At 39.5% G+C, this 72,089-nt stretch overlaps 2 protein-coding genes, 1 non-coding gene and 1 pseudogene across 24 annotated transcripts in view; 1 reads left to right on the top strand and 3 right to left on the bottom strand.

Annotated features, from left to right (window-relative positions):
• Positions 1–5,222: 5,222 nt before the first annotated feature.
• LOC111824162 lies at positions 5,223–5,338 on the top strand (annotated as a pseudogene).
• A 22,336-nt stretch (positions 5,339–27,674) lies between these two features.
• CDKL4 (cyclin dependent kinase like 4) lies at positions 27,675–51,888 on the bottom strand. 3 transcript variants are annotated; one of them, XM_006083430.3, is made up of 10 exons: positions 51,816–51,888; positions 47,653–47,875; positions 44,310–44,431; positions 40,793–40,865; positions 38,864–38,954; positions 37,780–37,977; positions 36,504–36,586; positions 34,892–34,948; positions 31,080–31,214; positions 27,675–29,117 (listed from the first exon to the last, which is right to left on the bottom strand). In XM_006083430.3, the coding sequence occupies exons 2-10, from the start codon at positions 47,818–47,820 to the stop codon at positions 29,016–29,018; spliced, it is 1,029 nt and encodes a 342-aa protein (XP_006083492.1). In that variant the 5' UTR covers positions 47,821–47,875; positions 51,816–51,888; the 3' UTR covers positions 27,675–29,015. The 3 variants fall into 3 exon arrangements, 2 of the variants coding, with proteins under 2 accessions (XP_006083492.1, XP_023603332.1); XM_023747564.1 differs by lacking the exon at positions 27,675–29,117 and having other exon boundaries at positions 30,904–31,214; XR_002827198.1 differs by lacking the exon at positions 27,675–29,117 and having other exon boundaries at positions 31,106–31,214; positions 36,449–36,586.
• Positions 51,889–56,770: 4,882 nt separating this feature from the next.
• MAP4K3 (mitogen-activated protein kinase kinase kinase kinase 3) overlaps positions 56,771–72,089 on the bottom strand; it is an 87,838-nt gene continuing 72,519 nt past the window's right edge. For 8 of the 20 annotated variants that reach the window (XM_023747531.1, XM_023747490.1, XM_023747510.1 and 5 more), the window contains 12 exons: positions 71,112–71,191; positions 69,421–69,481; positions 69,220–69,337; positions 67,190–67,248; positions 66,098–66,201; positions 62,765–62,936; positions 61,693–61,761; positions 61,518–61,610; positions 60,436–60,506; positions 60,146–60,196; positions 57,982–58,037; positions 56,771–57,367 (listed from right to left, as the gene is read on the bottom strand). In XM_023747531.1, coding sequence (XP_023603299.1) covers positions 57,280–57,367; positions 57,982–58,037; positions 60,146–60,196; positions 60,436–60,506; positions 61,518–61,610; positions 61,693–61,761; positions 62,765–62,936; positions 66,098–66,201; positions 67,190–67,248; positions 69,220–69,337; positions 69,421–69,481; positions 71,112–71,191 — 1,022 coding nt within the window. In that variant the 3' untranslated portion in view covers positions 56,771–57,279. Of the gene's footprint in view, positions 57,368–57,981; positions 58,038–60,145; positions 60,229–60,435; positions 60,532–61,517; positions 61,611–61,692; positions 61,762–62,764; positions 62,937–66,097; positions 66,202–67,189; positions 67,249–69,219; positions 69,338–69,420; positions 69,482–71,111; positions 71,192–72,089 lie in introns of those variants that run through there. The other 12 variants (XR_002827189.1, XR_002827190.1, XM_023747495.1 and 9 more) reach the window with 12 other exon arrangements.
• Positions 62,414–62,548, bottom strand: LOC111824225. The gene has a single exon (XR_002827292.1). It is a non-coding gene; the product is annotated as a small nucleolar RNA SNORA75 (small nucleolar RNA).

Here is a 72,089-nt window from a genome sequence, read left to right as displayed (position 1 = left end):
GTTGTTTTATGCCAGGAAGCTATGGGGTGGTTACACAGTGGTACAGGTAACTGGTACCATATCTAATGATGTGATCCTTTGGTTATTCTTTCATCATTTTTTTTCTTTTTAATATATTTTTATTGATTTCAGGGAGGAAGGGAGAGGGAGAGAGAGATAGAAACATCAATGATGAGAGAGAATCATTGATCAGCTGTCTCCTGCATGCCCCCCACCGGGGAATCGAACCCACAACCTGGGCATGTGCCCTTGACCAGAATCGAACCCAGGACCTTTCAGTCCACAGGCCGATGCTCTATCCACTGAGCCAAATCAGCTAGGGCATTTTTTCATCATTTGATGTAATGTTTAAGTACTTCTGTACTGGCAGAATAAACTGTCCTTGCTCAAGTTGTATTATCTATACTAATAAAAGGGTAATATGCTAAGTAGACCAGGTCGACTGGACATCTTCTGGACGTCTGACTTCCTTCCAGACAAAGTGGGGGCTGAGACAGAGGCAGTTAGGGGGTGATCAGGCCTGCAGGGGAGCAAGCAGTTAGGGGTGAGATCAGGCCAGCGCAGGGAAGCAAGCAGTTAGGGGGCGAGCAGGTGGTAGTATCCCCATTTTTCTGAGGAGAAAACTGAGGTTCAGCTAGTTTAAACTCTCTGCCCTACATCACCCCGTGCAAAGCTAACTGCAAGGTCAGTGCTTGCTTCACTCCATCCACTGGCTCCTCCTACCAAGGACTGTCTGTACACTGCTGTTTCAGATTTATCTCTTTGAAAAAGGAGATTATTCAAGAGAGGAACGTTCCAATGGCTTTGTTCTTTAATCTTTTGAAGGACAGCAGTGTGCAAGGTTATTGTGAGGTCCAGCTGGGGCTGATGTCAGGCTGCAACTTGGAGAGGTCCCCTTGCTCAATTCCAGTCTTGTTCTTTTTTTAAAAAAATATATTTTATTGATTTTTTACAGAAAGGAAGGGAGAGGAATAGAGAGCTAGGAACATTGATCAGCTGCCTCCTGCACACCTCCTACTGGGATGTGCCCGCAACCAAGGTACATGCCCTTGACCGGAATCAAACCTGGGACCTTTCAGTCTGCAGACTGATGCTCTATCCACTGAGCCAAACCAGTTAGGTCTCCAGTTTTGTTCTTTAAAAAAAATTTTTTTTTTTAATTTCTTGCTGAGAGAGAAAGAGAGAGAGAGGGAAAGAGAAACAGCGATTTGTTGTTCACTCATTGATGCATTCATTGGTTGATTCTTATATGTGCCCTGACTGGGGATCGAACCTGCAACCTTGGTGTATTGGGACAACACTCCAACCAACTGAGCTATCCGGCCAGGGCTTTCCAGTCTTGTTCTTTAGCATTTTGTTTTAGGAGGTAAATACTAGTAGAATCACTAGGTGCTATCCAACTCCTACCTTTAAAATGTAATACTAGAAAAAGGGATCCTTGCCCTAAGCTTGTGAAACCAAAAACATATGGTTCTATGTTTGTGAGACATGTATGTGCCATTCTATGTTTGGGAGCCCTATATACTCTAAGAACATGAGATCAGCACTGAGTCTCACAACAATGAGACCCATAAGTAAAAGAGTATGATACAACACCATCAGAAGGAAAAAAGGCCAATTTTCCACACTGTTACAATTTTGAAATAGTAGGACATTTTCTTAAAAACAAATAGGTGTGTATGCTTATGTGCACTTAGCTATGTCTTTAATGGTGCCTTTCTGTTGTACATAATTATTAGGGAACGCAGGTGAACCAAAGGCCGGACAGACTTACCCCTGGGTTCTCAGTCTGGCACATCTGACTTTTGGCTTTTGCTCTAAAAGCAACATCCCAACTAGAGTTTGGGCATTCCGGGGTCCCTGAGAGATGACAGCCACGGAGCTGGACACGGTAGGCCAAGAGGAGTGGGTCACCGCCTTTCAGGGCTTGGCTTTGCTCTCCTTTGCTAGCTCTACAACCCACTGCTGTGAGGGACCCGACAAAAGGGTGTGTGGCTGGGGTGGGAGACGGTGAAGTAGGAGGAGGGGAGGCAGCGCTGCCTGAGACATGGGGAAAAATATGTGTATGAACATGTTGAGCCCAGATCTGCATGGTTTCAGCCGGATCGGCTTTGCTGGAAGTGATTATTATCGTGCGCTTGTAACATGAGGATAAAATGAAAGCAAGCTCAGCTGTTCTGGGTCATCCTCATCTTCCCCACCTCACAGCCAGGCTCAGACCTCAGATAGCAGAGCGTCACTCCACCCATTCTGCCACCTGGCTGCCTCCACCATCTGGCTCCCTATTCCTTACCCGGGTCTCACTTCTCAAGCCTCTCATTTGTCTAACGCCAAGCTCCTAATTCCTCAGAGATTCTACTTTCACTGAAGCAAATCCCGATGTTTAATCCTATTTTTCCTCTTCTTCCACTGAGAACCGTCTTTTGGGGGAGCCACCTTTGCCCATTGCTTGCCCGTCAAGATGACCCCGTCCTCTCCTGGACCTTTGTTGATGAAATTCTTGTAAAAAGGCAAGGACCGGAGAAGTGGTCTTTGAGGTACCCTTCAAGATATGCCCTGAGTAACACCAACTCCATGCATTACACAGAATGGGCTCAAGACTGGAATAAAGAATCTGTAAAGGGGGTAAGCCTGGGACCTGTCCAAATGGCACTGAGTATAAACTAGCCACTATATATGTATGTATGTATGTATGTATGTATGTATATATGTGTGTGTGTGTATATATATATATATTTTTTTTTAAATGTGTTTTTATTGATTTCAGAGAGGAAGCAGGAGAGAGATAAAAACATGGATGAGAGAGATTCATTGATCGGCTGCTACCTGCACAGCCCCTACTGGGGATCAAGCCCTTAACCCAGGCATGTGCCCTTGACTGGAATCGAACCCGGGACCCTTCAGTCTGCAGTCCGATGCTCTATCAACTGAGCCAAACCAGCTAGGGCTAGCCACCTTTTATAGATAGTAGCAAAGAAACATATTTTCTGATAAGGTCTCCCTTACTCTATCATTACCTCATTATCACACAAAACTTTATAAGGGTGGTTTATGATTTTACATGTAGAGGAAAGTAATGCGCCATTCAATAGAACTCAGTTAATTTATTCTGCAGAGTAAAGTGATTCCTAGTTCCTTGTATAAAGCAGAGTGGCTGCGGCAACATTGATTTTTTTTTAAAAAAAAAACTTGTCTTAAAACATTTCTTTCACATTCCTTTAAAATCTATATTGCTAAGATGCTAAGACAAGCATCTTTCTAATAAAAAAAATCCCTGATGTAATGATATAAAGACCATTTTCACTAGAGACGGGGTGTCTGTGTTGCCATTTTCTCATTTCAAAGCTGCAGGATGCAGACATTGCTTCTAGCCTAATGTCTTCAGGCTTCGGAACCCATGGCCATTAGGCCCATGGAAAACATTTAGTTCAAGATCCTCATTTTATAAGTAAAGAGATAAAGCCTAAAGAAAAGCTGAGTACTTGCCCAAGGTCAAACAAGTCTGTTAATAGTAGAAACAAAAGTAGAATCGTGGATGGGTCCTAAAGTGCTCTTAAAGTTTAGATGTGATCTTGTCCAGCCGTTCCAGGAAGGTCTGCCCTCTTCAATCCCAGGACTCCAAGTCCAACAGCATGAATAGTATCTGAACTTAGAAAAAGGATTTGGTAATTTCTACCACTGTGATTTAGTTTTTCTTTTATTTTTTGTTTAGTTTTTCTTGATTATTTTTTCCCCCTTTTAAATGCTTATTTTAAACTAGAGGCCCGGTGCACGAAATTCGTGCACTGGGCGGCAGGGGTCCCTCAGCCTAGCCTGTGCCCTCTTGCAGTCTGGGACCCCTCGGGGGATGTAGCAGTGCGCCAAGCAGCAGGAGGCCAGAGAGGCGCTCGAATCGGGGCCAGGCGCTGTGCCGCTCGCACTGTGCCTGTTGCTGCCGCTCGGTAGTGCTACTGTGGAGTCGGGAGAGACTCCCGCCGTGGCAGCTGCACTTGCCAGCCGTGAGCATGGCTTCTGGTTGTTGAGTGGCGCTCCCCCTGTGGGAGCGCACTGACTACCAGGGGCAGCTCCTGCATTGAGCACCTGCCCCCTGGTGGTCAGTGTGCATCATAGTGACTAGTTGTTCCAGTTGTTCCATTGTAACGGTTACTTAGGCTTTTATTATATAGATTAGAGGCCTGGTGCATGAATTTGTGCATGGGTGGGGTCCCTCCTGGCCTATCGGGGCCATCTTGCCCAGTCCCAATTGGGGCTGGCTGAGGGGGAGGGACTGCGGGAGGTTGGCTCTGGGAGTGCACTGACCACCAGGGGGCAGCTCACCCATATATGAAAACCACCAGGTGTCCATCATTGGATGAGTAGATGTGGTGTACACATACACTGACATGGATTCCACATGTAAGTGATATCATATATACTTGTCTTTCTCTGTCCGATTGATCTCACTTAGCATAGTGCCCTCAAGGTCACCTTGTCACAAATGGCGGGATTTTCTTCTCTTGGCTGAATAAGATGTCAGTGTATGTGTACACCACATCTACTCATCCATGATGGACACCTGGTGGTTTTCATATATTGGCTATTGTGAATAATGCTGCAATAAACATGTGAGTGCAGATAGCTTTTCTATATCCTGTTTTATTTCCTTCGGATATATACCCAGAAGTGGAATTGCTGGGTCATATGGTAGTTTTATTTTTTGAGAATTACTATACTTTTTTTTTGTAGTGGCTGAACCAATTTACATTTCTACACAAAGTTTCCTTTTTTTCCACATCCTCACCAACACTTATCTCTTATCTTTTTAATGATAGCCATTCTAATAGGTATAAGGTGATATTTCATTGTGGTTTTGAAATATTTTGTTATTAGTGATCTTGAACATCTTTTCATGTTCCTGTTGGTCATTTGTACGTCTTCTTTGAAAAAATGTCTGTTCAGTTCCTCTGCCCATTCTAATCAGATTGCTTGTTTAATTTTTTTGCTATTGAGTTCTATGAATTCTTGACATACTTTGGATATTAACCTCTTATCTGATACACAGTTTTCAAATATTTTCCCCCATTCTGTAGGCTGCCTTTTCATTTGGTGGATTGTTTAGCTGACATTCTTTTATACAGTGAAACTTTCCTTTACTTTGCCCTACCTTTTTATTCTCCCCCATTACCTCACCTCTATGGATTCATAGACTTTGGAAATTCAGTGTGCTAAAATCAGTTGCAGTTATTGCATCTTGGCCTTTTGGCTAAGATCGAGTGTAGTATCTGTTTTTACCAGTTTAATAAAATCAGTTACAGTTTTCATTCTATTTGATGTCCAAGTAATCCCTTATTTACCCTTTAAGCTGTTCCGGTATTCCCCCTACCTGGCTTCAGGAGTCATTGAGAGCATCCTTGGTGTCTGACACAAGAAGACTCAGTGATTCTTGACTCTATTTACCTGTTTTTATACTGAATCTTGAGTGCAGGAACAAAGTCTACTCCTTAACTTTTACCCGAAGGGACCTGATATCTAAATTGTATTCTACACTATAAATGTATTCAGACAAGGTAAGTGAATTTAGCCATTATTTTGGGAAGGGCAAAAGGCTATTCAAAACCATATTGGAGTTCCCATGGTTCTTAGCCTGGGTTGGTTCAGAGTAGGTGTAAATCACAGCATTTTGTTGTGACTTTAGGTTAATTAATTTGACTCTGAGCTCTGGTCCTTGATCAAATAAAGAAGATACTTATTCATAATTGGCAAGAGCATGCTAGAGTAATAAAATGAGATATTTGGTTTTAGTCTTTAATTCATACAGTTTTTAGGGTCTATTAAATACAATACATTCACATAAATATCTCAATGCACCCCGGCTGGTGTGGCACAGTTGGATGAGCATCGTCCCATGCACCGGAAGGTTGCCGATTTGGTTCCCAGTTAGGGCACATGCCTGGGTTCTGGGCTCCATCCCTGGAGAGGGATGTGTAGGAAGCAGTCGATCTATGTTTCTCCCTCTCCCTCTCCCTTCTCCTCTCTCTAAAATCAATAAAAACATATTAAAACTATCTCAATGTTTACTAGAGTAACCTAAACCTAAAATTTGCAAATTTAATACAGCTATTAAATAATTATTTCAGTGTTTACTAGAGTACCGTGTTTTTCCGTGTATAATGGAAAAATAGCATAATGGGTGTGAAAGTGCTTTGTAAATTTGGGTCAGACATATAATCTTCACAGTACTTTTAAAGTCTTAAGATTTTCTATTTATAAGACAAGTTCACATCCTAGTCTTAAATATTCTAAATTTTAAAACTATTTCTCTTAAATTTATTCATGCCTAATTTTTTCGAACTGGCAATTACGCCCCCCCCCCCCCAATTATTTGACTTCCCATTCTAGACATTAAAATTTTTATAATATTATTATACAAATAAATTGACTTTTATATGCTTCTCCCAAGGACAAATTTTAACTTCTTGTCATGTTTCAATTTTTATCTGCAATATGCAGGTGACATAATCTGCTGTTCTAGTGGTTCATGCATTTGTGTTTTGCATATTTTTATACAAGAAAATGGAGAAAAAAGAGAAGTTGGCCAGATGGGAGTCTCTTCCCAGGCAGAAAAGAACTAGAAAAAAATTTGCATGACCACAATCTCTTCTGTAGACAAAGGATGTTTGTTTTCAGGACTGGAAATTGGTCACAGGGTGACAACCCATCCCCAAATTCCTGAGGCAGCTCTAGCATCACAATCTGAGGGTCTTAAATAGTTCCCAAGTTGCAATTATTTCCAAATTTAATCAACTCCCAGAAATTAGCTAATTAAAAATAATCATCTAAAACAGCAGGCCCTTTCTCCAAAATTAAACACACACTTTCTTTTACTGGCTGTTTAAACGAGTTTTGCAAAAAGCCCAGCCACCTGTTCTGGGGTGGGGGGTGGGGGGTGAGGGTGGGAGGTGCTAGAGTTCCTAGGAGGTGACTGTTCTTGGTGGCCAAGTCCATCCAATCCTTGGAATGTCATCATCAGCTTCTGCTAAGATATAAGACTGTACTTGGTGGGTAAAAATAGACAAGGAATTTTCTTTACCTCTCTTCGAATCCCTTTTCCATATACTTGTTTATATTCTGTAGACGATGTAATTACAGTAAAGCTCCTAAAATAGTGTATCCCCTCTTCTCTTTCCTTACTCCCTGCAGCCATAGCTGCCCGGTTTCCCCAGGCTCTGCCCTCCTACACAGGAAGTTGGGTGTGGTCAGGATTTACATTTTAGTTTGCATTGATGATTTAAGGCCCTTTTCAGTAGAAATCCAAGCAGAATACTTTTCTGACCAAATTTGTTTTAATTGAAGTTGAAACCTCACTGAATAGAATGCCAGAGTAAAACTAGTTTGCAGGGGAGTATTTCTCTAAATTCAGGAAATTCTTAAGAATTCACAGACTATAAGAGAGATGCATAGGAAAGCAATACTATGGAGTTGAGATGAAGGAGCTTCCAGTTCAGTTTCTTTCCAGGTTACCTTATCTTAACAGCTAAAACAAACAAACAAAAACCAAGGAACAATGGAAATAATATTTTAAGTTCTCCTTGAGAGCTGCGAATTTATCAGTGACATCTGAGAGGAGGGGTTCCATGGCATGGGTAGTTTGACAGTGGAGCTTCCATTCATTCTTTGTCTTTTAGCATATTGAGTATTTGTGGAATATGGTAGGCTAGGTAAGCCTACGTAAGTGGATTTAGTGGGATCTATATATATAAAAGGCTAAGTGACCGACCGTCCATCCGTCTGATCATCTGGTACATATGATGCACACTGGCAATTTAAAAATAAACGTTGACTCGGGCATGCGAGATACATATAAAGCTCTCGCTGGCGCCAATCACATGCATGTGTTTCGATTGGTCATCCTCGATTGTGAATTTGGTTGACACTTCTATTATAGAGAAAGGGCGAATAGCGGTATTAAAATATTTCTTCTAATTAATTTCTTTTCAATGTGCATGAATCCGTGCATAGGGCCACTAGTATCCTATATAATAAAGAGCTAATATGCTAATGGTCATGATGCCCTCACGCTGTAACGACTGATCAGCAGGAGGCTGCGTGCGCAGCAGGCGCGGGTGGGCAGGGCTGCCTGCGCGGCGAGGCGTGCACGGGTGCATGGGGACTTGACGCTGAGTCCCTGCCCGGCGCCAGCCCGGCACTGGCCGGGGAAGTGATGCTGTGTCCCCCATCGTTGGAGCTTGATGGGGGTGGGGCTGGCCGGGTCTGGGTCTCGCCCAATGGGGGTGGGACTGGCCGGGTCTGGACCTCTTCCCTTTTAATGTGCATGAATTTTGTGCACCGGCCACTAGTTAATATAATACTTTGTAATAAGATGGGGAGCTTGGGGAAAATATATTGTTATTACTAATAATGATATTTTTAGTAAGAGCAAAATTCTTATATCAATAACTAAAATAAATATTTTTCTAATGCACATGATTTAGCTTAGCATGTATATGGGCATTATTTAAGTAAATATAGGCATGTATTATGTGTACATGCTTAAAACTTTTAAAACCCAATATATCCAAAATGCTATTTTACTATGTAATTGATACACATTATTAATGAGATATTTTACATTCCCTTTTTTTCATACTAAGTCTTTGGCATTCACTGTATATTTTACACTTTAAGCACATTTCAATTAGAACCAGCCATATCTCAAGAGTTCATATTGTAGCTACCGTATTGGACCACACAGCTCTAGAGAGTCTAGCTTTCATTATAATTTAATTTCCTTATTTTCAATGTCATTCCTAACTTTGGTTGTTTCATTCTGGACTAGATTGTTGCAAATAGGCAAGTGTAATATATATTTTCTAGAAATCTTTCAAAGCCAGTAACAAGAACCTGGAAGAAACAATCTATCAATAATAGTGCATGCCTAGTTTTGTGTGAGCTTATTAGAAATGGTTGGATCTTTACATCTAGAATTCCTTGTCTACTTCTTTACTAGATAGAATCTATACCAGGGAAATATTAATGAAGGTGCACTAACTCCTATCTACTCTTCTCCAAAAGAGGATTTAGGCAATTATGTTCTTAACCAGAATTGTGATATTTTAGCCACCACTTCTATTGATGTGTCTGGATTTTATCAGGTAGCGGCAGGTACTTGTTTTAACAACTCAGCACTTGAACCACCCGCTGGAGGTTGTATATAGTATTTAAACAGTGCAGATGCAATCTGACGTAGCCCTCTCACACTTAAGGAAAATATAGTAGATAATGTCTAAGAAGGGCAATTATTAAACTAATTTCTATAAACATAACTCATGCAGATAAAGGGCTCAGAAGAGAAATTGCTTTAAAATTAGCCACGAGAGGTATAGGCCTATATTTGTTGGTGAGATTGGCTTCGCTCATGTGAATGCAGGCTGCAGATAGTCATTCCTATTTGTTGATGAAGCTTGTAAGGGCACTAGATGACTTGGACCCCTGGTTTTACTTTTGTTGCTGAGATTGGCTATCGTTAAGTAAAAAAATAGTAGAAACCTGGTTATGATGTTGTCAGTCATGCATGTTAGAGCTCTTACAGAATACGCTGGCTACCTGAGCCAGCCTCCCTCATTTTATAGGTAAAAAACCTGATGCCTGAGGTGGGCTGGGCTGACTCCCAGGTCTTTTTCCGCCCTGCCCAGTGATCTCTATACTAAGCTACTAAAGGACATGAATAAGCAACATTCGAAAGAGAACATGAGTGGCAAAAACATGTATGAAAAGCTTATAATGAAAGGAATGCAAATTAAAACCAGAAGGTACCATTTTTCATTTAATAAATTGGCAAAGATACAAAATTATAATGTCTTTAATGTGAGACTTTGGGAAATGGGCATTTAAGCACTAAGCTGAATGATAACCTGAAATTTCACAAGTAGAGACCTATTCCTTTGGCTTAAAGTTTTGCATCCTGTTAAATATGAAAAAAAAAAGAAGTAAAATGCTATGCTTTAAACGAGTCATTAGGAATGAACACATAGGCTCCTTTTCTGAGACTGGGGTTTCATAAGGGTAAAGGGAAAAGCAAAATGGCCTATGAGTGTGAATGCGTTTGTGCAAAAGTTCAGGAGACAGACGCGAACGGCCTTTCTTACAGCTTACTGATGGCCGGCTCTGATCATTTGAGTCCATGTCGGGATAGGTTCAGGATGTCAGAATTACATGAAGAAAAGTTCCCAGAAAAATACTTTGACCTCTTTTTCTTTCTTTACAGTCGGCATTTTGGTTTGGGGCTTACTTGGTGAGTATTTTTTCTTTTGCCTTTTTAAAATGAATTCATGGAGAGGTACTGTTTCTTAGAGGTGGTCGCTTGAAGCTGGAGATGAACTTGAGGCCATCACTTCTAAAGTTCCTTCCTTACACAAGATCTGCAAAAGGAAGGCTCTGACAGGCTAACTAGTGGGTATCTTCTGTCCACATATCCAAACGGTGAAAATGGACAGCAAAAAGACTCATATCGCAATTCCTTCAGCTTTATGATCTGTGATTAATGTTTGTACACAAACCCTGCCTCATTCCAAAATGGGTCTGAGGCAGCATGAGCTACTAACTACAACCGTCAGCCCAGAGCTCTCACTTGCAAAGCAGAGATTGCCAAGGGACCAGAGGTTTTGTGCATTTTTGTTTGTTTAGATTCTTGCATTATGTTATTTCACAGCAAGAGAAACCAACTAAGTTTTATATTTGCACAGATTTTTATAATTTATGGAGGACATTAAAATCCTGTTTCGTTCGATTCTCCCAACAATCTTGCAAACTAAGGAGGAAAGTTCTTATCAGTTTGTAGATGAGGAAACTAAAAATGGGAGCCATCTAATCTCAAAGCTACTAAATGACAAGTAGAACTAAGATTTAAACCCAGGCCTCCTCATTCCAAGCCCCTTGCTCCTCCTACTCTGCCACACTGCCTCTCAATAAAAGCAAAGGGAAAAAATTCATCATTCCGATTAGGATGATGAGTCCCCATTCACCTTATTGCTTGAAATGAACCCCCTTTAAAGTGTCCACTAGCTCTTCTTGAGCTTCCCCTGCTGCCTCAGACCAGCCCTGAATAGGTTTCTCTTCCAATCTTCCAGTCTGGGCAAGCCCTCAAGCAGCCACTCTGTCCCTTTGCCCCTTGCTGAGCTCACCACTCCACTGGCATCACCTGGTCTCTGCTATGATCACAGTAGCAGAGAAAGCTGGCTGTCGCTCAAGATCTAAACAGCCTCTTTCCATGGAAAAAAGATGTAGCCGGGCCATGCCTGCCCAGCCAGAGAGCACACTGCCCAGCCTCCCTTGCCCACTATGTGTGCTAAGCTCAACCAATGGAACGTGAAAATTCCATCTCTCTTACTTAACAGGAATTTCCTGGCCCGCCACTTTCCCTCTTCTCCCTTCCTTTTGGCCTGACGTGTGATAACCAGCCTGATCTTGGAAGCCATGGGGAGGCAGAACGCTTATCCAATACAAGTCCTGAGTGTCTATGTGGAGCACAGATGTCCGCTAAGCTGGAGCTCTCACCTTGGACTGTCATGTGACAGAGAAATCAACTTCTCTGTAGTGTGAACCACTGGATTTTGACGTCGCCTTATTACAAACGTTTACTTTTTTACTCCAATATAATCACTTTAGCTATTATCCCTTAACTGTTCCATCACATCTCTATATAAAAGCTCTTTCATTTCTCACTGTACATCAATACCTGGGTATCATTTTAACTGCTTCATCACAGTAATTGGAGGACAAAGGGAAGAAAACACTCTGAGGCATCAGCTTGGCAGATAAGCCTTCAGTGTCCACATCAGCCCCACCTCGCTTGCTGTATTGCTGGCCTGCTTTACCCCATCTGTGGCTCCACCCTGCAATGAAAGCACTTTAGGCCTTTCTTTATCTGATGTAAGGATGGTCAATAGTGGGAATATCAATTTCTCTTACGGGAAATCCTATTTCCACTCAGAGAGGGCAAAAACCAATGGCAAATAGTGTGATGTCAGTACATCTCTCCGTGTCTGAGTTATTCAGTCATAAGTAACACCAGGTATGAGGTACCAAGAGCTCATGTTTGCATAAACCAAGTTCAGTCTAGCCCCCTTTCAGGCTCCCTCCACAAAGAATTAAAAACATCCCGAGTTCAAATCTCACATCAAGTTACTTTGTTACATTTTGTTTTGACATTTTCCTTTTTCTAAATTCTGGAAATATTTATTTCACTTTGTGGACAATAAAATATACCCAGAAAGACTTAGAGATAACTATGCACAACCCTTGTGTTTTGTTTTTTGAGAATTATCACACTTCTCTCAGCTCAAGCCATACCCCAAACCAAGAAATCCATCCACTGTTCTAATATACCCCTTGCAAGCACTCTGCACCTAAGATCCGAATGGACAAAAAAATTAAAATATTTTGATGCATGTTTAATGAAATCAAAGGGTGATATAATCAAAAATGGGTAATAATATCACTTTCCTTTCTAGATGGATAAGTCACCTCAGGAGAAAACCCCCAAGGCTGTTTCACTGCTCTCGGCTGACAGTGGACTCATTACATAATCTGCAGTGATGGCGAACCTATGACATGCGTGTCAGAGGTGACACGCAAACTCATTTTTTTTGGTTGATTTTTCTTTGTTAAATGGCATTTAAATATATAAAATAAATATCAAAAATATAAGTCTTTGTTTTACTATGGTTGCAAATATCAAAAAATTTCTATATGTGACACGGCACCAGAGTTAAGTTAGGGTTTTGAGCTGACACGCTGAGCTCAAAAGGTTCGCCATCACTGTTCTAGAGAGAGAGAGAGAGAGAGAGAGAGAGAGAGAGAGAACACGAACTCAGCTCTGCTGAGAGGCTAGAAAGAGGAGAGGGTCCTAGAAAGAGAAGAAGGTGACCTGGTCTTCTTCAGACCCTTAAATCAGACCCTTTTCCTGACCTTGCCCATCAGATGATTTGCCTTCAGGAAATGGGTGGGTGAGCGAGGTGGGAGAAAGGGTGGAGGTTCATTCCCAACACTCAAAGATTGTAGATATGACTTTATGGGTCAAGGGTCAAGAAGGGCGCACAGGGAGAGGAAGAGGTGGTTCTTGAATACTGCATATTTCCCCCCCTTTCTCTTTTATAGGAGGTTGCACTTTCTAAGCAAAGATATTGATAGACTCTGGGCTTTCTGCTTGAGTAGCTTCAGAGAAACCTGAAATGACAGAGAACTGGAGGGGAAGCCACAACAGAGAAAATATTTCAACAGGTCTATGAAAGATAGCAAATGGATGTGGAGAGAGCTATAGCTTGGCGTATGGACAGGGGGATACAGCTCTGGAGAAGGCTGATTTGCCATGAAGGATCTAGGAGAGGTGCTTTGGAAATGCTGGTTACTAATGGGGAGCTGAAAACAGTGGTTCCATTCCCAGCTGCACTAGGCCCGCTCAGCCACGCCCACCTGCTTCCCTCACACCACACACACAACACCTGGCCCCAAGTGTTTATACCCCCAACCAACCCCTGACACAAAACAGAGGTTCCCTCTAATGGAATAGAACAGAGCCCCACATGTTGGCACTTAGGAACCCCAGCTCCCAGCAGGCCTCCTGTCATTCATGCTTCTGTGTAGTCCCCACCGCACTAAGTCTAGGCTGGCCCTGGGACTCAGTAGAAAGTGGCCTCTGGACTGAGGCTTTAAGAAGGCTGGCAGCTTCTGCTTTTGAGAACTTTGGAGCCCCGTGCAAACATGTAAGAAGTCCTGCTGGAGGCATCTTGTGGAGATCACTTGGGAAGGGAAAGGCCCTGAGAGTTCAGGGGTAGAGAGAGATGCCGGCTGCCCCAGGGTCCCACCTCGGCCCACCAGCCAGACCTGAAAGCCAGCTGTGTTGGATGTTTCAGCCCCACACTATCTGACTGCAGCCGCGTGGGCTACCCCCGAGGAGACCCGCAGAAATAGCCATCCTGCCCAGCTCCAACTCGCCCACAGAACTGTGAGAGATAATAAGATGGCTGTTGTTCTGAGGTGGTTTGTTATGCAGCACAAGATAACCGAAACAGGCACACTTAATCGTCTTCTGTCAGGCCAGCCACTTCCTGCTCAAGTTCCAGCATATTAATCCCCAAATTCCAAGAACTGAAGAGACTCGGGTGAGGACAGAGAGGAGGGAGAAAACGAGGGTGTTTGGTTACTACATGGGGTAAAGTGGGAGCTAAAAGACCCCATTGGTAAGGGCATCAAAGGACATCTACACCCATGAGTGTCAACATTCAAATCTGAAGTTTTTGTGCGCCACGGCTATAAATGCCCCACCTCTGTCTTACATTCTTCCAATGCTTAGTCAAGGCTACAGCCCACAGATTGCTTTATGTGAATAGAATTTTTATAAAAATGTAGGAGCTGACTTCATGGCTGGACACTTCCTAGGGAAAAATCCAGAACTCCAAGGAGAAAACTTCCTTTTAAGTAGGTGGACGTTACTTGTCCTTGGCCCAGTGATTTGCCTTGGGCATCAGACTCTGAGCAGATATGACCGCCACCCTCCTGAACAGAAGATTCTAGAGGCATTGCAAGTTTCCAGCAGGCTTCTGTTCCCGTGCCTGCTGCCATGAGGGCCCATCCCTAACAGCCCTGCTCCTCTAGCCTGGGTCCCCACTGAGACGACACACCTGTTCTCAGCCCACAGCCTGGAGCAGAGCTGCAACAGCGAACCACAGCCACCGACCTGAAACGTGAGCAGGAAGTAAACACTCTTTGTAAGCTACTAAGATTTTGAGGTTCTTACCCACCTTAATCCAGAGAAAGTCAACTAATACAAAGCCCAAACTCTAAAAGCTTCCAGAGGGAAGAAAGAAATCTGGTAACTTGCAAAGGATCTAAGTCAATGCCAGAGTTAAGATCAGCGATGCCAGGATTTACAGCCCTTCTTCAAAGTTGTGAGAGAAAATTCTTACTGACTCTAAAATCTATAACTGAGAAAACTATGAGGATATACTCATGTATGCAAGGATGTGGAAAGCCTACCATCCACGTGCTTTGCAGGAAACAAAAATAACTATATATATAATGTGTAAATTATCCTGCCAAAGAGAAAAGAAAAAATACTCTTTTTTGTTAGTGAGGGTAAAGGGAAATATGTACGTTCATTTGTTTCTGAAGAATTTAGGAAAACATTAAACATCCTAAAAATGTCCCACCTTTTGATCCAGTAATTTCATGTGCACTAACTTATTTGAAAGAAGTTAGTATCAATGTAGGCAAAGATTTAGCTACTAAGTCTGGCATGAAGCGTTATATGCAATAGTAATAATTGGAAAGAGCCTGATGTATATACTACTCAGGCATTAACTACGAAGTTATAATATTTTAAAAGTATTCCTTTAAAGTAAATAATTCATGAGTGTCTTACAAAAACTATACAAAAAGCTATTCAATTAAAAAAAAACAATTTTTTTCTACCCATATACTTCAGCCATGGAGTTTCCTCCTTGAAGGCAAGTGATTCCAGTTTCCCTTTCAATCCTTACAGAAACATTCTTCTCAATCTCCTCTCTCTCTCTCTCTCTCTCCCTCTCTCTCTCTCTCTCTCTCTCTCTCTCTCTCTCTCTCATATATATACATTTATATGTAGCATACATACATTTAATAGTAGCATACTATTTACACTGCTCTGCCCTTGGCTTTTTACACTTAAGTCTTCTTAGAGGTTATTCAATATAAGCACATTGAAAGCTATCTTGTTTTTTTAAACAATCACAGAGTATTCCTTTGATGTGTGTCCTTAATTTTTATAGCCATTTTGAGACCATCACAATGTGGAAGATTTGCAGAAGAACATTTAATAACATGGATAGATGTTCATGATTTTTTTAAATGAAAAATAAATAAAGCAGCAGATCACACAGTTTGAGAGCCAAAGTAGCTTATAAATCTACAAAAAGTCTATTCCAAATGCTTAGGACACAAATAGACATATTCACATGAAAGCATGGCATTTGCCGTTACAAATTCCTGGAACGACATATCCACTGTGCCCTTTGTCCTAGCGAATTGGCTTTTGTAACCAGGGAAACAGCCCTGGTTCATGATCAAAAGAAATATTGGGGAGATAGTCCAGCTAAAAGATAACAAACAGGGTTATATTGTTCTCCGGGTTCTTGATTCTCTCTCTCTCTCCCTCTCTCCTTTATTTTCACTTATTTATGCATTCATTGGTTGATTTTTGCATCTGCCCTGACTGGGGATTAAACATTAAACCTTGGCGTTTGAGGATGATGCTCTAACAAAGAGCAATGAATATTAGCTGTTATTACATAATTTACTTTTAGTAATACTATATATATGTACATAAGCATATGAGTACACATATACACACAGAGAGAGAATCAGTGGTTGATGCTATCCTTAGTAATTTTTCTTCTCTTTGTGTATTTGTCCATAGTAAGTTTCTCTTTGTATATTTGTACATAAGTTTTCTGTAAAAAACATTTATCATTTTCCTAGTAAGACAAAAAGTACTAAAAATTATTTTCCTGATTAATAATACCTGGCACTGCTAAAAGTGTGGAAAATGACTACTTTTTTCATACCACTGCTGGGAAGAAAACTTGCTAGATCTTTTCTGAAGAATGCCTTGGCAGTAAGTATCAGAAACACTAAACTTTTGCAGACCATATGACTAAGCAATTTCATTTCTAGCAATTTATCCAGATGAAACTATTGTACAGTATATATGCACAAAGATTCATCCATACAAATGTTCAGTACATCAATTATAAGAGCAAAAACTGGTACTAACTGAATCCTGTATATGAGTTAAGGTTCTGTGTAGTAAAAAAATCATTTTGTAGAAGAGTGTTTAATGAAAGATTTAAAATGTTCAGAATACACTTAAGTGAAAAGAGGCAGTTATAAGAATTATAGACAGTATAATTTTATTTTTGTAATACACACACAACCCAGAAAAAAGTTGTTTAAAAATATATCTACTAGTAAATGGCAACAATTATTATCTCTGGGTAACTGGATCATGAGTGACTTCCTATTTTCTTATTTGGCATTATCTGTATTTTTCAGATTGCCTACGAGAAACCTAAATTATTTTTGGATGTAGAAAGAACCAATGCTATTTTCAACAAGCTCATCATAGATAATTTAGAAAATAAAAAATATTATATAGAAGAAAATAAAGTTACCCACAATTCTACCACTTAGGACTAACCATTATTAACAATTATTTTTGTATTTCTTTCAGTCTTTTACATGAATTTGTGTACTAGTATAATCTTTTCCACACCCCTCTTCTATCCAATTTAGAATCATACCGCATGTAATGTTTTTTATTCTTTTTTTTCACTTAACAGACCATGAACATCTCCCTAAGTATTGAATACTTTTTAAAGCAATGTTAGGAATGAACAAACTAGTGGGACAGATGTGCAGAAACTGATGTATAAAGATTCATTAGGAAGTGAACAAAGCATGCCCTAACCGGTTTGGCTCAGTGGATAGAGCATCGGCCGGGGGACTGAAGGGTCCCAGGTTCGATTCCGGTCAAGGGCATGTACCTTGGTTGTGGGCACATACCCAGTGGGGTGTGCGCAAGAGGCAGCTGATCGAGGTTTCTCTCTCATCGATGTTTCTAACTCTCTATTCCTCTCCCTTCCTCTCTGTAAAAAATCAATAAAATATATTTTTTAAAAAAGAAAGTGAACAAAGCAAGTTGCAAAGCAGTATTATAGGACGAGCATATGAAATACAAAGCACATAATTTTGGTTATTTCTTAAGAGAAGGAATTGTGGGGAAATGTTTGGAGGTTTACATTTTTTAAAAATATATCTTTATTGATTTCAGAGAGGAAGGGAGGAGAGAGAAACATCAATGATGAGAGAGAACAATTTATTGGCTGCCTCCTGCACACCCCTTACTGGGGATCGAGCCCACAACCCAGGCATGTGCCCTTGACCAGAATCAAATCCAGGACCCTTCAGTCCACAGGCGGACGCTCTATCCACTGAGCCAAACCATCTAGGGCTGGAGGCTTAAAATTTCAAAATAATGTGAATACTGTTATTGTGTATGGATCAGAAAAATAGTATGTAATAATAATATATGTATGTGAATACATAATACCTGCATTAATTAGTGAAATTGGATGAATGAAAAAGCCATAATTTGCCTCTATAATGCATCAATAATTTGTATTTCAACATGATAATTGCTTTATACTTAGAATATTGATTTAAAATATTTCATTTGTATTACAGAAGGCTTGATATTTCTATCATTTAATGCTTCTCTCTAGCTTTGATCCTGTCAAATTTCCTAAAATATTGAACTGCCCTTGTCATTAATGCTCCCTTATAGGTTTAGAAATTCCAGAAATAAAAAAAAACACACACAAAAATCACTTGGTAAATTTGCGCAAGATAAAGTAACTGGTGGTTAGCAAGTTGAGATAAAATAAAAATACTGTAAATAATGTTCTGGGATTTTACATACTGATAGTGCCAGAAAATCTCCTGGCAACGTTGCTAGATGGAGTCTTCTTGGGATTCAGCCAAGGATTTACTTTAATCCTGAGGAATTGTGCAACTTGAGAAGTGAAGCTTCAATTTCACTTGTACTTAATAGCTATTCTTTCAGACATGTGCATTCTTCTTTGTCGATGTTATTGATTGAAGGGCATGTTGTACACTTACTGGGCAAGAATGGCATTCTTCCTTTTCAGAGTGGCACCTAGCTCATCTATTTATGGTGTGCCATCAACTGTGGCAACAAGCAGATGAAAGTGATTATTAAGGCAAAATGACAGCAATCTACACTAATAAAAGAGAAACATGCAAATTTGTCATCACTCCGCTACGCCAACCAGCCAATCAGGGCTGGTATGCAAATTAACCCAACAAAGATGGTGGTTAATTTGCATATGCAGGTGCGGAGCGAAGACTGAAAATGACTGAAGACTGAAGAGGCTTGGCTTCTCCGCTGCAGCCAGACCAAAGGCCTGGGTCCCGGGTGCCGGAGGAAAACCGGTGCCAGCAGCCAGGGGAAGGAAGGCCTATTGAGTGAATCTTCATGCAATGGACCTCTAGTCCTATATAATAAAAGGCTAATATTCAAATGGTTGTCATGCCCTCACATGTAACGATCGATCAGCAGGAGCCTGCATGTGCAGCAAGCATGTGCGAGTGGACAGGGCTGTGTGCATGGCAAGGCATGTGCGGGTAGTGGGGCTGCATGTGTGACTGGTCACCAGGAGATGCATGAAACACCTCTAGGTCCCTCCCCGACACCTTCCGCGGGGTGGTGGCAGCTTGCTCCTGCCTCCCGCAGAAGCGGTGCGGCTCCCTCCCGTCAGCTCCCTCGGAAGCAGTGGGTGGCCTACTGTGGGCGATTTCACGCGCTGGGCCCCTAGTAAAAAAATAAAAACCAAGCCCAGTGTTGAATACCATAAACCATCTAATACCTCTTACTTGTTTTTGGTTTGCTTACAAAATAAAAGCTGGCCTCTTGCAAAGCAACTGGACCCCAGGATTTTGCACTTGCCACCATGGATCTAGCCTCCACAGCAGACAGCATGGAGAAAGGAGATTTCGGAGAGGATTGGGAAGGTGAAGCAGATAGAGCACAATCCCTATAGGGCCCTTTTTCTGTCCTCACCTCTCCCATCAATCTGTGACTGACCTGAGAAAAGGAGGGTGGAAGAGGACACAGGAACAGGACAAGGGAAGATAGGTGACAGTTGTTTGTTTATGTCATTTCACAAAATATCACAGCTGGAAGGAACCTTAAAAACATTGATCTTGACTACTCCTTACTCTAGATTGAGGGGCCAGAGAGAGAACGGAACATGCCCAACACAATGCAGCTGGTAGCAGAGTTGGCTCTAGAACCCAGCCAAGGTATGATGCATGTTCTTTGTAAGAAATAATGGCCACGGATGGCACTGCTAAATTTTCAAAGACATGGTTTGCTGTAAACACATTTCCACCTCAATTTCTCACCCCTTGTGGTGCCCTCTACTTCCAATCTTTAAAGAAAGACCCAAGGCCTGCAGGGGGCCCTCCAGCCACCCAACAACCCAGCAGCCCTAGCCCAGGCTCTATTCTTTCAGCTTACTGATGAAACAGCTCTTGGGAAAGAGATTCCTTTAAGCGAATTCACATAAATATTCTAACTGGTACTTTATCTCCCTAATCTTCTCAGTAGGATTACTTTGGAACCCAGATGAATTTCTAAATGTTAAATATTTAAGGCAGAATGAGGAAGGGATTTTTATCTCTCCTAGACTAGTCAGCCCGTGGGGCAGAATTAGTCATGGTCTTGCTCTATTCCAAGTCATAAAGGGCTCAGGATGCAGAAGAGGCAAAGGGGCAGAGGTCCTTTGTTCCAGGTTTAAAAAAAATACAGTAAATTTATTGATGGAAGTCTTGCTTCTATAAAAAGGCCATTATAACTGATAAATACTTGATAAAGGTAATCAAAGAAAGAAAGGTATAAAGTATTTGTATACCTATAAGATACTGCTATGTATATATTTTATTTTATTTTTAAATTTAGGTAAACTGTCCAGGCATTATCCCGGCAGAGCTCTGGAGTTTGGGGCAATAGTAGCCCTGGGTTACATTTGGAATCTGGATAGGAAGTGGATGAGGGACGTCTATTGGAACCCTTGAGGGCAACTCATGACTAAGAACCAATGATTTAGAGGGAATATTTGATAAAGACAATTTTGGTGAGGGATATTTTTTCTAAATGGGATTATATTTAAAGAATAGCAGAGTATAGAGCATCTAAAGAGATGTCAATCTCTAAAATAAACATATTTTAGTGGGAGGATAAATGGTGATGGATGGAGACTTGACTTGGGGTGGTGAACATGTACAGATGATGTTTTGTAGAATTGTGCACCTGAAACCTGTATAATTTTGATAACCAGTATCACACCAATAAATTCAATAAAGAGGAAAAAATAAGAAAAATAAAAAATAATTATAATTAAAAAAATAAAACAAATCTATTTTAGGATTTTTTTGAATTCAATCTAAGATTATTTTCAAATTTAATTTATATAACATAGTGCTGGTGTTTTATAGGGGGTTCTTACATTATACAAGATTAAATATGGGGTGATTTTTCAGGATGAAAATTGCAGGTAGTAGTAGATTTGCAAATCCAGGAGGAAGGAAATTGGATAATGGAGCTGGTGTTTGTCAGAGCAGAGAGTGGAATGATGAGTATATGGTAAAGGAAGAAACTTGAGAATAATAGGGTAGAGATTCAAATCCAAAAATAGTAGATGTATGGCTAGAACGAAGGATAAATAGGAAAGAGGAAGGCATGAATAGTGGAAAGGTGATCTTGAGATGGGGACTGTTGCAGGACAAGTGATAAATACCAATTTTTCTTCTTCCCCTTTTTTCCCCTCGCTGCGTTTCTTAAATTTGGGACGGACTTTTCTTCTCACTCAGCACTTCCTCACTGCCTCAGGAATAGACACTGTTCATGTAATTTTAATTGCTAGAATCCACAGATTAAATTAAGACTTGGATCTCTTGTTTTTTTCTTTCTCTAGCTGTTTCCTACAGCTAATTATTCTGGACTGCTTGATGAACACAAAATTAAATTGGTTTTGTGTATTCCCAGACCTAAAATGCCGTTTCTTCACTATTTAGTTGTTCCTCCCCAGCCAACTCTTCTATCTTTGATGATTCCAACCCCTCAGGAAATCTCCTGGCATCATGGAGAGATTATTTCATGATGGCAGTGTTGGTGTCTTCTTTAAGTTTTCTGGTGAGGTCTTAATTTGTGCCTTTCTGGTTAACCCCACTAGGCTCTTTCTTTTGGTGGCTACTTATTCCATTAAAGGCTTAATTTCCTCTGTTTTTGCCCAGTACCTGATAACCTGATAGTGTTTGCTAGACAATAAGCAAACATTTAAAATAGTGTCAATAAACTAAATTGGTGTAAAAAGAAAAACTTGACCTTTTTCTTTGTTGAAAATAAGAGCCTTTTCATGTTGGAAATGCAAAAGGCACCAAATGAAAGACGAGCAGCTGAATGGGATGAAGGTTCATGCACGCTTCTTTGGGAGGAAACATGGTAACCACTATATTAAAAAAATTCTATGCATTTCTTTTAAGTGACCACATATTAATTGCGGAAGTCAATATATTTCAAAAGTTCTACAGGGTAATAAAAGTAATAATATTTATATAGCTTTTTATATTACAAGGCATATTAACATAATTGTTTCATTTAATACCTTGAACCACCTCAGGTGTTAAAATTCTAATTTTAGGTAGTGTTCTTATTTTAAGAGTTGAAGATGCTGATAATCAAAGGTCATGACCTGTAAATGGCAAAGCCAAAATCTGACCTTTGGTAGGATGTCTTTCTAGTTGAGAGAGAAAGAGGGAAAGTGTGGAAAGACAATGGCACCGTCATCCTGAACACTCAAAGGTGCTAGGGACCTTTTTTATGAGAAAGTTTTCATGCAATTAGATAAGCCTTTTCCCTAAGAGCACACAGGTGACCACTAGCTGAAGTCTGCTGGACGGGAGGATGAGTGAGGAGAACTGGTTTAAAAGCAAAAAACACCCATCAGGACCCAAACTCACTGTTTACTTGGGTAAAAGGTAGAAAACGTGTAATCTAGCATCTACCCAGTTATCTAACACAGCTGTGAACATTTTTCTCCCAAAAAGAAGTTTTCTCTTAGGCCACTGTAAAGAAATCCAGGAAATTTCTGGCAAGAATGTACTCATCTATTTGGTCAAATACAGTGTCTGGGTCATTTCTTCACTACCGTGTTTTAGATTTTCTGCGTGGGGGTGTTACACATGATTCCTGAGAAGATGATGTCTTCCTTGCGAGCATAGCAGCCTCGACTAAAAGAAATAAGATCCACAGATAGAGGCGGTGGGTAGCAGGGGAGAATGGGAGTCCTTGGGGAGTATTTATAGCTCTAGGTTTAATAACATCACACCGTATGCCTTACATTAAGTGTGCGTATTATTTGAGAACATGCTTCCCAACTGTAATATCCGGTACACCATTTAAAAACATATTCTGTTTCAGTTATTTATTGCTATATCACACATCATCCCCAATCATATGGCTTAAAACAATGATGATTTATTATTTCCATAATTCTGTGGGTTGACTGGGCTCAGCTGGGCAGTTACCCTGCTCTAATGGCTGGGGACACAGCTTTGGCTACATTCAACTGGTGGCTGCACCGAGTGGGAAGGTCTAGGAAGGCCTTGGTGCCCTTCCAGTGGTCTTTCTCTCCACATGGTGTCTTATCAATGGAAGCCCAGCCTACGCTTCTTTACAGCAGGGTGGCTGGCTTCTCTGGAGACAAAAAGCAGAAACTGCCAGGCCTCGTTAGGGGTAGGCCCAGAGTGGCACAGTGGTGCCTCTGCTGCATTCTATTTGTCTAAGGAAGTCACAGGTCACAAGGCAGGGAGGAGGGAAGGAGACCTCACCTCCTGGTAAAAGGAGAGGAAAGGATTATTGCAAAAGGCATGTGGGATGGGAGAAATTGTTGCAGTTATCGATGGAGATAATCTACTGTTTTCTTTCAAGCATAAGCACGGTTAAAAATAATGAAAGCAGAAAGGTTAGTTCAAAAGAAAAGAATTGAAGTATATTTAAATAATGACTTCATTCATTATTTTACTAATTTTTTCTCTTTTTTAAAAATCCTCACCTGAGGATATTTTTTTCCACTGCTTTTCAGAGAGAATGGAAAGGAGGGAGGGCGAGAGAGATAGAAGAGAGGGAAACACTGATGTGAGAGAGAGACATCAACTGGTTGCCTCCCACATGACTGGGGCGGGGGATTGAACCTGCAACCCAGGTACATGCCTTCGACCAGGAATTGAACCCACTACCTTTTGGTACGCGGGCTGATGCTCTAACCATGAGCCACACTGGCCAAGGCTGTTCTTCTCTCCCTTGATCATTAGTCTACGTTTGGTCTTGAGCCCTTTTCACCTTTTTAAAACACAGAAACTATTGTGATAGCCTGAAATTGAAGTGTCAAGAAAATCTCATATTTTGTAGCTTAATTATTGTAAAGAATGAGAAAAATGTTCTGATGAATTGAAAGGAAAAGAATCTTAAAGCCTCAAAGTAAAGTTGTAAAGATGTTCTCAGGAAAGAGCATCTAGCCGGTCAGACTGGAAAAGATTTTGTTCGTTTCCCCATTTGTGAAACTTTCCAGCCCAAAAGGAACAGTTGGCATGCCAGCTGTTCGGATATTCCAACTGATGGGACATTAAATAAAAAGTTCTGGAATTTATATGTGACAATGACAGTTTTTTTTTTAACCTAAATACAAAACATTAGATATGGACTAATAGCTGAATTAAAGGGAAATAAGGAGACAGAAATATTTCTAACTTTTATTAAAATAAGCTAGAGGACACATTCAGGTTGTTATATATACAAATGTAAAGTCGCCAAAATATTTAATCCCATACTAAGTTTTCTATATACCTTAAGCTAAATTTAAAGAATGTTATGTATTTATATAGTTAACATAATACAACAAAAAAGGTGTTGTAGTGAATTTTTAGCAGCATATATTGCCATGTGTTAATTATCAAATGCCAATTAGTATATCGCCATAATTTCATGTGATTTGAAATATGTTCTAAAATAATAAGTAAACACACAACGTCCTCAATGGATAATATTGAGAGATATGGTTAAATAAGGTTAGTTCACAACAGAAAAGAAAATTTTAACTTTAAAAATACAAGTCATTTATATGCCTGTTAAGTAGGGTAACCCAATTCTCAGCTTATGTAAATTATAGGTTAAATATAAAGTTGACTGAACCCGAGACCCTGTTGTTGAAATATAAAACGAATATAATTTCAGATATATTTGTAGAATTCCATTAAGTTATTATTTACTGAAACTACTAAAAGTTTTACTGAGGTTAGAAATGTACTAAATGTTCTTTGCCTTAATGGTTATCTTAAATTAATGTTTCACAGCATATGTGTAATTTCCAAGCTAATCAGAGTTAGATTAAAACATCAAAAAATTATTACACATTATTCTGCATTTTAAAAGCACACCGGTTTATTTACATTAAAATCTAGTGATCATTAGCTCTAAAATCTACTTTAATTTATAAAATGTAACCTCCATTAGATGGTTGTCTACAAACTCCTATTGACTTGATAGAACTAGCAGGGAGCAGTTGTGTGTGTTTCTGTGTGTGTGAAAGAAATCAAGCAAGTGAGAGATGAGAGAGAAATAAAGTGACCTCCAAGCTCCTGGCTACATCATAAACACCGAAGTTTACCTTGGCATTGTTAGTGTAGAGCAATCTGTAGAAAGCATCTTCTAGTGGGAGATATGCCCAGGACACCAAGCTGAAGTGGAGCCTTAGATCATCTAGATTATCTACTCTCTTATTATACAAACTAGTGGCCTGGTGCACAAAATTCATGCACGGGTAGGGTCCCTTGACCTGGCCAACGATCAGGGCCAATCTGTGGGGTGACCTGCGGGGTAATTGGGGGGCCCCTGCTGGCACCCGCAATGGCCGGCCTGGGGCCTACAGGCTGGGGACGCTCCTGCATTGAGCGTCTGCCCCCTGGTGGTTAGTGTGCATCATAGCGACCGGTCGTTCTGCCGTTTGGGCAATTTGCATATTAGGCTTTTATTATATAGAATGGCAAGATAAAGGCAAAGAAAAGTTACACGTCTATATAGAGAGTTGCGAGCCAGGCCTAGAACCTGGAGTCCTAACTCCCAGGTCACGTGATATTTCTATTAGTCTCTAAACTACCACTCTTAAAAACTTTTTGTTGTCTACTAAAACAAGAATGAAGTTGTTGAGTTAAAGATTTTAATCTAAGATAAACACAGACATGTACCCAGAACATTACTTTAACCTGTGTGTAGCCTTTTCTCTCTCTGTCTTAACTATATGCGCTAAAAACCTCTATACTTGTGATTCATCTAATATCTTACACTGACTCCTCAATTTTTTTTCTGTTTGTGGAATTTTAGGAACATTCCTCTTCTGGTAACATGTTTTAATAAAAAAAAATGCTTTGGGATTACTCTGTGCCATTTGCTCCAAAACCATGATTGGAAATCATTGATGGTGACAAATGACCAAGAAAGTGATATCTTTTTGAAAAAAATTATAATTCTATAGCAAGGAAGCTAAAGGACTATAAAATATTTTCAGAACTAAAATTTTTGTCAAAAGAACTTACTAATTTCCTCCTTCCTTGTAGTTTGGGGAATCTGCAAGAGCAATGAGTGAAGAGTGTGATATCGCTTAGAAGCTGGAAGATGGACATCTACTCTCTGCTCACCACTTCCTTCCCTGCCTGAGGGCTGTGTCTTTACCCAGTCACCTCCCTAATCCCAAGCCTTCAAAAGCCCACTGAACACAGCTTGTTAATGCTTGTCTAGTTAAAATAACCTTCAAAAAGTGACCCTCTACAAGTGCTTCGTGGTTGGGGCAAGCGGGAACAATCACCACATTCAAATATTCAGGTGGCGCCACTCACCACGACAGCACAGTATGTGTGCAGCAGCAAAAAATTATACACAAATTAAAGAGCTGGAAAGCTGGCACAGGTGAGGCAAGACCCAGGTCAGCCAGAAGCTGGACAAGAGTGAAGGAAAGGCGTGATTACAGAATCCTGCGGGCTTCTGTGAGGGTAAGTTCTACAAGAGTCATGACTTCATTTGGGTACCGGACCCAGAGTGCATCTGTTTGTCATGTGGCTGAGAAATGCAAGGGGACCTGTGCAGCCCAGAGGTGAGCAGCACGCACTGGAGACAGAGAAAAGCTGCAATCGGAGATTTGTGCGCCTGAGTGATTCAGGCGGCAGCCGTGCTATGTGACCTGGGTCACGCAGGGAAGCCAAGCATGCAAACGTCATCAGAAGAGTATTGTTCTGCGTGGTAATATGACTGCATCAGAATCTTTCTCTAAGCATTACCTGCTTTCTCCTCTCCAGTCATACGTAAATGATGGATTTGTGTAAGGGAAAAAAATGAGAAATGTTAGTTTGAATTCGCAAATGTAAGCAAAAGTAAGGGAAGACGATTACTCTCCCAAACTCTGCCCAAATCTTCATTGTTGTTTGAGGCACAGTTAGGAGCAAGATGGGTAATGGAGTCTTGTGCTGTTCTGATTTCTGTGTGTGCAGCTTATATGCACGTAACAGGAGCTGGAGTAGCATGAGTGGTTTGACAATGAAGAGGCTTACATGATAAAAACACTATGAAAGCTAAAAAGAAATCTTTTAGCAAAGCTGTCTTTTATCTTTTATTTCTCATTTTCCTTGCACCTGTGGTATCATCTTATTAAAATTTCAAGAAACATACAACTCTGAAGAGGCGCATTTTTTAATAATAAGAGGAAAATAAGTCCCTAGCAGCTTATATTCACACTCAGAGTGTTAAATGGCCAAATAAGCCCACTCAGAATGCCCTTCCAGTGAGCAAGGAACCACTGCTCAGATGCCGTAATTTTTTAGTAAAGAGATGCTCCCTGATGATTGAATGAGATTCTCTGGAGGTTTATAAGCCAGGCCTACAAGTGCAATGAACTTTTAAAGAGGAATGTACGTGTTATTATTGTGTTTCTTTAAAATACTTTAAGCTTAGTGTCTTAGTGCCAGATACAAGGAATTTCTGAACTTGTGTGTATCTGCAAAATGTTCAGGTGAGCATGCTGAACCTAGGAGCAAAAAAGAGTTGATAAAATAATCTTAATATTTATTGATAGGAACCTCACTCTTTTGAGTCTTTATGCCAGACAGGAAGAGCCAGCCCATTGCTATAATTTCACATGAGTTTCTTGTTCCCAAACCCAAAGTACTTTAAATATTCAGCATCATCCTTAGATGTCCAGGATAACAGGCATCTACTATGATGCTTCACAATTTCTCGATGTAAACATATATGTGTATATATGTACATATGTTTCTATGTAGATAGGTCTGTCAAGCTTACTTGGGAAAATATCCCAGTGTAAACTGGGCTCACCTATTGAGGTGTTTTGTTTGTTTGCTTCTTTTTTTGGTAGGAGACACAAAATGAAGGTAACTGAAAGAGAATCTTCCTGCTCTCAGAAGTGTTTACAGGCCTGACTTAACCATGATGCACAAGTTTAGGGCCGCACAAGTTCATAGAAGCTGTGGATGCAAATGTTTGGAAGAGACTGTTGATGATCAACTATTTAGAAAATACAGCCAGGAGGATAGGTTTAAGGTACTGAGATGTAGCCAGGAGGAGAAAAGGATAAGAAACCATGATGCACCAAAGGACAGCATTAGAGTCAGCAGCCCATTATCCCAGGGTATTATGAAGATGGTAATTCCTTGTAGCTCATCCACTATTTGCTGTGTAAATATACAACATTTTCTCCTGCTAGCTTTAAAAACAGAAACGTCAATGTCTCATGAGAAAGAGAAAGTAGGGTCTACCCTGGAATCAAAAAATAAACATAAGTGACATTTTAAAGTTCCCTTCCTATACCAATACGAAAACCCAATAAAATAGCAGCATTACTCAACAGACCTGGTTACAATAAGAGTGAATTAAAATGCAGAAACATAATGTCATTTCTCACACAAACAGCAGCGAGGCAAGCTATTTGATATTGCTCTAAGACAGTATGTGGTCAGCTGAAGCAAGATGGTATATGCAAATCTTGTTCATAAATCAAAGTATAAGCCCACAAATTCTCAATATAAATTGCCTCAAGAGGGGCTGCTCTGATGAGATTGAAAATATCTCCTCCATATGTGCAGTTTCAGACTTTATAACATTTTAAGAAAATGTTCTAAGAGATAAAGCTGGCATGTGAAAAGCCTGGGCAGAGGAATCAGTAATGATCAGAGCAAAACAATTCTAGAAGGCATCTTAATTTTCATATGGCTCATTTGCATTTGAAACACTGAGAATTCCTATCTCCCTTGTACAAAAATGTGTACATATTAAATTACTTTCCACTTGAAAGAACATTTTCCTAAATGTTTGGAAGATGATCAAATTTTAACTGGAGGACTTGTTTTCTTCCATCAGGTGTGGGGGAGGTGTGGCTTCCTGGTATGAGAGGCAACAGTTGATTCTAATAGCAGAACAAGACAAAAATAAGAAGGTAAATTGAAAACAATTCCTACTTGTACAGTTTGATTTAAAGGTGGCAAAAAAAGGATACATGTGGTACAAAGATGTCAAAAAACATTAAATAGAGATACCTTTCTAAAAATTGTGATATTCTGATACTTGAAAATTAGATTCTATTACTTATTCTAGGCTTCTTATGAATGTACTCTAATTTATTTCAATACACAATTTCGGAGTATCTAAAAATTTCAGAGTATCAGTGTTAAAAAGGCACATGCTCACCAGCTATTAAATGATAATTCCCAGGGCTTACTTTGTGCCCATCTCCAATTTAAAAATTTAGGATATTAATTTTAGGATATTGGTGGGACAGCAAAGATTAAAAGCTTCTTTACTGTCAACTTTAAACAATATTTAGTCTTAATGAATTTCTTGGTCATCACTCAGAGAGCTAGAAGTTGGTATCGAAGTAGAAATCTGAACTCACAAAGTGAAACCAGACTGAATGAAAAGATCTTTCTGAATTTTTTTTTCCTGATACAGCAAAGTGTCTGGGAAAGAGGTGTGTCCTCAAAAAGAAAACCAGGACTTGAAAGCTATCCCTGTTTATCTTGGCCCTGCTCTCCAGAGACTTCACTTGGTGGAGCGATGCTTTAAGTCTCCAGCTGTGAACTGGAGACTTAAAGGAGGAGCACGTCCCACCCCATTTGAGGACAGTGTGGCAGAACTTGAGTTGGGAACCAGGAGGCAGGATGGAGCAGTGTTGCTGTTGACCTCCCAGGCCATAGGCAAGGAATCTAGTGAGATATTTTGAAGGGGACAGTGTTTTTACACACAAGTCACGCCGTATTTCATACTGCTGCCTCAGACTTATTTGAACAAACCCTAATCTTTTGGTTAACTAAACTGTATTGGGCTCAACTTGCATACATGTAACTTTAACAGTAAAATGATCTACGCAATACAAATTTGGAGATCCAGAGGTTTCGGATACAGAGAAATCACCATAATAGTTCTCCTTATTGATTACTCTACTGTTTCTCTCCCAACAAACTTCTATTTTAACTATCAAATAGTTGAAAAAAAGACTGCTCTCTTCCTTTATTGGGACATGCTAATGAGAAGATAAATGACCAAGAAGTAGATCAAAGGCGGAAGATTAAGCAAACGAAAATGGGATGATTGTTAGTCTCTGATAAATTAAAAACTACCATCTTGTCTTATTAAGAACCACTGCTTATCTATTTAGTTATTTGGATCATAGTTATATGATAAAATACTATTTTAGGTGCTGGGGATATAAGATGAAGGGGGGGCACCCCAAACAAAACTTCTATGAATTTATGTTTTAACTTCAAAGTTTTCTGAAAGCAAGTAAAAAGTAGTCGCCTAATAAACTGCAGAATCAACGTTTGCCACCATATTTACCATGTTTTTATGTAATACTGGTACATCTGAGGATAGGATTTGGTTCCCTGATACCTGAGTTTCATCCCTTTGCATCTGGCCAGAACTGTCCTTGTCTTGGAGAAAAAATCTAGGAAAGGCAGACTTACGTGCCCGCGGGGTGAAAAGATGGAAGAGTCGTGTCCTGTACTGCACGTCTGGAGGCTACGGAAAGGTACTGGGATTCCGTTGCATGCGGGTTTCAACTCAGTCCTGCTGTAATGGGGTATTATTGTATGAAGCTGCCATATTTGGGGTACATGTTCTGGTGGGTGGGCTATCCAATCGGTGTAACAAAAGAATTGTGTAGTAAGTGTACTTGGAATAAGACTTTGTAACAATTTGGATATTTCATAGCTTTATGATTTTATTACATCAACCAGTATTTATTAGGTAAACAAATACAACTAAACCAGTGCAAAAATAAGGTCTTGGTGTCCATCTAGTCTCACTTTGAAACGTAGGAAAAGGAAAAAAAAATCTTTTTAATAGCACTTTAACCTTTGAATGGAGGTACCTGCTGATGTTTTCTGCTTCTTCCTTCATTACGTGCTTTTCTTTTAATTTGGTCTTCTCGGAGAGAATCAAAGTAGGGGCTCTCCAGGAGTTGGGCACAGGTTAATCTGTCATCTGGGTTCATCTTCAGACACTCCTTGGATGAAAAGCAAAGAAGACGTTAAAAGAGGGGCCTATGTTGTTACTGTGCCCCAAAACTCTGAGTAATCATTGGATAGAGCAAATATGAGTTTAGAAAAATCAAGTCTGTATTTTATCCCGTGCTTACAGATTGCTAATAACTGTGGTCACCTCTATTTCTCCCTCACTTCACTCTGGCTTCTGCCTCCACAATTCCACTCTCAAGTGGTTCTTGCTACTCAGACCTATGATCTCTACTTCCCTATCCTTAAATCTACTTCCATATTTTGTGTTCTCCTCCCAATAGTGCTCGATGCAACTGACCATGTCCTCCTTCTTGAAACTCTTCTTTTGGCTTCTCTGATGCCTCACTTTCATTCCTCCTACTTCCTGGCCATCCCTTTTCAAACCAACCTTTCCTCCTTTACATTCTCCTCCACAACGGTTGCAGGAAATTTCTCAAAGCTCAATCCCAGGTTCCCCTTTCTTCTCATTTGTTCTAAGTTTCTAGCTAATCTCATTGGTGCTCAATGGCTTCAATGGTCAAGGTTTACCAGAGACTTCCACATGTATGTGTCTGATCCAGACCTCTCCTTTGAAATCTGGACCCACAGGTGCAATGGCCTACTTAATATCTCTGCTTTGTCTCAAGGGCACTCTTATGGGTTGAACTGTGTACCCCCAAAATATTCGTTAAAGTCCTAGCCCTCAGGACCTCATAATGTGACCTTATTTGGAAATAGGGTCTTTGCAGATGTAATTAGATAAAATGAGGTCATACTGAAGTAGTGTGGGATCTACTCCAATCTGATTGGTGTCTTTATACAAAGAGGGAAGACATTGCAAAGCCAGACACACACAGTGTACATCATGTAAAGACAGGCAGGAACTGGATTCTGCTGCCAGAAGCCCAAGAGTGCCTGGGACATCAGAGGCTGGAAGAGACCAGGAAGGACCCTCCCCTAGGAGCGGTAGAGAGAGCATGGCCCTGCTGACACCTTGATTTTAGATTTCTGGTCCCCACAATTGTGAGAATAAATTTGTTGTTCGAGCCACCCAGTTCCTGGTACTTTGCTATGCTCGCCCTAGGAAACTGAGACAGACACTCTTTGCCCCCTTCCTCTACTTCACTCCCCAGATCTAAAAGATCATCACACTACCAGTTTTATTTCCATGTCTTGAATTCATTCACTTCCTTGTTTGGATGGTCAGTCTACTGAAATCTAGTCTTTCACTAAAGACCTATGGGTTGTTTTTTTTTTAAAGAGCATTTTTAGTTTCTAAGAAGAGAGTGTTAAAGCTGAGCTGCTCCACGGGGCCTGAGCTGGAACAATGTCCTGCTGGATTAGTTGTAGGTGCACTGAGATGACCTGGATGGAGCTGTGGCTTATGATTCTTGACTGCCTGGTTAATAGCTTTCTGTAACCCAAGAGGCTCCTAACATGGGAAAGGTTTTAGAGATGAGGGACAAGAACTTGGAACTGCAAAGTCCAAGTCAGGATCCTTTTCCTGAAACTTCAAATTTCACTCAAAGTCCTTCAAAATTTCCAAGAATCTACAGTCTTCTTCTTGATGACCATAAAACTGATGTAGGAACAGGATGGTTTTGGTTATGAAAACATATTAGTAATAAAAAATAAATACTGTACCCATTGTCTCATTTTAAACCTAATGAACAGAATACAGATCTGCCACATACTGGCCCCTGCATTTCTGCCACTGTCCTTGGCACTGCCATTGGCTGGCACTTCACCCACCTGAGCAGTTTCTTGCCTAGATTCTGACCCAGTCTCTCGGGAGAACTACCTGTTATGGTAGCTGATGCTCATTTGTTGTTAAAGATGTCTCCATTGCAATTAATGAAAGAAAGCCTGTCTCCATCTAACATGGGGCAGGAGTCTAGGACATAGGGTGTGGCCCAGTGAATAGCACAATCCTTGATGCGCTTAGGAGAGTTCTTGGTTCTGAGGTCAAACATTTGAGTCTAAATCAAATAGCCGAGTGACAAAACTAGCTTCATCCAGAATCCTGGGCAGGCCAACAGGGCACTCCAACTTGGGAGATGGGGAGAGGGAGTTTGCGTTATACAGTGGAGTTTTTGTGTCCTGGGAGTTTTTTCTCTGGTTCATTGAAGGAGGAACCACAGGAAGGCCTGGCCTCACCATGAGGATGGATTGGGCTTGCAGTGCTTGACACCCCCCACCCCAACTGGGTTTTGTTAAACTGTAGGTGGGTCAGATCAACCTGTCCAGAACAAGGTCAGGAAATTGGGCTTCTAGGACAGGGCCTGCAAAGTGCTGGGTTAAGGCGGGTCATAGCAGTGAGACCAGCAGGAGACAGCTGAGGTCCAGTGGAGCAGGGGTAAGGCAGTCTGAGAGCACAGAGGGGTCAGGCTCCAGGTCTCAGGAGGACTCAGACTGAAGGAATCCAGCACCCTGGGTAATACCTTTGCAGTGACCAGCACTGGCACAAAGGCCGGTCTACAAGGTCAACTCTAGGTCATCCAGATGGCTCAACTTTCTAGGTCATATGAGTTTTCAACTGGGCTGCTTAGCATAATCACCCAGGGGAATATTTAATGATATAAATTCTAAGGTCCTATATATAGAGATTCTGCTTCTGGAATCTGAGGTTAGATACTGGAATGTGTGCTTTGAAAAAGCTTCCAGGTCATTCTGATGAATATATGGAAACCACAGCTATAAATAGAACTTAATTGGTTGTTAAAGACAGATACTTTTACTGGTAGCTCCATCCCTGTCCCCTAAGGGCTTTTAATATGCACTTTGATGGAAGAGTCATATCTAGCATGCCCTCAGTTGGTCAAGCATGAATAGCAGCCGGTCATAGGTGAATTTCTTCTACTTTTTACTAGAATTTGTCCTTTGCTTGACTATCTCTTTTAGGCCCCGTGCAGAGGCCATTTATGGTGTCTATATGACTCAGACTTTGCCTGGTCTTCTATTAATTTTTTAAAAATCATTAAAACTTTTATTTAACTCAACATATCTAAAATGTTCAACATGCAATTAATATTTTAAAATATTAATGAAATATTTTATATTTTTAATAGTAATTTTAATAGAAATCTAGTACATCTCAATTCAAATAGGCCATATTTCAAGTGCTCAATAGTAACATGCAGTGGCTACCATACTGGACTGTGCTGTTCTATACCTTCAACATCCTCATAAACTTCCATAGTCTGAATATACTAACTTAATATTCAAATTTCTAATGAATGCAAAAGAAATAATTGTGTTCATCATAGCAAACCCCGATTATATTAAAAAAACTTTTTTTAATCCTCACCCAAGGATATGTTCTTTATATTGATTTTAGAGAGAAGAAGGGAGAGAAAAACATCACTTGGTTGCCTCCTTTTTGCACTCTCAGTGGGGATGGAACCCATAACCTCAGTATGTGCCATAAGCAGGAGTCAAACCCACAACTTTTGGTGTACAGGATGATGCTCCAACTAACCGAGCCACCCAGCCAGGGCCATCTCCTAGAAGGAGTACTGCTTACACCACTGATGTTCCTTTAACTATAATGATTTTACAGTTCCTTATCATTTTCAATGACTACATCCTACTTTGGCATTATTTGTACTACTGCCCTCTCCTCCCAGAGTTACCAGCTTCAATCATTACAATTTGCGGTCAACAATAATTATAAGTGATTCTTAAGTACCTTCATAAAATTCAAAGCCATGGGATGAGCATCTGAAAATTTTTCGTCAAGAGTTTCCTAGGACATAAAGTAAAAACTTTTAACATTACATAAAACAACGCAATGTATATCTTAATATATTAATAAGAACACTTTGAAAAAAGACTCCCTAGTAGGTTAGATAATTTCTTTTAATAAAAATCATATTTTTACATAATGTTACACTATAGTGTAAATACTTGAAAGACAAAAATTGGAGTTATTTTCTTAATTTCACAATGTCTTGCAATTGATGTTTGATAAATGTGGGTTCCAAATGTCCCCTTTGGAAATATTACAACAGTCCTACAATACTTGTGTCTGATCTACTCACAGGAAGGCTTTGAGCATCAATGAAAATTACATTGAACTACATGTGTAAGAGCAATACAGAAAGCAATGGGATGATGAACATAAACTCAGAATAGTGAGGAGGGAGGAGGATGGGATTGAGGAGGAGAATTCAGGGAGGAGGAAGTTTCAAAGATAGTGGTAACATTCTTACTGTGTATTTGTTGCTTTATTCTTTAAATTGCATGTTCTTTTGTAATTTAATCTCTAGCCTTGTAAATCAACTTTTAACCTTTTATTATATTTAATAAAAGAGAGCAAGTATATAAATCAAGCTATTATATGAAATACATTTAAAACAAATATGGTGTCTAGAGATAGCTGGGACGTCTTAAACCTCAGATTGTTCACCTGTGCCGTAAATCACGATCTCTCTTTACAGACTTTCCCCTCCCGGCACCCCTCTGACTCCAACCTAGGCAGTGTGAGTGTGGACACATGCCTATGGACAGTCCATTCTATAGGCAGAATCCAGACCACATGGAGTTTTAAAGATCACAGCCCAAACTCAGGTAACACAAACAGGAAATCTATGTGTACAGAATGTAAGAGGGCCAGGTAGTGGGTGACACATTCCCAGAGAAAGGCAAAGCCCAGAGCGAGAGTGTGGAGGTGAGCATTGCAGTCTGGAGTTTTGACCTGGATACAGTGAGGATCATTCTGTAGAACGACTTTCTGTGTGAAAATATACTTTGTGAAAAAATGGTTTCTATTGATTTGAGCTTTGTTTCACATGCTGAAAAACAGAGAATGCATGTTTTAAAAATAAAAAAGTACTACAGTAAGTATTGTTTATGAGATAATAATTATTTCAGGAAAAGGTACCTGAGTGTTTTGATTAGAAGGATCAGTTATTTGTGTAAGGAACTAAACAGACTTGCACTTCAAAGCTAATATTAAATTAGCTTTCGGATAGGGCAAGTAAACTTTATAAGCATTCTCCTGATTTTAGAGAGAGGAAGGGAGAGAAAAACATCACTTGGTTGCCTCCTTTATGCACTCTAAACAGACTTGCCCTTCAAAGCTAATATTAAATTAGCTTTCGGATAAGGCAAGTAAACTTTATAAGCATTCTCCTGATTAATTCATATAGTTTTTATATAGTTTCTTTGATCTGTGTTAGTGTGGCATAAGGAAAACAGGAGCTAAAGGCATAAAAATTAAAAAACACACAACAAAAATAACTACCCTTTTAAAGAAAGTAGCAACACAAATAATAAACCATCTGAAATGGAGCAGTTACCATGTCTTCTGGTTCAGGAATACTGATGCCATGGAAAAATTGGTTACTTTTAAAGATGGACTGATGTCTTGGGATTAGTTTTCCTATAAAATACAAACCACATAATTTATGCTCAGTTTATAAAAGTAATATGGTGTTTAAATGGTTAACTTCTGAGGTCCAGATGCGAAGGAAATGCTGATCCTGACTGTGGCCTCAGATTTGGAAGGAACAGGTCCCTGCCTAAACTCACCTTCTCAGGTAAGGTCCGTTCTCCCACACAACTCTCTGCCACAGGTAGCGTGGTCTGCATACAGCCTCCACCAAACGAGGAGGTAAGACACGGTGTGGAGGACTTTACACACGGGACCTTACTTAATCTCATACAATCTAACAATGGGTGCCACTTTCAGTCTCCACTGTATCAATGAGAATGAGGCTTAGAGTTTCGTAACCTGTCTAAAGTCACATGGTCATTTAATGACAGACCCGATTTCAAACTCAGGCCTGTCTAATATCTACCTGATGTAAATTTCCACTGGCCTTTCAGGAAATCAATCAAACAAAATACACTAGAGGCGCGTCCTGTGGTGATACTCTCCCCCACATTTTTCATGCTGCAGAATTGTCCAGAAGAATGTGTTGGAACCAGACCGGACAGCAGTAATTCCCTTGCCCGGCACCCACGCTGCCAGGAGAGCCTATGGGAAGGAATTAATAAATGTTCATTCTGTGTGTAGATGTATCTTTGCAGCCATGGTGCTAGAGTAAAGCTGCAGGTAACCTTCTGGGTTATATTCCCTTCCAGCCAGGAGGCAGACCACTGCTGAGGATGCTGACACACGAAGAAAGGGATTCTCCGAGTTCCATTCCTATTCTGCACTTTAGGCCAATCATGGGAGCCCCCTGAGCCCCAGCTTCTCATTTCTAAAAAGGCATCACAAACCATGTTGCCATGTAAAAGGCAAACCCTCTTTACAGTGGGCAGAAATGGCATTTGATCCAATACCTCCTAAGAATAAGGTCTGTACAGCTGACGCACATCCTTAGCTGTAGAGCCCAATACAGAGAGCAGATGTGTAGTTTATTCCTTGGCTAAGTGGCTTGACATGGAAAGGATCTGGAAATTCCTCAGCGAGGGACTAATGGCTGGACAGACTGAGGAAAGGGTTGGGTTTTGGCTCCAACCCAGACCCCACCATCCTGACCAGCACCTTGGAGAGGCAGAAAGCCCCTGCTGGTCATTACAATGGCATGCTGTTACCATGACAACTTAGTCATAAAACACAGCTCCTACCCAGAGTCCTGATGATCAGATAAAGTTGATCCACATCTGATTTTCCCGGCCAGAGCGGCTGGCTGGTCAGGAGCTCTGCAAACACGCAGCCGGTAGCCCATATGTCGACTGAAGAGCCGTACTGAGTGTCTCCCACGAGAAGCTCGGGAGCTCGGTACCATCTCGTAGCGACATAGTCAGTGTAGGCATCTCCTGGAACTGCAAACATCGATCAGATGAGGCGGGTCCCCTGTTCCCAACGTGTGAACTCCTCCTAAGAGCAGGCACCGAGGTACGCTTCAAAACTCTCAGCAGCCACACACTCCTAACAGTTCATGCCGTGATGCCGATTGAGGAAACAGTTACACTGTGCATTCAACTTCCAGAGGCACCTTTGCTGGTTAACATCTATGTAATCCCGAACAGAGGGCAGTGTGACTGACAATTTCTAGCGTAAGGTCAAGTCTAAACCAGCTTCCAAATGCACGGTCAAGTCCCCTGTGCCTGGGTCCTGTCTGGATGCTGACGGTATACACACCACCTTGCAATGTGTATGTTGCCAGCTGGTGCAGTTCTAGATCTGGGGAGCAACACTGACTTGTCCCCCTCCCCGCTTGCTTCCTCCCTGTCTGGGATGATTCCCTTTTTCTTAGCACTGTCTCTGAATCCTCTCTTTAACGGTCAGTTCACTCTCTAGTCTCACCAGCTCTGTGAAGTATTTGCCAACCACTCCAGCCCCCAGGAGCACCTCCCTCCAGGGAACCGTCTGCACCTTCACTGTTGCACTTCCTTGCCAACCAGCCTGCATTACTCTTTTGTTTATTTTACTTGAGATTATAAGAGCATGCAGAGCAGAAATGCACCTTATAACCCTTTTCTTCTCCTATGGGGCAAAGCATATAAATGTGATGTCCCATAAATTCTAGTTGAATGGAGAGGAGCTGAAGTGCTAATTAATGCAGTGACTAAAGGTGAAAGTGAGATTTTCATTTCTGAATAATAACAATAAGACATGTGCATTCATTCAATATCTAAAGTGAGGTTTTCAACTATATTATTTTATAATCATCTGAGTTGAGTAAGTTAGTAAAAAGTGGTTACTTACTCAGAATTCGTGCAAATCCAAAGTCACATATCTTGATTATTCCTTGTTTAGTTATTAGAATATTTTCAGGTTTTACATCTCTGTGAATACACTGTAAGATAATGATTATTTCTTCGAGCCATCAAAATGACAAAGCATAGAAAACATTACCTCTTACTTTAAATGATAAACACAGTCTGTGAGATAAAAAATAAATATAGTTTTCTTCAAAGAACTTAAATTGGCAATTTTTCACTTATCACACCAAAAGAAAAAAAAATGTTGTTACATCAGTGAAGCAATAATTGTTGGATATAAAAACTGACTTTTTTGTGGGGTGAGAAGGCAGTATCATACACTTACTTCTTCCACTTTTTACCGGGTTCTATTTTAACTGTAAGAGTAAAACCCGCGATGAGATGAGTCTCAGCGTACCTATAATAAGAACTACTGCCACCCAAGAATCACATTCACATTTGAGAAACTGGAGAAACATTTGAGTGATAAACAAAACTCCCTTATAATTAGGATTGGCAGCCCTCCTGAGAGAGGGCCACACGATAAGAATGATGGTGCTCTTGTTCTCTAACTCAGCCCCCAGGCAGAGCTCTGTACTTCCCAAAGCGCCTTCACATGAAGTAAGTAGCTCATCCCCGCAACAACACTGTGAGTGCGGGAAGCCACTGACAGTCCCAGATGGAGCATCATAGTAATCGGCTCCTCTGCCTCACTTCTCTGCTGTCTGTCCCTGTAAGTGTTGCTGTCAAATGGACAGTTCTAATAATTTCTCTTTGCTTCTGGAGCAACTATCTAGGAAGAGAACATGTTAAATCCTTAATTTATTTTTGGTCACAAAAATGGCACTGGCAATAGAAGCTAGTTCAGGTAGTTTCAATTCAGCCACTGTCAACTGTTAAACCTTTTGAGGCCCCTTAAAAGGCCTAGGCCTTAGCTATTAATTTAAAAAATACATTGTTGTAATATAAACCAACTTCATTTTGATATTCTACCTTTTAGGTAACCCATTTATGAAACCTGGATTAACACTTTGAGTCATACTCACAAAAGTTGGTGGTTTACTAAGAACAGGTTATGTTCCTCAAATGAGTTTGCATCAAAGTCTAAAATTTCTGGCCCGGTTGGTGTGGCTCAGTGGGACAACCAGACATTGGATGCCTCATGATGTTGATGCAATAAAAAGTGCACAGCACTATGTATGAACTATTCTTGTGTGAAGAAAAATGAACCTGAAAATGATCAGGCCTCTAGATATAAATGCCAATTTAAGGAAAAACAGGCGAAAGACCAAGTTCAGTTTGACACAGGATGCAGTCAGTCAGAATGATTTCAGTAACACAGTAGGACTCAAAGTGTGGATCTTGGACCAGCAGCTTCTGTATCAACCAGGAAAATGCTTGGAAATGCAAATTCTCGGGTCCTAACCCAGCCCCATGGAATCTGATGCTCTGGAGGTGGACCCAGCAAACTGTGTCTTAGCAAGACCTTCTGGGTATTGTGATGCATGCTCGGGTTTGAAGAACTACGGCTATAGAAAAGCAATGATGAAAAAGAATTTTTAAAAGGTAGGGGAAGGGGGACTATTATAGAATTAAGAGACATAAAAACAAAACAAAGTGCCAAAGTGGATTACACTCTAGAGAACTTATTTCAATCCAATTTAAAAATAGTCATAGGAATCAGCAGTACTGAGGCAAAAAGAAACATTAAGTTCATACAAACTTTTAATTCATAAGGAATTAGAAATTTGGTTCTTATAGAAATTGGAAAAGGGCCACAAATAATGCATGGTTTTTCCTCATATTCGGTAACTTTCTTTTGTTTTGCTCTTCTGGTTCTTACTTTCCGTTTTTAGCTCTTCAAAGACACCCCTGAGCTACTTAGAAGAGTCATCATGAAGAATTAACGAATGCATTAGAAAATGTCACTTACATTATGTTGATGACAGAAATTAAGAGCTTGAAGTGTTTGCCATAATACACTTTTAATCACTCCATCAGCAACTCTAGGGAAAAAAAATAAAAGAGGAAATTAAAAAACTCCTGGGATGGGGTTACAGGAGCAGAAGTGAGAACAGAAGTGGAGTGAGTGGGCTTGTGATGGCCAGCAAACACAGTGCAAAGGGTGCCTTGGAAATGCTCTTTAAAAATGTTTTAATGAAAATCGCTTTACTATTTTTTCATTGTAATTACATAATTTCCTCTTTAAGTTTCAATTTTTACATCTGCAAAAATGATACAGGCTTAACATGAAAACTCACACAACACAGAAAGTGAAGGAATAAAAAGTGTTGACTCGCATCTTGCTCCCCACAAATAACTGCCGTCACCTACGGTGGCTGTTCCTCTAGGCACCTCTGTTTCTCTTCCCTCTGTGTGTTCAAATTTACTTTTTAACTTTAATATTAAAAAATGCATTCATATGCCCTAACCGGTTTGGCTCAGTGGATAGAGCGTCGGCCTGCAGACTGAAAGGTCCCAGGTTCGATTCCGGTCATGGGCATGTACCTTGGTTGCGGGCACATCCTCAGTAGGAGGTGTGCAGGAGGCAGCTGATCGATGTTTCTCTCTCATCGATGTTTCTAACTCTCTATCCCTCTCCCTTCCTCTCTGTAAAAAATCAATAAAATATAAAAAAAATACATTCATATGGTTTAAAATTCAAAAAACATGAAAGTGTATCTATGAACTCCGTGTCACATATAGAAATTTTTTGATATTTGCAACCATAGTAAAACAAAAATTTATATTTTTGATATTTATTTTATATATTTAAATGCCATTTAACAAAGAAAAATCAACCAAAAAAATGAGTTCATGTGTCACCTCTGACACGCGTGTCATAGGTTCGCCATGAGCAATTAGGTTGATCCAATTTTTATTTCTAGTAACAATGCTTCAATGAATATATGTAATCATCCATCTCATTGCATTTGTGCAACTATTTTTTAAGGTAAGCTCTAGAAGTGGGATTTCTGGGACCAATGGTAGGTGCATGTTGCATTTTGATCCTCAGGGATGAACCTCAGGGAGACCTGAGGCCTGGCTTTGCAGGAAAAGAGGTATGCTTGAAGACTGACCGTCAAGTCGCCCAATTCATGTTGGTGGTAAAAACTCAAGCAAGTGCTGGGGCTGTTCTGTAAAAGTGACTTACACCTGGTCAGCAGGCGGGTGCAGAGCCAGGGAAGGCCAGGGAGAATAAAGGGCCTGGGAATGGGAGCCTGGGAGTTTGGTCCCTGCAGAATCCTTACTCTGTGTGGAAAACATTGGGAAATGCCATGGATGGGCAGGTGTGTTTTCCATGGGGAACTGGGGAGCTGGACAACTTGTATTCTGGCTGGGAGAAATGTGCTCTGGGTAACCGTCTCTACAAATTATAGGAATGACAGTCCCTTTAACGTTTCTGCTGTCTTCCCATTGCTCACCTCACGGTCCCAGGAATGATGCCTTCACAGTTACACGCTGCCAAACTACCTTCCCTAAGGAAGGTTATGCCCATTTACACCCCACAAAACATCTGTGCTTTAAAGGCCCTATCTCCTCATTTGGTTTTGCAGGGTTATGCTTGCCAATCTGTGGTTAAAATAAAAAGGCCTCATTTTGGTTTTCATTTGCATGTCATTAACTATTAGTGAAGTTAATGTTTACATGATTATTGGCTATTACATTTCTTCTTTTGTGTATTACCTGTTCAGAGTCTTTACCGCTTTTTTGATTGGTCCGTTTACTCCCTTCTGACTTATGAAGACTCAATGTATGTCAGAGTCTGCATATGTGCTACAACTATTTTTCTCAGTGTGGTGTTGTTTTTCAATCCCAGTCATGAGATGGGATTGCTGTTTGCATATTTCAAAAAGAAAAAATCTGAAGCAAGATTTCTTTTTATCAAATGTAAGTTTTTAAATTTAAACTTAGCTGATATTCCAAACACACCCATCCTCAGCTTTACTATTTTATCATATCTGGATATTTAATATGCTCAGATCACTTTTTGAAAACTGAATGAATGATGCAGATGTAGCTGGCCTTCCACCTGTATATGACTTGGGTGACATACTAGCAACAAGACATCACCATGTGGGGCTGGGGTAAACGCTGAGAAACAGCAACAAGTGTGTGGCAGCATTTTTCTCAGGGCAGTTTCCCGATCTGGGTCACAGTTATGGTGACATGCCCGTGACATCAGCGGTCTGGTGGCAGCCCTTTGCCTCTAGCGCCTCTAATTATTAATACTGTGAAAGCACCTAGTTCGCAGTATTAAATCACCTCCATCTGAAATTTCTGGAGTGGTTTCTGTTTCCTGTACTGAATTCTGACACAGCTTAATGGTCTCCCTTTGCCTAGAGCAGCGGTTCTCAACCTGTGGGTCGTGACCCCTTTGGGGGTCGAACGACCCTTTCACAGGGGTCACCTAAGATCATCGGAAAACACATATATAATTACATATTGTTTTTGTGATTAATCACTATGCTTTAATTATGTGCAATTTGTAACAATGAAATTGGGGGTCACCACAACATGAGGAACTGTATTAAAGGGTCACGGCATTAGGAAGGTTGAGAACCACTGGCCTAGAGCCAAACCTGAGACAATAGTGTTTAAAAATGTTAAGAGTCAGAAAGAATAGCATAGCCATTTTGAGCACTATGAGAGAGAGTTCAAATCCCAGCTGGGGTGACAACTGATGTCCTTGTCTTGTTTTCCACTTTCATGGTGGTTCCTTTAGTGTTGAGTATAAAATTAGCTGTTGATTGGAAGAGGGTCTGTGTAGGGGTGTGTGTGTGTAAATAAAGTATTTTAATCCTAGTTTGCTAAGGTTTAAAAAAAATCAGAAAAGGATACTGAATTTATCAACTGCCTTTCAGATTTTACCAACATACAATATATATATTTTCTCTTTTAACCTATTATGTGAATAGACTTCCTGATATTGAACCACGATTCATTCCCTGAATTCAGACAATCCAATACATAACTTATTTATTTTTCAAATATTTACTCTGGAATTTTTATTTCAATGCATCTTTTTTAAAAATATATTTTTATTGACTTCAGAGAGGAGGGAAAGGAAGAGAGAATCATTGATCGGCTGCCTCTTAAATGTCCAGAATTGGGGATCGAGCTCACAATTTGGGCAAGTGCCCTTGAACCCGGGACCCTTCAGTCCACAGGCCAATGCTCTATCCACTGAACCAAACCGGCTAGGGCACCGATACATAATTTGGCCTCAAAATGCATTGTGACTTACATGTGTAGGTTTGTCTTCCTAATTATTTCTACTCTAGGTTAATACTCATTTGTCCTCTGCGCACATCCTAACTGAGACTGGAGAGGGGTAGCCAGCAGGTGCATCTGGGTAGAAAGGGGAACTGTGGCTCTGATTTGAAGTTTGCCACATGGACTGAAACTGAGGCCCGACCGCACAGAGCTTCAGCTGCTAGATTACTTACCCATTTGGACTTCTTTCCAGCTCATTTAAAAGTGTGTGATCACAGTATTCAAAAACTAAATGTATTTTCCTCTTTCTCCTGAACACCTCAATGAGGTTCACAAGGTTTGGGTGTTTCAATTGCTGCAAAGGAATTGAAATACAAAACTTGGTGACGTGTCCCCTGTAAGAATTTCTCCCTGGACCCCTTACAATAGTAGGAGCAGGAGGTCTTGTGGAGAATTTCATTACAGTTACTTACAAGAGAAACCATCCCTGTAAGAATTCTTACCTTTAGTAAGAATCAAGGAATCTTAAAGTTGCAAGAAAAATGTAAGAATTTGTCTCATGCACCCATAATAGATGGTAACTAACCTGAATCTCTCTGGAGATAACAAATAAAGTACACAACTTAAAATATAAACTCTACAACAACAAATACTTCAGCATTTTGGGGAAATTCTAAATATGTGTGATAAAATAACCTGAATAAAAAAATGAGGAAATGGAATTATTGTGTAAGACTACAAAACTCATCAATACCCATTTACTAGTAGCTCACAGATTGCCATGGATTTACTGTAAATGTCAGCTGGATTTAAACCCAGTCTGGATTTTAGCATTGGCTCTCAGAAATACAAGATCCTAACCTTCAATCCAATTCAAGTGCCTATTCTAGGAGTCCACGCATTAGTCTGTTTTTAATTTGTCATTTTCCAGCTTTGTTCTCTGATTTTGTTATTCTCTCTTATGCTTAAATGTTGTGTTAAATTCTTGTCCCAAACTGAAGCCTTCCACAAGGCAGCCTCTGTTTAAGGTTGTGTAGACCAAAGGAAAAATCCTGATTAAGATAATCCATCACTAGAGCAACTCTCTAATTTAGCATCAGACCAGGGTAATGAGTATAATCCAGGGCTGCCCCAGGCAACCGGACACGTAGGGTCACCCTGACTATATCTAGGGTGACCCTATAGTTTAGCGTATAAACCAGGACACTTCTGAAGGAGGATGCTAACCAGACAGACTCTGGTTCTAGACCAGGACACCTGATCACTCCTACTTATAACTCATCTTCCCTGTTGTTTTCCCAGTTTAGTAGACAAATCATTTTTGCAAACTGTGCTATTTACATATTTATGTATATATATCTCACAGCTTTGTTGCATCAGCTATAGCATCTTGGAATCCCTTTCTCTCCTGATAGAGACACTTTTTCATTTCCATTTCATTTCATTTCTTAATAAATATTTTGCAGGTCCAGTATAGATTCCTAAGTACGAGGACCTACACAGCATCCCCTACCTCAGCATTCGTAAGCATGGCTTGACCAAAAAAATATCACCCTGTGACAGTGTGCCTGCTGCTCAGTAGTCTGGGAAAAGGGTATTTATTATACATTAAAAATATTCTCAGCATACCAAGTCAGGTTCCCCACCCCACCCCAATGTGTTCTACTGCCTAAAAGGGCAGAAAGGCAAACAGCGGAGGAGACTGGCCACACAGGAACTCCAGCTGCTTTGTGCTGCAGCCAGAACTGTAGAAAGGGAAGGAAAAATATCTTTACCAGGGGAGAAAGGAATTCCCAGATGCTACAGCTGATGCAATGTCACCGTTCAACCCGGTCAAATCGTCTTCGGGCAGATCAGCACTTACATCTCCTTTGCCAATGAAATTAGCTGAGCCCAGAAACACAGTGCGGAGGGGAAATCAATCACATTTAAGTAACGGGAGTCCACGAGGAAGGTGAGGTAGATCTGTCTTGGAAGGACGCTGGTCAGGGCGTACATGGGGGCAACTGCCCAAAGCAGGAAAAACGTGCCCTCTGAGAGTCATCACCACCAGAGACCAAGCTGAGCAGGAATCTGGCTACATTTTAACCTTAAAGTTCATTCTCCAATTGGGGAACCAGGAGGTACTACCTGAGCACTAACTTTCGTTGAAGGCATTGGGGGTGGCGGTGTTTTGTTAGAAAACCACCTGTTCAGAAATACACCCTGTGACTGAGCTCCGGGCCAGAGCTGGCTGCTGGCTGCGAGGTAGCAGTGAACTGCTTTTTTACCATGATGGATGGGTGTGCTCTTGAAAAATCCAGGTGTACCTACTTATGTTTTAAACGAAACACTGGAACGCATTAGCTGAGGAAACCTGCTACAGATAATATTCGAAAAGGATGGGTAATGAACTATTATCTCCCTTTAAAAACTGGATTTCTGGGGATTTCCTAAAAACAGACGACCTGTCACAAGTAAAGGTCGGCTGTGTGTTCTTGAAATCACAAGTTGTGTTGAAGTGTGGTCCGTGAACCAGCAGGGTCTGGGCCATTGGGGCGTTGGGTGGAAATGCAGGATCTCAGGCTCACCCCACACCTCCCCACTCGGAACCTGCATTTCAACAAGGTCCCCCCTGGGGGTTCCCATGCACATCCCTGTGTGAGAAGCGCTGCCCTATGACGCAGTTTCCTCTCTGATAATATGAGGGTGCGGATGAGAGGCAACTCCAAGGTCTCTTATGTTCTCAAACTAAGATTTTTATGACAGGAAACTGTTTACGCTGAGAACTTAGGAATCCTACATGTCAAAGCCTATCAGAGAAGAAACAACTAGAACAAAACCTTTGTGCACAATGTGGACACACAGCTGGGGTGACAGTCAGTATGTCTGAGACCCAGGGAGCAGGTCACAGGCAGGACCGTCCATGGCCATGCCCACAGGCCCACTGGCACAGCCCTGTGGCCCCTCTGTGCGAGCAGATGCTCTTTTACCTGCTGGTTTAAGGGGGGAAGGATGGGGGAGGGGTGGTGGCAGACGAAGGCCATGGCTGGGGGACTGAGGGGACTGAGGGCAGTGAGTTACCAACCAGAAGGGATTACAGTGGGGCCTTGACTTACGAGTTTAATTTGTTCCGTGACGGAGCTCGTAACTCAAATTATTCGTATGTCAAATCATAAAGTGAACGAGTGAGACACGTGATGCTGGGCTGATGTTGTGGCGTTCACTGTGACGTTCGCTGCGCCAACTAGCGGTGGGGTATCTGAAGCTGGCTCGTAACCCGAATTTTAGCTCGCAACTCAAAGCAAAAAATCCGCCGAGAGACGGCTCGTATCTCGAAAAACTCGTTAGTCGGGACACTCGTAAGTCAAGGCCCCACTGCATTTCAGCATTTTAACAATCCACAGCTGTACTCACAATATCAGCTAAATAGCAGAGTGGCCAAAGTCCAAAGTGGTGATCAATTTATTTCCCAAAGTTACTGATACAAAGGAATTTAAGTCCAATGGGGGGAAAAATCACTTTGAAATTCTTTGTAATTGTGGCACACACATATTTCACCCAATATCATATTATAGACACATAAAGTTAACTTACCTTCAACATACGTATTTCTCTTAGTGCTATTTTCTTAATAACAGGATCCTCTTCAGATTCCACAAATTTTTTAATAGCTACCACTTGTCCAGATGTTTTGTTTCTGCATTTGAATACAACCCCATAAGACCCTTCTCCAATCTTAGCTAATTTTTCATACTTTTCCATTATTGTAGCAGCAACTTAAATTACTGTATTGATTAACTGGAGTACAATGTTGCACCTGGAAAATAAGATGACTCAGCTTAACCAAGTTATCAAGGATGGTGTTCTCACAGATTATTATATAAAACCAATTTGCTAAGGATACCAAAGGTTTAGTTCCGTTGGTTAATTTTTAATACACTTAAAAATATTTGGACAGTATTTTGTTACTTGAGTTCAGTCCTATGAAGTTCTTCCAGCTACCAAAAAGTTTCATATGCTATTTCTCATAATGGGTCTGTGTTGACTTTAGTGGAATTAAAAGAATTTGTGGAAAGGAACCTTATCCAATCAATTGTTTTCATTGTACTCTGGTAAACAATTAAAATGTGATGCTATATAATCCAGCTGAGGAAATATTTCATACTCTTGAATATGATGTTTATCTTTTCCCTCCTAACTGATTTGAATCCGGTAGAGACTAGAACTGAGATCAAGACTTGGTACAAGGCGCTATACTTCCATCTGGTGGAGAGAATAAAGAGAAAATGTGGGCTGTTAAGCAAAGCAGCCATTAAAAACAATAAAATCTTTTTAGAGAATTATTTATTGTGCTTAGCTTTTATGTGCATGAAGGAACAAGTCCTTAAACTCTCAGCTCCCACAGTAAATAAAACTAAAACTCTTAAAAGAAGGTAGATTTCTCTAATTCTTCATGAATGCTTTTGTATCCACAGTGATTTCTATGGAAATACTGGGTTTAATTTTTCTGTCTTGCATCACCCATTTGTGAATTTTGTGGTGATTAGATTACATGTTAAATAAGGCCAGCATAATTACATAAGGCAGTCCAAGAATTGAAAATATAAAAATTCTAATTAGTCTTAAAAATCCCACCCCCCAAAAAAAAACCACTTTAGTCAGTAGAATCTTATTACTACACTCTCATAGTAAAACTAACAGAACTTGATAATACTTTCTATGCAAATTATATATAATCTACACAAACATTTCATGAAGTAGGTGTTATTTTCATCCAATTATACAGATGAGAAAACTGAGACACAGTGAAGTTACAATGAAATTAGAACTTAGGCAGTAGTCACATTTCAAAGATCACAATTTTAATCACTATACTGCCTCTTAGTTAATTCAAAAAAATGCACAATTTGAAAAACCACTCTATCCAGGTATCGGTATTAATAAAATGTCAAGTAAAGATTTGACTACTTAAAAAATTTCTCATTTCAAATGAGCATCTATTGTTTTTACTTCACTCATGTTCAGTCTTTCTTAACCACAGATTATCTCAATGAAGATATAAATCACGTACTCTCACTAACCATCGTAAAAATACACAACTAGAAAAAGTATTTATCTGGATAAATGACGACTACTACTATTAGCATATGATGCTATTTTTTAATAGATTTTATTTTCTCTCATATTAATGGGTGAAAATTCAAGCACATACACTCAAGTAACATAGGACAAATCCATCACAGATTATGTTTAGAAAACTCTGTTATGGGCATGTATGGGAAACCTGAGAAGGCCTAGAGCAGTGATTCCCAAAGTGAATCACTGCACTGCAGCGATCCAGGGGGGCAGTGATGGCCACAGGTGCATTTGGGGGCATATATCTTTCTGTTTAATTGCTATTAAAATTTTTTAAAAAATTAATTTCCAGGGGGCACTGAGTAATATTTTTTCTGGAAAGGGGGCGGTAGGCCAAATAAGTTTGGGAACCACTGGCCTAGAGGAAAGTTAAAGTGAGGCAGATTTGAGGACTAACTGAATTTTCAAAAAAATTTATCTTTATTGTTGAAAGTATTACAGATGTCCCTCTTCGTCCCCCCAACTGACCGCCTGCACCCTGTACCTGCCCCCCCCAGGCCTTCACCACACTATTGTCTGTGCCCATGGGTTATGCATATAAGTTCTTTGATTAATTTCTTCCTCCCTTCCCTTCACTCTGAGATTCGCCAGGAGGACTAACTGAATTTTTTAAAAATTTAAGTATATATAGTTGGTATACAATCTTATATTGGTTATATTAGTTTCAGGTGTACAATACGGTGACTAGACATTTTTATACCTTACAATGTGATCACCCCACTAATTCTAGTAATCATCTGTCACCATGTCAACGTTTTTGTTTGTTTGTTTAATTTTAAAATGGTTTTAACCGAGATTTGCTTATAATTAAATTAACAGGCTATTTTTTTGTTATTAATTCACTATTATTTCAAACAAATTTTATCGAATAAGTCATATGTTGGAAAAAACATTGTAGTACTTTTGCCAACAAAAATAAATATTACATACCTACAACTATAGTCTACATATTTAAGTCACTACTCCTATCCCATGTTGGGTGAATGATTAGCACGTGATCACACCGAATTGTGTGAAGTTTTTGGTTCTGTTGTCTCCTGGCGTAACTTTCTGCAGCAGCTTTAACTAGTGTCCTAGGCCATGCCCCCACCATACGCATTTGTTTACTGGAGGCAACGGGTGAAAGCACTCAGTTACTAGACCTATTCAGTACAAATTTAAAAATACAATAATATATATAGAGAACTTCTCTGTGAAAGTAAGCTTTTCATACATACTTAATTTTAATTACACAAACGTGTCTACATAAGTAAAAACAGGTGAAGTAACTAATTTGCCAAATTTTTAACATGCATTTGGAAAACCTACTTTGTTATATAACGAACAACTGATTTAGTCTTTTTTTTTTTAAGGTTTTACTGTAATTACATTTTGATTGTTCAGACAGTAATTGGGCAGGAAATCAAGATTAAATAGTGATAGAGGTATATAGGCAGGGAACAGATACAATTGGTTGAAAATATTTTTCATAGCCATTAGTGACCTTGAATCTGAAGCCATATCCCTCTTGGCTACAGGGACTCCTGCCTTCAGAATTTACCCAATATTTGACTCTTAAGTTAATGAAGTTCTGTGTACAAAAGCAAAAACAGGTATAGACTTGGGCCGATTGGTGAATACAGAAAGACACACAGAGATATATACTTGAGTGGGTCACTAAATTCTTTGACAATTTTCCATTTAATTACCTGTCTTAAAAATGTGCAAAAGGATGCAGGTATGAACAGAGGAAACACGTGGAGGCAGATTATGATCCACAACCGTGTCACAAACCAGGTCCTAACACTGAATACACGGAGGAGATGTATTTCTTAAGAAAGGGAGGAGGAACGGGGTGGGAAACGTTACTAATTTCCTAATCTAAAAGTTCCTAGTGAATTCGCCAACAGTGGCGTTAGGAAGGAGAGGGAAAGGCGACCTCTTCCCGACCAGGCCAGGCCCTTACGGGTTCTACAGGCTGGAAGTCACAATCTGCTCCATTGTTACTGTTTCCAGCGCAACCAAGCGTGTGTATGGCTCCTAAGATTGACCAGGAAAACGGGCTGAAAACCAGTCCGCGTCGGTTTTATCACAGGGAATTACAGACCTGCAAGAGTACATGCACCTACTCAGAATCTTTGTCTTGGTGATAGTACAGTTGGACTTATTAACAGCATCCCCGGAAAACCATAAAACCACCTAATTTACATAGTTAAGGCAACTAATTTTGTTTTAAAACGTCACGTTTCACGTGTACACATCCAGGTGTGAAGGCTCGACACCAATCCCTTTATTTTCGGGCCATTGAACTAGCCTCCACCCTCGTGTAACGCGGTCCGGGTTACGGGCCACGGAGAGGTCTCCCCACGCGCAGACGCGCCCCTCGCTCCCTGTCGCCGCCGCGGCCCCGTCCCACGGGCCGCCGGGGAGACTCGCCGTGAGGCCGGCAGGAGCCTTCCGTCCCCCAGCCTCTGGCCCTCACCCCTCTGGTCCCGCCCGAGGCCGCGGCGGGCAGGCAGCCCTGCTCCCCTTCTCGCAGGGAGCCCCCCCTTATCTGGGAGCGGCCGTCCCCACGCCACACCGCTCTCCGGCTCGCGCCGACTCCCGTCCCACCCGCCCCGCCGCCGGGGACCCGCACTTACGGCGCCCGCCGACGGGGAGACGGTGACGCAGCCCCGAGCAGCCCCAACTCCGACGCGGGCCCTCGGCCCAGCCCGCCGCTCGCACAGCAACTCCCGAGCGGAACTGCCGCGCCGTCTCCCGGGCAACCGGACGCTCAGGCCCAGCGCCGCAGGGCGGCTCGGGAGTCGGTTTCCCCCGCACACGCGCCCCGCAGGGGAAGCCCGCATCCCGCCCTCTTCATCGCCTGGTAACCTTCCCGCGAGCCTGGAACCTCCTGCAGTTTCTCCTCCGAGAACCCTGTAAGAGTCCCTGAAAGCGGCGCTCAGAAACATGGACTTTCCCATGAACACGGTCATTACACCAGGTCCTGTTCCTTCCAAGGCTGCAAAAGCACTAAGATGAGCACCTGTAAAAGTTGAGCACATGTCCGTTTTCATGCCTGGGCATAAACCCCCAGTTTGTTAGATTTTATTATTAGTCATTACTCTTCGGTCCTGCTTTATTGCCCAAATAATTTTTCAGCAAACTTCTGTAGGCTTATGGTTTTGCTGCCATTTTCATAATGCAGTGAGCATTGCCCTAGTACTGGGGCTGATCTATATAATAAAAGCCTAAGTGGCCAGAACGACCAGAACTACTGGTCGCTATGATGTTCACCGACCATCAGGGGGCAGATGCTCAACACAGGAGCTGTTCAGTGCACTTACACAGGGGGAGCGCTGCTCAACCAGAAGCTGGGCTCACAGCTGGCAAGCACAGAGGCAGTGGTGGGAGCCTCTCCCCCCTCCATGGCAGCGCTAAGGAGCGGTGAGTGGAGCGGTAAGGAGCAGTGAGCAGGTGGGTGGTAAGGAAGGAGGGGTCTCAGACTGGAGAGGGCACAGGCTGGGCTGAGGGACCCCCCCCCTCCACCCCATGCACGAATTTCATGCACCAGGCCTCTAGTTTAGAATAAGAGACATGTTTGCCACCCAGTAGGGAAGCAAGTCAAGCAAACTGTAAGTAAGGAATGGTATATGGAGGTAAATTGGAAAAAATACATTTTTGGGAGCAAGGCTTACCTTCTTGTTCCCACAACGAACTTAAGAATACTGTTATTAATGAGCACATACATACTTTAACATCAGTAAGATGCTGTCCACCATGCTGATTCAGGATGTCCCAATTTCCATTCTTACCTCCTTTTTCTCTTCTATCTTCAATTTTCCATTTTCTTCAATTTGCTTAGAAATATGCTCTAATCTCCTCCCATCTTTAGAAAACAAAACCATAAACCAAATATATTTCCACTATACTCAAATCTACGTAAACTCACATCTACCCATTTTTACTCTTATCACGTAATAGAAAATTTTCAGTAAGGATACAGTGGTTGCCTGTTTACAAACTCAACAGCCTGTTATCACTTTAATGTTGCATTTCATCTCTGCAGTTTCCGAAACCGTTGATTACTAGAGCTACTTTCCTCCAGAGGTAGCTCTTCAGTCCGGCCCATCCTTGTTCTCTACTTTCATGGCATGATTCTGCTCCATGCACCCCAAGCTCAGCTGCATTTAACACACAGCATTTTTGCATGTGTTTTAGTCTAGCCTACAGCACCTACCTTGGTTTTTCCCTGCACTTGATAAACTCTTTTCATTTATTAAAACCCCAGTTTTTGTATTTAACTTTCTACATAAAGGCTTTTCTTTTCCCAAAGCAGAATTAGGCATAACCTTTTGTGCCTCTTTTTAAATTTATCTTTAGTCACCCAAGTGTGCCCCTTGAATACTGGGAACGATGCCTTTTCCATCTTTTCTCCAGTGACAGTAATGCCTGAATACACTGTAAATGATTATGAATAGATGTTGGTTAAATAATTATCTCACAAAAGTAAAAAAAAAAAGTCTTTGTAATGAGTTTTAACTAGATTTATTTAATAAGCTTTAACTGTAAATTGATTTTATGCAAATCCTTTTCATAACAAATGCTTTGAACAAGGAAAATGCTTTTTAGTAAAGCAAAAAATTAAGACAGTAAGTTAATTTCTTTTATTGCAAAGAGCCAGTGAAATCAGAATTTGAAGTTCAATTCCCAAATGGAGAAAATAAATCTAATTTCAAAGTAAAACATGCAAGTGTATTTTACAGAGGAGTGGATATACTGCATGTATGCTGTGTAATACATAGTTTAGCGTAAGTTAAGTGTTAGTTCTATCACTTATCATCGATATTCTTAGGCAAGCTGTTTAAACTTTGCGTGCCTCAGTTTCTTCATCTGTAAATTGGCATTAATAATACCTACCTCACTGGGCTGTTCTGGGCTTCGGTGGGAGAATCTATGTAAAACGTCGTATAGCACCTGGCACACAGATACATGTATTGGGTACATATTGTTACTATAGCCCCTTAAGTAATACTCCTAGTGTGTACCCATTATTTTGGATAGCACACACTTTAACCTTTCTTCCAGTAATAGTAAAAACTGGTTACCTATGTGTCCTTTCTTGGTCTCTACTGAAATCAGTGACATACTTGCAAGCTGAATGATGCCAACAGACCCAGAAACAACTGATCTCATTCTTCTCAACACCAAGATTTAAAAAAGCAGCTAACAAAATAAATAACGTAAACTTCAATGAAGATAAAACTAGATTGTTTCAAACATTTAAGTGAGTGACTCTCTTCCTTTTGAGTGAATAAAAATCCTCAAGTTACTGGGTGGAGACCCCAAACTTGCATTTTTAAGTGTCATTAAAGATGATTTTTTCTGAGGCATGTGATCCTTGGACCACACTCAGAAATACTGATTTAAATTCAATGTTGACCCGGGTCCTCACACAGAGTTATACATCAGAATGACTTGTACAACTTTATAAAAATAAAGGTTACTGGGCCTCACCTCCAAAGAATGATTCCAGGGGTCTCTATTTTTAAAAAGCCCCTGGGTAACATACAACCAGTTGTATACCATATTCTATGGAAATATTTATAAGTGATTGACAGTTAAAGGTGATGGTTACATTTTTTTTGAGATGTGACTCTTTCTATAACTTGTAGGATATAAAACTTGGAAAAACAGTGGCCCAGAAAAAAGATCAACAACACTATCAATAAATGCCAAGAGCAGATCTTGATTTCTCAAAAGTATTTTCCATGAGTCTGTTTTTCAGCAAATAGATGTTACACTAGTAAAGATGTGCTTTTAAAAGTTATTATTCAGTCATTAATGCTAAGATTGGCCACAATGTATTTGCTTGGGAAAAGTGATAAACCTGCTCTGATCGCTAACATCTGTAGGATTTAGAAGTCACATTTCTAGTCAAGGAGACTGTTCTAGGGTCAAGTAAATTACCCAAAGTCACACAACAGGCAGTGGCCTTAGCAAGAGTAGAAATGGTGCTTCGTGACTCCCAGTCCAGTTCTTCCCACCTAACTCCCCCTTCCTTCCCTCAGAACTGTATCCCCCAAGTCTCCTTTCCTTTCCCTAACCCAGGAGTCAGCAAACTTTTCCCATAAAGGGTCAGGTGGTAAGTATTTTAGGTTCTGTGGGTTATACAGTTTTTTTTTGCAACTACTCAACTCTGCCACTGTGGTGCCAAAGCAGCCATGGACAACAGTAAATGAGTATCTAGTGTGTTCTAATAAAGCCTCATTTACAAAGTCAGACGGTGAGAGTGAATGGGCTGAGGTATGTTGTCTGACAACACCTGCTTTAACCAAAAGACTATGGTTGTTTAATTTTCCCAATCAGGAAGCTGAAGATTCTACAAAAGACTTCCTTTTCTCAAATGTGGGAATATTACTCCCTTATGAAATTGAGATGACAGATTAGAAAAAAAAAAGAGATGATTGGAGGTACCAGAATGAATCCTTAAGGATTTAACGCAGAATTTAATTTAAAAACACTTGTTCTCAATATATTTTAGTCTTACTATATGTAGATGAAGCCAGATAACAAGCTACTATACAACAGCATGTTAAAAAAACATGTTTATTTTACACTATGTACAATCAGACACATATTTAAAAGCATTGTCAATTAAAATAAATGAAGATCATAAATCACAATTTAGTTTGTTCTTAGTGTATATACTTACATTAAAATATAAAGACCATATACCAAAAAAGAGCCAAGAGTGTGCATTCTGCTAAAACTTGGTATATACATATTCCATTGGAAAAAAGCAATAAAAATGACTTGAACCAAAAATAAGTTCCTGTGATGTGTAGTAACCATTATACTGTTTATATGAGGTAGTAACTAAATTATTTTGGCCATGTGTTAAACTCTAAATCAGTGGTTCTCAACCTTCCTAATGCCACAACCCTTTAATACAGTTCCTCATGTTGTGGTGACCCCCAACCATAAAATTATTTTTGTTGCTACTTTATAACTGTAATTTTGCTACTGTTATGAATCATAATGTAAATATCTGATATGCAGGATGTATTTTCATTGTTCGAGACCCACAGGTTGAGAACCACTGCTCTAAATAAAAAAAATAGGAAAATGATCATAAAATAAGGCCAACAAAAGTAAAAATTCCACTAGAAATTTGAACCACTTCACTCTATGGAATGTTACAGCTCTTCAATGTGATTATATGAAATGTTTAGTGTGGACTCATTATTAATGCTAATTTATTCTTTGTGCATACTGTAGTTCAGACAACTGCAGTGTTATATCATGGTACCGCTATTCTGTGACTCAAAATTTTTTCAAAGGTATTGTTTTTAAGCACAGACAAGCAATCTTACAGATTCTGCTTAAATATAAAAAGACCAGTTACTACAACAGGTGGTTAATTGGCTTGTTTCACATAGAAAACAATCCAAATACATTTTAAAAAGATGTGGCGCCAAATGCATATTGACAATGTCACAGCTTACTTTTGTGACTGACTGCATCACATACCAATACTTTGTGCAAATATAAACACCAGTGTACTTGCATTAAAATTAAAAACAAGATTATAAAATGATTACAGCCTCCATTATAACTTTAAAAGTTACAAGATTTATATTCATATTACTAAATTACATATAATAAAAATACAATAGTGTTAAATGTACTGTTTCATTGCCAGCATCCCATTTTGTAATATAGTCACACCAAGAGTATACTAAAGAATTCTTAAAATATTAACTCCAATTGCATTTTCATCAACATTTACATTTGTACAGATAAGACACTTACTTGTACATCTCATAAAAGTACATTATCTACATAAATTCTTAGTGTATGTCTTTAGCAATATGAAGTTTTACAGAAAAATACTGCCTATATGTACAAAGATTACATAACAATGAATTAAGCACTTGTGTGGTTCAATATGCTAAATATATCCATACCACTTAAAACAAAAAGTCTCCCCATCTTGTCTCATGCCACAATAAATTACAAGTAACTGAGCCAGGTTACTGCAGCCTTTGTACAGCTTCAAGCATCCATTAGTGTTGCAGCGGTAGTGTTCTTTTTTCATAGTTAACTGTCAAAGCACATTTCTCAGTAACTGTTTTCATGACCCGCCAGGATGTATAAATTGCTATTTGCTGTGGGGTTATCAGTTGGCCTACTTTCCAAAACCACGACCCTAAAAGTTAATAAACAAACAAAAAACAGATAACAAGAAGTTATTCTTAAAACTAATGCTAACAGAAAAATTTTCCATTGCTTCTTCATTGTATGCCTCTATAAATGCTGCTTATTTGGTTTTTGGACAGAAATCACTTGTAAATCACTATGATTAAAGAGCCAGTTTAGCTGTGGGAAGTAATTTTGCTATGCACCCCCGCTCCCAACCACCTCTATTAGGAATAATTGGGGAAACTTAATTTATTGAAATTTCTAAAAACAATTTATAGTTCAAAAGTCAGAATAAAATCCCAAATCCTATTTGGCACTAACATAAAATTTCTGCTTGTTAGCATACAGTATTTCCTCTTTCTTGTGCTATAACTTGTAGTTTAGATAGTATGTTTAAAACAAAACTACTACTGACAGATCTATATATTCCTATTTCTTGGAAGATCAGGCACATTCTCAAAGGCTTTAAAACTGTGACTTGTGAATTCTAACTGGGTGAAAATATAATGTAGAATATATTACTGAAGAAATTTCAATTCTCTGGAAAAAGAAACCAGTTTCATGCTGGAATTATAAAACACTATGCTTAGTACTATGTATATAATACAACCCCTTTCATACCTGTCAGATCCAAGCAGTCTGAAAATTCTTGTGCTATCTGAAATTTCTTGTGTTACCTGTTCAATTAAAATATAAATTTAATTTCTGAAATGAAAGACATAAAATTTTATACAGGCATTTAACTCATAGCACTCTGGAAAAGAAACATTCCTGTAACAGAAATAGATCCCTGCATGACTGTGAGTTTGTTAAGTGGACATACTGGTGCATCAATTTGTCAGTTTAGGAAAAATTGTGGCTAATTTTGAATTAATCATAAAATGAGAGTAGGAAAACCATTTACTGGTTAAATTATGGAACTAAAGGGGAAATTTTAAAAGCAAAGCACCTAGTCTGTTGTATTGATCAGAAACCTTTTTTCAGTTATGTTGATAGCGAGGCTACTGCAGCAGTAAGCCGCTTGGATCTGGTCCTTCTACTTGAAAGGCTGCAGTGTGGTCCGAAGGGACAAACTTATGACTTGAGTTTGAATCCCAGTTCTTCCACTTACTAGCTGTGACACTGCACAAGGTAAGTAATTTGCTGCAAACAGCTTTGCCTTCTGCAAAACGGGATAGGAAATATCTACATGATAGCAATATCTTGCAATGGTCTTATAAGTGTTAGTGGGTATAATGCCTAGCTGAGGAGTGCTCAACAGATAACCCTCTTTCTCCTTTCTTTTCCAGTCTCCTGAAATGGTATTTCCCCACGGCACATATTCTCCAAGAGGTTCTCCCCAGGTGGGGAGTTAAGAATAAATCTATAGGAGAAAAAAAACAACCCACTATTTACGTACTGTTTATTGAATGCAAAACATTTCAAATTATAATGTCAGTAACTTCTCTCCAAAATTTGGTAGGCGGAGAAACAATTTGATTTTGAAACGAAATTTATTTCCTCAGTGCTGCTACAATTAGTTATTGTGGAAACACCAGGTATTCTTATCTTGTTTGTATCCAGCCCACTTGAAGGATACAGGATATACATGCTCACTCAGGAAAAGTGGCTCATCATGCCTGATCTTCAAGGAATTCTGGGGTTTGCCTACGAGGGACTGTATTCAGTAAAGGATGCTTGTGTAATTTGAAAAAGCCTGTCAGGTGATTTTTTGGAACAAACTCTTCTTTCTTTTTTAAAACAACCCTCTTGTATCCTGCCTAGGATGCCTCTCTTTCACTGCCTACTGTTTATTAGCTGTTGACTGTTCTTACCTCCCTGTTCTGTTCCCTCAGGTGATTTTTAAACATCTTCCAGAGAAGTGGCCCTCTTGTGGGAATTGCTACTAGATACACATTAACAGCAACCTCTCTTGAATATTTACCACAGGCCCGGCATTATGTCAAGCACATTACATGCTTCCTTTCATTTAACCTTTTTTAATTAAAATTTCTTTCATTTACCCTTGGCATTCAGTATTATTTTAGTTTCAGGTGTATACCTTTCATTTAATCTTAACACACCTATGAAACTATTTTGTTATCCTCAATTCACAAATGAAAAAATATAAAAAAGCTAAGTGATATACCAAGGTCACAGTTAGTAAAGCGCAGAGCTGAGACCTGAACTCAGGTGTTCTGAATCTGACCCAAGCCCACCATCACTGGGCTAGACTGTTTACTTTGTTAGAAGACACACTCTGAGCTGAATGACAGTTTAGGACAAAAATGGACTATTTTCTTGCTTGAAGCACCTAAGGTTCTACTCTCCCTCTAATGTTCAAGTAAGAGCTATCCTACCGAGACTAGCGTGGGGGTGCTGGAAGAATTTCTGATGATTTTACTTGCCTAGAATATTCCAGGCAAGTAACACATCTTGTTCATGTTTATAACCCCAGCATTCTCTGGTGTAAATGTTGAACTGAATTGAATATGTCACATGACTTGGAGTTCAATTATTCCTGCAGTTAAATTAAGGTAGGAAGAACTCAGACTATACAGCTAAAGGTTAATAGTAGAAAAGGGAAAAGAAGCAAAGAATCTTATAAATGTCAAGTGAATAAGGGTAACAGAAATAGGAGGCAAGGTGGCTTCAAGGGAAATGGAGAACCCGCTGCCATTTTCGACTGCACTGGTCATTATTTCTGAAAACAAAGTAGAAAGTGCCTCATGACAGAGTGCCTCATCAGCACTCTTGTCCCAGGTGATGGTCTGGGAAAGTTGAGAGAAAATCACAGTTGGCTCACGTTTAGCAGTATTAGGAAGTTCTTGTTCTGAATAGAAGGGTGATTGATTATCTGGAAGCACATGAAATAGGCACTAAAATTGTCTGAGTAAATGGGGAGAGAGAGGTGGCTGTGAAGTATGTGTGCTATTACTTTTATCACTAGACTGAATACAGTAAATATTAATAAAGTTAGCAAATCAAGTATTCCCTGTACCAGAGACATTTTCTAAAGTTAAATAAAACTGTTTGATGTAGAATTTGATAATGCCTCATGACTATTTAATGGATGCAGTTTTTAAGATGACTTACCTCATTAGATCTAAAACTTCTACCTTGCATTCCATGTTTCCAGAAAGCTAGCACACTGTCTTGTAGGCAAACTAGCAGGCAAGAACAGCTCAGTTACTGTTAATAGTACAAAGTTCAACTGATAAGCATCATTTCATCCCTCTCTGTCTTGCATAGCAATATTTCAATTAATAACTAATGTCAGTCACTCCATATCTATATGGCATTTTTACCTTTGAAATAAAAAAATACTATATAGAATTTAGTCATCTTTTTGACAAGAAAAAAGAAAATTTACCAAAAATATTTGTTAAAGAAATTTCTTGATGAAAAAAAAAAGGTTTATTGTTTTTTTTTTTGTTTTTACCCTGGCTATGTGTTTTTAAATATGGATTACATTTTAACATTTTGAGCAGATGTCCCTTAAAACTGACTTCTTATCATCAGCATTTGCTTGCGGGAGAGAGATGTTCTAGTTGGAGGAAAGAGTAAAAATAGAACCAGGAAGAAGACAAACTTCTACCAACAGATATACATGCAAATGTCTTTATCGTACTGCTAAAGGACACCAGAGAAAGTGTGTATAAACAGTGAACTACCCGTCACCCATTTTCCCTAGCACTATCTCATATATGATCATTTCACCTTATTTTTCCTGAATGTAATCATTTTAGAATGCTAATTATGTAAGAAACCCCTTCTTGGAAAAAATTCTTGTCAAAATGAAGGAAGGAAATTCTATATACTACTTAAAACTTTCTGATCGGCAGATATAAGCCAAAAATACAATAGAGTATATTAACTAAATTTTAAAGTACTTATAGGAAAATTAGAAGAAATACAAATTCATAACTTTATGAAAAATAATTATTTCTCTTGAAAGTAAAAAAATCTATAAAGAAGATAATATTATTTGGGTTGTATCATAGTTATTAGCTATTTTAGAGAATGTATAAAAGTGAAGACTGATATTTACTATTATATCCTATATTTTAAAAAATGAGTCCTTAGTAATATATTTTTATAATATTGGGTAATTATCAAATAAATTATTTTAAGCAACTCATAATGCAATTAAACAAAAATATAAAACTGTGACTTGCCTATTGATTCAATCTGGAAATCAAAGGTGAGTTCTGATGATAATTTTCTGCTAGATTTTAATCTTCCTTGGAGGTTTACTATTTTTATACAACCTAGAGAGAGAGAAAAAGTCACTGAGAAACTAAGGTAAGAGGAAACGTTATTAAAGTAAGATGTACATAAATAAAAACTTACAGTCCAAGCACACAAGAATGGTGTCTCTCTCCAGTTGGGTTACGTGAGAGACACTTGTCTGTGGAGTATCTGTAAAACAAACAAACTCAATAATCAACTTACAGAAAAAGGAATTATTAGAACACAGGACATTAAAAATAAAAGAATTCTGAACATCACTGAAGTTGAAATGGATATATATTTTCAGCTGAACATAGTGGCTGAGCTAGGTTGCTTGTGTTCAGACTATGCAAGAGCTAAACTATGTGAGTGCTCAGTGGAGTATTAACTATAGTCATACTATTGGTGATATAATTATTTTTATTCATATGTGAAATAGGAGTCTAATCTTCTGCATTATTGTTATAACTAATATTTTATTTTAAGCTCAGGAGGCCAGGGACTATGCTTTGCATATCATTACCATATGGCAGTGCCTAGCACATGCAATAAGTATTTATTGAATGAATGAATCAGTGAGGGGAACAAATTACTTTGAGCACAAATGAGTTTAAAAAAACAAGTATTTTGAAAAGTATGAAGTACTACCAAAATGCAAAGAGGCATTATTTTTGTTATAATGATTTATCAAACTTCTTACAAACTGAAAATGTTCAACGACTTGATTTCCATCAAGTAAAATGAAGAATATCCCGAGCTTTGTATGAACATCAAAACTGAAACTGCCGAGCATATTCAAGTCTGGGAACCACTGGTTATATTTTATTATTTATTTTTTAAAGAATGTCTCACAAAACAGCAGAATACACCTCGGAAGACAGGAGGCAAAATAATGATAGCTCTGTGAATTGTCTCTTCTTCTGGTGCGAATCCATAAACTGCCACAGAGCGACAGAAAGGAGCTCAATGAGAAGACGGAACCACTGGTTGTTTTAAAAGTGTCTAACAAATGACTGTCTTAAGTCAAGTCATCTTCCTTTTTCCAGTTTAATAAGTTAGTCAAGATTGGATTTTTATGCACTAATGAGAGAGAGATATAATACCTTTATTTTGCCTAATGAAAAATATTAAATTTATTACTTATAAATCTAGTATGTGTCTTGGCCTTACTAAATCAATAAAAATCACAAACCTGATTCTGTAAACCACGAAGAGGTAGAATTTGGATTGACTGTTTCAAATCGAACCACTTGGTTGAAGTCTCTCCCTTTACTGACACCAACACAAACTAATGGGTACTCCTGTTCGGGAACTACCAGCATTTCAAACATTCTAAGTGGACATGGTATAGGAAAATCTATGTGCTAGAGAAAGAAACAAAAATATGTTAAACAAAGGAAAACAAAAGCCAAATAATTTCACAAGAACCCCACTAAGAATTTTTAGTTTTATGAAATATACAAAACAGATCTCTATTATAAATATTGCTTCTTGTCACAGAAACTTGGGGTATGCAGACAAATCCAAATTATGAAGTATCTTTATGAGGATTTTAAATTTAGCACTGCAAATTTTTTTTTAAAAATATATTTTATTGATTTTTTACAGAGAGGAAGGGAGAGAGATAGAGAGTTAGAAACATCGATGAGAGAGAAACATCGATCAGCTGCCTCCTGCACATCTCCCACGGGGATGTGCCCGCAACCCAGGTACATGCCCTTGACCAGAATCGAACCTGGGACCTTTCAGTCCGCAGGCCGACGCTCTATCCACTGAGCCAAACCGGTTTCGGCAGCACTGCAAATTTTTTAAAGTTAAAAATTACTTAATTTTAGGATATTAGGCCTGGAGGGGAACTTATTAATCACATTCCAACCCCTCTCTTTTCAGAGTTGAAAACTGAGACCCAGAAACTGGGTGACTGGCCCATGGTCCCCCAGCCCTTTGTGGCAGAGTCCTGTCTCCCAACTCAATGCTGCTTCAGTAACACACCTCTGCCTTCTTATCCAACTGAGCAAAATGGATCAGAAAACAGAAATGCAAATTAGCAAGAGACCCTCCTCTATAAGTGTGGTCAGAAAAACACACACAAGAGAAGCTGAGCTCCATATCTCAAAGTGGTTATATTTAATAAATTAACTTAGTTATAATGCAGCCATTTTAATTTTACATAACATTTAAAATTATTTCTATAATTCTATACAGAGATTAAATGAGATCATATTTTTGAAGTCTGAAAACACTAATTTCATTAATAATCATCAGGGAATAAAACCATGAGGTACTATACATATGGCTAAACTCAAAAAGAACAACAATAACAAGCATTACTCAGAGAAGCAAACGAATGCTCATAAATTGGGAGTATAAATTGGAATTGACCACACTGATTAATTATATTATCTGTTGATGTTGAGCATTCCTTAGGACTCTGCAATAACACTCCTAGTTTTATGTTCTAGAGAACACGAGTCCACACATGCACAGGAGATTTGTGGCTGGGATTTAAAGCTCTATGTGCACCTGTTGCTCCCACATCCCTTCCTTCCCCGTGACTGCTGGAGAGCCTTCATCAACACCCTCCAAAACCCCTCTCTCTAGTTCTCCCATTACCTGGGAGTATGCTTTGCATACAATCTGTCATATTTTTAATAAGGTAAAACACTTTAAATAATTCTCTTTGAAATGTGGTAAGAGCAGTAAAGCATCGAGAAAATAATGCTTTTGCTTAATTTTGTCAGCAAATAAGAAAACCGACAGATTTTGAACACTTCTGCTTAGCTTCCAATCCTAACGAAGCAATGAGTATGAGTCACTGACAGAAGAGGATTCTTGTGCAATCATTTTAAATCCAGTTGCTGTTGGTGATAGTTGTTGAGGGTAGTGACTATATCTTACTCATCTTTGTCTCTCTAAACAAGCACTGTGCCTGCTTTGTAATAAGAACAAAAATGTTTTTTTGAGAATGTCTTTATAAGTTTTATTTATGATAACAATTTTGTTTGTGAAGCAAAAGCTTTGTCAGAAATGTCATTAAGAGGAAAGAAGGATATAGAAAGCATAAGAATCTTTTTGAACACATCTGATACGCGCTGTAGTATAGAAACATCATAAATACTTATCAAAATAATGTCAAATACAGAAACAACATACAGATAGTTTTGAGCAGAGAGACAGAGAAAGGAGAGTTGGGCTGAGATTAAAAGGAGTAGGTAAGGGCCTGTAGCTCAGGGAATTTAAGCGAGAAATCTTGAGGGAGACTTGCAAGTAGAAATGTACTGTAAATCTACTATCTTAAAATAGTAAGAAATAAAGGGCTCTGAAGACATGGGAAGCTTAAGAAGTGCCCACCCATGTTTTCTCCAGGCCAGGTAGATGGCACAAGGAAGCATGGCCCTGACTAACGAAGCCGAAGTGAAAGGTTTAATAACTTAATCTAGATAAAGTAGCAAAGAAAAGAGCTTTAAAAAATCCATTTGGAATTTCCTTGGTGTGACTAAGCCTGTACTTCACAGAGTTTTTCCTCAAATTTAAGTTATAGCTGAGTAATATTAAATACTTTTTAAAATATTAACTAGCACTGGTTGGGCATCATCCCATGCATTGAAGGGTGATCCTGGTTAGGGGCTCAGTCCCAGGTCGGGGGTGTGCAGGAGGCGGCCTCAATGTTCTGCTCTCACATTGATGTTTCTCTCTCTCCCCCACCCCCTTCCTTTCTCTCTAAAAATTAATAAAATATTAAAACATATATTCAAGATTCTAGAGAAGCCCAGGCATAAAACAAAACAAAACAAAATAAAACAAAACAAAACAAAACAAAACAAAACAACCATCCAAGGGAAAGCCTGGGCAAATTAACAGGTAGGCATATAATCAAAATAAATAATTTCCCCCTCATACGGCATCCCCTGTCCTCATCCCTTGGCCAAACACCAACCTGTAGGTTGTTTCTCTACTGTGATGGAGCAGGTCAAGCAGAGAACATATTCAAGCATTTCCCTGCTCTTTTAGCACATATTCTTGACCCTATCAGACTATATATAGATTTGCCAGACACTATTTCTAGCTCCTACTGCCATATCCCGGCACTATTTCTCTAGTGCAGTGGTTCTCAACCTTCCTAAGGCCACGACCCTTTAATACAGTTCCTCATGTTGTGGTGACCCCCAACCATAAAATTATTTTTGTTGCTACTTCATAACTGTAATTTTGCTACTGTTATGAATCGTAATGTAAATATCTGATATGCAGGTGTATTTAGGCGACCCCTGTGAAAGGGTCGTTCGACTGCCAAAGGGGTCGCGACCCACAGGTTGAGAACCGCTGCTCTAGTGTCTTTCAAAACCTTTTTCAGGCCAAGTGAGTTCTTACAATTGGACAGATTTCTACTACCTTGCCACATAATCCAAAATCATTAAGTTAACTTGAGAATTAACTGGGAAAAAAATTTTTTTTGAAAGAACAGGAAATTGGGCTTAACTCAACTTTTATATTAAGAATGACTTAGGTTGACTTTCATGCTTACCTTAATTAACATGAATTTCTGCATTGGTTCAACCCATTCCAATAGAACAATGCTAGTCTGAAGTGCCCCACATAGGTATTTATGGCCTGTGTAAGGATTTCTCACTGTCGAGGCAAAAAAATATAGTAAGTTCTCTTATGATACAAAGTCCTTACGATCATAGTTAGATGCTCCCAAAACAAACAAATAAAAGCTGGCTGCCAGTTCAATTTCTTAGTTAAACGACAGGATGCAAAAGAAATACTGCCTCAGGGAACAGCATGAAACTCCCTCATCACTTGCACGATTTTTGTTTATCTGCACAAATGAATTTGCTGGTTGTTATGAGACCTGGGGGCCAGAAGAAGGACTTAGGTCTTAAGGTAGCAGGAAGATTTGGGGAGAAGTTGCCAAATTGATAGGCTATAGCACATTTAGGGACAAGTGATTCAGGGTGCTTTTGGTAGTAATGTTCAGAGGCAGTAATGCTTTGGTTATAACAATACGATGACATAAATCACATCTCAAAATACAGATTTACAAATAATAAAACTGAATTGTCTAAGAGTTTTTTAAGGGAAGAAAACTATTTTTTTTTTGTTTTTGCTATATGCAAATAAAACAGCTAGTTATTATGGGATGAGTGAGGAATTTAGGATAGAGGTATGTAAATAGGGAAATTCAACCTTCACAGCATAAGGTTTCACAATTAAAGGTATTAAAATACATGCTCACTGACTATCTGCAGTCTCATAAGCCATTACAAAGCACAATGGTGAATGGTAAATAACAGGTCCTTTGAAAAATAGGGTGTCATAAAGTGCTGTAATAAAAAGTTACCCTACTTTCTCCATTTATCCAGTCAATAAATTATTTGCAAAACAACTTTTTGTGCAAGGTATTGTATTAGGTTTAGTTTACATGGAGACAGAATTCAAGACATTTGTTACTTCGGGGCAGGGGTGGGGGGGGGGTGGGGGGATGAAAAACCTATTGCTGGCAGAATGCCCTGGAGTAGTACTTTTTACACTCGGTTTAAAAATAAGCCCCTTCGTGTTTTCTTGTCCACTTTGTGAAGCAGAAGAACCACACATGATTGGACAGTTTACTTACCAACACAACACTTCTGACACCACTTGGTTTCAGGGATTTTTGCTGATACAGCAAATTTCCTAAATGTAAATGAAAATTAATATATAATACATGTAGGTAAAGTGAGTATATGATAATGAAACTGCTATAGATCAGTGGAGAAGAAATTTGTTTTTCCAAAATTGGTGCTGACATAATAGGTCATTTATTAAAAACCAGAGGCCCGGTGCACGGATTCGTGCCCCAGTGGGGTTCCTCGGCCTGGCCTGTGCTCTCTTGAATCAGGGACCCCTTGGGGATGTTGGACTGCTGGTTTCGGCCTGATCCCCACAGGCCAGGCCGAGGGACACCACTGGGCACGAATCCGTGCACTGGGCCTCTAGTATGCATAAGATCTTTGGTTAATCTCCTCCCACATTCCCCCTCCCCCCTCCCCTCTGAGATTCATCAGTCTGTTCCATGTTTCCATGCCTGTGCATTGAGCATCTGCCCCCTGGTGGTCAGTGTGCGTCATAGATAGTGGTTGCTTAGGCTTTTATATTTATAGATATAGATAGATAAGAGTAAATTGGATCCCTTTCTCAATTCCCCCTTGAATCAATTCTAAATGGATTAAAGTTTAAATATGAAAAACAAAACTATCAAATATTTAGACTGTAGAAGATGATGACCTCAGGATTTCTTTAAAAAATGCAGAGAGGACAAATCATACAGGAAAATACTGATAATCTTTAATTGACATTTTTCCACAGAGGCATCTCAAGCTACAGGTGGCATTCGATTTGGTGAATGAACTTGTTGAACACATTGAGAACTCTGGTTTACAAAAAGTTACCACTGAGAAAGTGAAAAGATAAGCCACAAACTGGGAAAAGATCTTTTTAGCACATATAATAAATTTAGGCTATGTAAAAATTTGTCTTATCACTAAGATAATTCATAAGAACTTTTTAAAAAAATATATATATTGTATTGATTTTTTACAGAGAGGAAGGGAGAGGGATAGAGAGTTAGAAACATCAATGAAACAGAAACATTGACCGCTGCCTCCTGCACACCCCGCACTGGGGATGTGCCCACAACCAAGGTACAACCCCTTGACTGGAATAGAAACTGGGACCCTTCAGTCTGCAGGCCGACGCTCTATCCGCTGAGCCAAACCGGCTAGGGCCATAAGAACTTTTTATTTAGACATTTTTATTTCTCTACTCAGAAAAAGTGGGATGTAGATTTTCTGCAAAGTACTTTAGGAGATTTGCAAATATTCAAATTTATTGTGTAAAAATCCATTTAAAATGATATTTTTAAACTACAATTTAAAAAAAACCACAGTCAAATATCTTTTATAATAAAAGTTAATAAGACTGCTATATATAATTTATATAATATAAAGTTAATATAATAAAAGTTAATATACCAAGTGGTACAATCCTCAAATTATACTCCTCCATGTCTGTACACATATTTAAACTTTTAAATGTGTCACAGATTAGATGTCATTACTCCGCACTATTTTATTTTATTTTAAATCAGAGTTGTGTTTTGCTGGTAACAAAGCCATACTGGGAAGAATTTTACAATTATCAAGTAATCTAATTTATGACTGATAAATTATAAAAAATGCCCCTTTTATTTATGCCGGAGTTTCATACAGCTTAAAGCAAAACAAAAATCCTCACATCCTTAAGCAAACTGCTTGAACCAAAGTCCTTTTGAGAGTTTTTAAAAATCTGAACCAAGCCCCTGATAGATCTCCATGGGTATCACAACGTTCCTGGTTCACACTTGTGAACTTGTCCCCTGGCTCCCAAGGTTCACTAAGGGGTTAGGTTACTGAATCGTCAAAACCCAGGAGGATTAACTGACTGCCAGAATCTGAAAGATCATAAAGGAGAACACGTGTGAAAATGCATTACTTCTTATAATTTTTCATTATACATAATTTCTACTAACCCAAACTGAGTGCTTTTTCAACTTCTATAGTATAACTACTTATTAGAGTGACTTAACATATTATGTTTAAGGATGCAAACAATTAGATGTACAGTTACCTTGGCAGTATTCTGTCAGGGAGTTTGTGTGCTGGAATAGCAACAGGTAACTTTTGCATTTGTCTTGCATAATCAAAAAGCCCTGGTAAATTATGGGAATAAAGCTGAGAAGCTTTACCTGTAGAGAAAAATAAACATAACATAAAAGCTAATAATATAAATAGGAACAACTATAAGGTTCTTAAATACTAAAAGACTTACCAGATATTGATAATAAGCAATTGTTCATTACATACAACCATGTACACCTTCGGGGAAATAGCTGATAAAAAAAAAACCAAAAACACAAGGTTTACAAAGGATATTAGGTAACAGCAATGTAATATGTGCATATTAACCTAAGCTGTCATATCAATAGGTCAGTTTTTAAAAAAGAAACTTATTTTGAATAGAAATTCATTTTACAAGGCATTTAAAACAAGATGACACACATACATGCACATTTATATGGGAGGGAAACAATAAATTAGCAGTGCAATTTCATTATCTAAGTCTTAACTTGCTATGATTAGCTCGAGCCTGTTTTATAATAAGGATTAGGTAATCCTAAACTCCTAGGAAAAGGACATTTTCAAACAGTGTCTATGCCTTTATTTTGGTTCTAGGGTTAGATAGCTAAGACTGTCTTGTGTACTTCCCCCAAAATGTTCTTATGTATGCATATGAACACCCAGCGCTTTTGGAACAGAAGGATAGGAGGATCACAGTGCAGTGGAACATAGGCGTAGAGGAAAATGGCTGAGAGAATATGATAAAAAATTATCAATTATAAAGGATACATATATGGAATTCATTACTGAAATCTAGTACTTAAGAACTGAGAAACATCTCTGAAAGCTTGAAAGTGATTAGTTTTTAGGGCAAAGGGAATTTTATGGAACCTAGTCCATGTACTTTGAAGAAAAAATAACTGCTCTCATTTGGATACTTCATCATGAGCATCAGTGGGTCTCAAAGTGGTCCTTGCACCAGCATCATAAGCATCGCCTGGGCATTTGTTAGAAATGGAAATCCCTGGACCTCACTCCAAACTTACTGAATAGAAGTTCTGAAGGTGGGCCCAGCAATCTGTTTCAACCAGCCCTTCAGGTAATTCTGATGTACAGTGAAGTTTGAGAACCACTGATGAGTGTAATCAAAGCATTCTGATTTAACAAGCTTAGCTACTGGCTTTGCTCTGGAAATTCCTACTAGGCTACTCCAAAATAGATTGGGATGAGGGTGGGGGATGGAGAGAATGAAGAAGTAAGTGAGGAGCCGAAACCAGTTTGGATCAGTGGATAGAGCGTCGGCCTGCAGACTGAAAGGTCCCAGGTTCGATTCCGGTCAAGGGCGTGTACCTGGGTTGTGGGCACATCCCCAGTACGGGGTGTGCAGGAGGCAGCTGATTGATGTTTCTCTCTCATCGATGTTTCTAACTCTCTCTCTCCCTTCCTCTCTGTGAAAAATCAATAAAATATATTAAAAAAAGAAAAAAAAAAGAAAAGAAGAAGTAAGTGAGGAAACATATCAAGGCCTGTAAGGACATTAACCTCTGTCTCTCTTGCAACCTTCTACTCATGGTCATTTATGGTCCATTTCAAATGTTTCTCCCCATCTCCCCCCAGGAGGTGCTACTGACTTCTGCCTCTGTGGCCTCTACCTTGTACCACATCTAACTCTGTGTGGTGCAGTTATTGGTTTATGTGTCTGTTTCCTCTATTAGATCATGAGCTCCTTAAGGGTAAGGACTAGTATGTGAATGTGTCTTCAGTATCCAGTAAATAGAACATGCTCTATAAAGGTTTTATGAATGAGAGGCAGCAAATCACAGAATTTAAATTATTTCTTATCTATTATCTACTTATAATAACTTAAAAATTAATAATAAGAAAAAACACAAAATAACATACCTGTTCCATTGATGTTTCATGAAGTTCATTAAGATTCAAGGTATAAATCCCTTCTTCGGCACCAAATATCAAGTACTGATCTGAAATGACAAAAATAATTCACTGATTTTGAGATATACCACTTTAAATTTATGGTCTAAAATTAAGTAAATATGCATTAGGAAAAAATAACTGATTTATAAGAATTACATATTTTTTATTTTAATGTGTATAAGTGGTTAGACACTCTAACTTAATGAACTGAATTATATGCAAATATTACCCTCAAAGCAGTGAAGAAACTTTTATGTAAAAAACATTTTTGAAGAGTGGCAAGCTGGACTTCTCACCCACCGGAGGGTGCTAAGGACTAGCAGAGAATCTGCAGTTCCTTTTTTAAAATTCCTTAGGATCATGTGCAACTGACAGAATGTAAATCAAGAACAGCTGATACAGATTCGAAATTTGTGCAAATGGACTATTACTATTATAAGCACTAATATAAAAAAAGAACTGACTTGTGCCCATTTAGAAGTTCACTAAAACTTGGATACTTGCTAGAGTACTTGATATCTTCTAGAAAATACCAGAAGTTTGGTCATGGTCTTGTTTGGTCTGTTTTTACAACATACACTTCTCCAGATTAAACTGAAGTACAGAGAACAACTCAGAATGCATGAGCACTCCAGCACTGCCCGGTGTTCAGGATTAGTTCTGGTATTTACAGGCACAGGCTGTGCTCAGACAACTGAACTGGCTTCAAGCTGCAGCTCTACCACCGAATGGCTGGGACCCTCTGAGTGTCATTCTCTCTACCTGTGAAATGAAAGTACCTATACCTTGGATTTTTAAGGTTTAGAGGGGGGGGGGGGAGAGGAAGAGAGGGAGAGAGGGAGAGAGGAGGGGGCGGGGAGAGGGGGGGCGGGGGAGAGAGGGAGAGAGAGAGAGAGAGAGAGAATCTTATATAGTTATTAAGATACAGATATTATATATAGTATT

Source organism: Myotis lucifugus, unplaced genomic scaffold, assembly GCF_000147115.1.
Source record: "Myotis lucifugus unplaced genomic scaffold, Myoluc2.0 scaffold_6, whole genome shotgun sequence".
NCBI classification, from domain to species: domain Eukaryota; kingdom Metazoa; phylum Chordata; class Mammalia; order Chiroptera; family Vespertilionidae; genus Myotis; species Myotis lucifugus.
The sequence above is the reverse complement of the archived record's forward strand: the minus strand, read 5'-3'. Positions and strand labels throughout refer to the sequence as shown.

Bases quoted from the DNA above. Each gene is read 5' to 3' on its own strand.
- CDKL4 (XM_006083430.3), bottom strand. From the start codon at position 47,820: ATGGAAAAGTATGAAAAATTAGCTAAGATTGGAGAAGGGTCTTATGGG. The intron at 44,432-47,652 runs GTAAGTTAACTT...ATTCCTTTGCAG, and splicing joins GAGAAATACGTATGTTGAAG to CAATTGAAACACCCAAACCT. The intron at 31,215-34,891 runs GTACTTAAGAAT...TTTTCATCCAAG, and splicing joins TGGCTTTGAATTTTATGAAG to GAGTGTCTGAAGATGAACCC.